We start from the raw sequence: 72,089 nt of genomic DNA, 5'->3' as shown, positions 1-72,089 counted from the left end.
ACACCCAACTAAACCGTACTATGCGTATGATAACAGGCACAATTAAGCCCACCCCTACAATGTGGCTACCTACCCTTAGTAATATAGCACCACCCAACCTACGCCGCGAACATGCATTGGTTAAAGAATATAACAAAATAATGGACAGTCGTCAGCTTCTAGTCCACAACGACATCCCCGATATTCTTGGAAACCGTCTCCGATCCAGGTTACCCCCTCTACAATCTGCTCAAGCGCTGCAGCAATCCAACTTTGACTTAAATACCCGATGGAGAGAAGATTGGGAAAGTAGGACAGATCCGCATTACCATAGTCTACCGGACATCACAGGGAAACCTGGCGAATTTGAACGTCCCCGTAAGATTTGGGCAGCCCTTAATCGAATTCGAACAAACTGTGGAAGATGCGCCGACTCCCTCCACAGATGGGGTAAACTCCCCTCGCCTTCTTGTGACTGCGGCGCTGCAAGACAGACGATCAGTCACATTGTTCAGGACTGCCCACGCAGAGCATACACAGGCGACCCTATAGACTTTGTAATGGCAACCGAAGGGTCAATCGAATATATAAAAAAATTGGACATCTGTTTGTGATGCATTGTATAATGCATAAATCTAACTATATTCTGTGATATACTTAAGCCATACGCTAAAAAAAAAAAAAAAAAAAAAAAAAAAAAGCAGAGGGAATTTTTGATCATAAGGAACATCCGAAAGGAGAAGACGACCACCTACTCATATCATTTGAGAGGAATCTAGAAAGGGATTCAATTTACGAATGGACTTATCATTAATCAGACGATTATCCATTAAGAGTTGGATTTCCAAACTGAAGAAATGAGACTGGGTCAATTTGATAATCATTAACTCAGAACTAGAGAGTTCATTTAGAGTAAGCGGACCGATACGTCTATGAGACTTAGCTTTTACATTGTGAATAAAACGAAGGCAATATCCAAACATTCTCTGAAGTCGAGTGAAGCACAAGAATTTGCAGAGAGTATCATACATTTGCGAATCTGGTTTTCTGATCTAGATCTGATTTAATACTCGAAGGACCATTAGATACACAAGTGTTGAAATCAACGTGTGAATCTGACAAAAATTGAGGACCATCAAACCAAAAATCACAATCAAGCAACTGCGAGGGTGCAGCACCGCGAGATAATATATCCGCAGGATTATCTTTCGATCGTACATGTCTCCATGTTGGAGGTGAGTTCTTGTATTTGAGTTACTCTATTGGCTACAAAGATGGACCAACGAGAAGGGTGTGAGTTAATCCATGCGAGAACGATTTCTGAGTCTGTCCATAAATTGACAGAATTTATTTGAGAGCGCGATGGAATCAAAACAGAGGGAATCTTCGAAACAAGATTAGAGAGTAATAATGCTCCTAGAAGTTCTAATCTAGGAAGAGTAACAACCTTTACAGGACTAACATGACACTTTAAGGAGGTTAGATGGCAAGAGATAAAGCCATTTTCGTTTGAAGTTCTCAAGTAAACGCAAGCACCGTATGCGTTAAGACTTGCATCTGAAAACCCATGTATTTGAATACTTATTACATTGCTGGAATTTAGCAGCAACCTGGGAATCTTAAGATTAGAGAGATGAGGAAGTGTTTTTAAAAATAAATTCCATTCTGAGAGTAAATTTGAACTGAGACAGTCATCCCAATTCGATTTTTCCAACCAAATCTTTCTCATAATTAACTTGGCAGTTACCACTACGGGGTTAACCAAGTCGATAGGGTCGTAAATTGAAGCGATTAAAGAGAGAACTTCTCTTTTTGTATAGGTATCCTTGACGGTAACCTTTGGCACAAGAACTGAAAAATGATCAGAGTGAGAATTCCAACATAAACCGAGAATTTTATTCGTGTGATTGTCGGGATTAATTACTTCATGAGAAAAATGAGAAATACTTGCGAGAAATTCAGGAGAGTTTGCACACAATTTATGAAGCGATAAACAAGCGAGTTTTAAACATTCGGTTAATTCCGATGTTTTTGTACACGCTTGTAAATTATATCACTTATATTAATTTTATTTATTTAGCTCAATGCGTAATCATCAAAGAAACAAATTAACATATTTATAAATGAAATTATTGTTAGCGCATGTTTATATAGTCCAGTCGCCAGTCGGGTTAGATGAATAACAGGCCTAATAGTCCAAGTAATGAAGCTTAAAATAGGACAAGACCTCGCAATTTTTACAGAATGGATCGATTTGGTTGAAAATTTGAGAATAAGTAGAGGATAGTCCAGGGATAAAAATCTATATAATGCCGAAAGGCGCTTTTACCATGGGGGTGGTTGCCACCCCATCTCGGGGTTGGCAAAAACATTCATTCTAAGCAAAAAACGTTCTATACATTTTTTTGATAAAATTAATAGTTTTCGATTTATTCGCTATCGAAAGTGTTAGTTTTATATCGAAAAAATCAATGTTTTTAATAAGTTTTCTGATAATAACTCCAAAAGTTTTCGTTTTATCAAAACAACTTTACTTAACAAAAATGTACCTTTTGAAAAAATAAACAGAACCGTTTTTTAAATTTTTTTAAGGCCAATGCTAATCGAGCTATATTTTATTATATTTTAGCTCTTTTTCGTCAAATGCTAAATATTGTAGTTTCAAGGTCAAAAGAAGGGAAAACTATGGAATTTTCGAGGATAACTTGTTTAAACTAATTTAAAGTATTTAAAAATATCTATCTTCAGAAATAAAAAAAAGTCACTAGCTCAAAAATTAAGTGACTTTTAATGAAAAGAATGTGAGTTCCTATTTTTTTCAGCGAAAAAACGATGAGAAGCAACCCCCTAATCATCACCCTAATTAAAATTAGTCATTGACCTTATTTGGTCTTCTTTACTTATGTATTATTAACAAGTTCTAGAAGTTTGACTGGCTTAGAATGATTAGTTTAAAAAAAATGGAGTTAAAAGCGAATAACCAATTTTTGTAGTTTGGAAAAAAAATGGCTTTTTCTTAAGAATAGAAAGATTATCATCAGAGATGCGAAAAAATGTTTATATATGAAATTGTAGCTTATTTAATTCCCAAAAACCTGGTTTGCAAACATTTTTTCTACGGCAAAAATTGAGTGAACTATTGACAATTAAAACTTGTAATAACATGCAAAAACCACCTTTACCAACCCTTTCAAAGTTCAAAGTCACGTCGTTTCGCGACTGAAGATTATAAAAAGATTAAATATTAATAGGCTTATATACCTTGTAAAAACCTTATTTTTCACCAAAATTTCTAAGATAAAAAATAAAAAAGTTACGGTTAAAAAATCAATACATTTTTTTTAAGGAGAAATCCAATTAGAAGCATAATAATGTAAGTTAGCGGTGTTTTTAGTCGTTGGCCTTATTCATTCATCTTTATTTATGTATTGTTAATATTATTCTAGAAGTTTGACTGGCTTAGAATGATTAGTTTTTAAAAAACTGGAGTTAAAAGCGAATAACGAATTTTTGTAGTTTGGTAAAAAGTGCCATTTCCTTCAGAATAGAAAAAATAGCATCACAGATACGAGAAAATGTTTAAAAATGAAATTGTAGGTTATTTAGTCCCCAAAACCTGGTTTGAAAAAAAATTTTTCTACGGCAAAAATTGAGTGAATCGTAAATGAGTATATCGAAAAACATTGATTTTTTCGATATAAAAGTAACACTTTCGATAGCGATTAAATCAAAAACTATTAATTTTATCAAAAACATGTATAGAACAATTTTTGCTTAGAATGAATGTTTTTATCAACTTTTGCGGTGAAAATATAATAAACAATTTCCACCCCCAAGATGGGGTGGCAACCACCCCCATGGTAAAAGCGCCTTTCGGCATCATATAGATTTTGATCCTTGGACTATCCACTACTTATTCTCAAATTTTCAAGCAAATCGATCCATTCTGTAAAAATTGCGAGGTTTTGTCCTATTTTAAGCTACATTACTTGGACTATTAGGCCTGTTATTCATCTAACCCGACTGGCCGACTGGACTATATAAACATGCGCTAATAATAATTTCATTTATAAATGTGTTAATTTGTTTCTTTGATGATTACGCATTGAGCTAAATAAATAAAATTAATATAAGTGATATAATTTACAAGCGTGTACAAAACCATCAACATATAAATTTAGGAAGTAATTCGAATCATTTAGGAACAATAAAATATATTAATAATTAATTGAATTGCGTAGTACGTCTAATAAAATTAATGATGAAATATAGGAGAATCTGAAAAAATTTGGTCAATATAGTATTAATTGAAAAATACTGATGGGGGAGACCGGGGCTAGTTGACACAGTTTTTGGTTCAGGCTCTGTAAATCAGATACTTTTTATTTTTTTTAACCAACCTTTCTCCACATAATTAGCTAAAATGTAGGCTACCCATCCATATTTTTCTAAAATTGTAGATACGAGTGGTTAAAATGATACGATGGTTTAACCTTCGACAGGATTTGTGTGACAACATACCCCTAGATGGGGCATGTTGTCACAGTATTACAAAAATATAGTAAATGTGAAATAAAACGTTTTTATTCAAAGAAGAACTTAAAAACTTAGAAATAAATACATATCGTCCTCTGAGCCATGTCAGGCCATGATGTTCCGGAATGTATCGGCTCCAAAATTATATGGGAGTGCATGCATTTCGTTACATCATGCTATGGTACGCTGGACAAGCCATACAGTCTGTAGTCAACACCCCGATGTATGAGCGGGAACAAAAGGTGAAAAATACTCATACTCTCACGAGTCGCATCTGGCGAGTCATGAGGGCCTTCACATTTTACGCTCTTTCAACTTGTCTTTAGTAAAATTTCTTTAATCTTTCCTATCGGCCTTACTTGACCAATTCTTACTTTTTCCGACCCCGAATGGCTATTAGGTTTCCGAGGGCAGACGGGTCACTATTTTCTACTTCTATCACTTCTTCTATCAATACTTCTCACCGAATGATTGCCGGTATAAGCAATCCCCCACTTACTGACCAACGGCTTCGGGCGGATGAATTGGTGTGTGGTAGGGCACTCTGTTGTCCTGAGACCGAGAAATCAATCTCAAAGGCAGAGGAACCAGGAAATGGTCAACGGCATCAGGATGTAGAAGGCCAGGAGAAACCACTACATTAAAGATCCTTGTGGATATCTCTAGTACAGCTTCCCATGGCAGATAAGGAAACTATACATACATTTAATGGTCATGGACTTCGGAATCCAAGATCCGGCAGGGGAGGAAGATCACAACCAGACCACGGGGCCTCTCAGGTCGTCAACACACGTAAACCCCGTGTCGTAAAATCCACAAGATAGCTACGTGGAACGTAACAACTATGTTTGAAGGTGCGAAATTACAAAATATTCAGCTAGAAATGGCCAGACTATACATTTCTATCCTAGGTATATGCGAGACGAAATGGCTAGGGTCAAACATATTTGAGAGTAATGGATACATTGTATACCACTCGGGAAAGGCAGAAGGACCCAGACGTAACGGAGTGGCAATCATTGTCAAAGAAGAAATTCGTAACTGTATCCGAAATTTCGTCCCCTTTAATGATCGTATCATGATGATTCAGCTGCAAAATAAACTACTGAATATTAATATAATACAAGTCTATGCACCAACAGCTGACAAACCAGATGAAGAAATTAGGCAATTCTACAGCCAAATTAAGCAAATTCTCCGGAGCACAAAAAAACATGAAGCTACAATTATTATGGGAGACTTCAACTCAAAAGTTGGTGCCAAAATCACACAAGATATAACCGGAAAGTATGGACTTGGAGAAAGAAACGAAAGAGGGCAAAGACTAATACAGTTCTGCCAAGAAGAGAAATGCATTATAGCAAATACTTTGTTTCAGCAATCTAAAAGACGACTATATACCTGGAAATCTCCAGCTGATCAAGAGGGAAAGATAGTCAGAAATTAAATTGACTACATTATCATTAATAGAAGGTTTAGAAACAGTATTACATCTGCAAAAACATACCCAAGTGCAGACGCAGCAACTAACCATAATCTGCTCTGTGCTGGATTCAAACTAAAACTAAAAAGAATAGAAGCCCCCACAACGCAGAAGAAACCTAATACTCGACTCCTAAGAAATTCCGTAATAGCAGATGAGTTCGGAAATAAGATAAATCATGAGATTAAAAAACGGTTAGAAAGATCTGAACAAGAAAATATCGGTCAAAATCTAGATATCATGAATTCCGCCATGGTCACCATGGCAAAGTTTTGAAACCAGAAAAAGACCCATTAAAGAAAAAGGATTGGATGACCGATAAAATACTAGACCTTATTCAACAAAGAAGAAATTGGAAAAACAAAGACGAGATTCGGTATAGAGAGATATATCGACAAATAAGATACGAGGTTAAGCGAGCAAAAGAGGACTGGATGGAACAAAGATGTCGTGAAATGGAAGAACTACAAAGAAAACATGACGAGTTTAATATACATAAAAAGCTTAAAGAAATTACCTACACTCAGAGAAAAAGAACTCCTCACTTTATGAGAAACTCCAAAGGTAAAATAATTCTCGACTTGGATGAAAAAAAGAAAGAATGGACTAACTATATAAAACAGCTCTTCCTGGATGATGTTGACGAGGTCACCACTTAACACCACAAAGTATACGAATACTGGTCCTAGTATTTTAAAAGCGGAAGTAGAGAAAGCCATCAAACAGAGCAAAAATGGGAAATCTCCAGGCCCTGACCAAATACCATCAGACTGGCTCAAACTTCTGGATGACGACAATGTCTCACAACTAACAAACATTTATAACCATATATACGAGACTGGAATGATGCCACAGATATGGTTAGAGTCCACATTTATTCCACTCCCAAAAAAACCTAATACATCTTCATGTAAAGACTTTAGATTAATTAGTCTCATGAGCCACTCGCTCAAGCTAATTCTTAAGATAATTCTTAATAGAATCAAGCAGAAATGTGAAGAGACAATGGGAAACAAACAATTCGGTTTCAGAGAAGGATTGGGAACAAGGGAAGCTTTGTTCTCAATGTTAACATTACTTCAACGGTCATGGGAAGTACAGAAACCAATTTACGTCTGCTTTATAGATTTTGAGAAGGCGTTTGGTAGAGTTCAACATGATAGGTTGTTTGAATATCTAGAAATGATTGGAATAGATGATAAAGATCTGAGACTTTTACAACATCTATATTGGAATCAAGAAGCTTCTATTCTGGTAGACGGCAAAGAAACAGACAAAATTTGCATTCAAAGAGGTGTCAGACAGGGTTGTGTGTTATTCCCAACTTTGTTTAACGTATACTCAGAAATAACTTTTAATGAAGCCTTGGAAGGACAATGTGAAGTTCGAATCGGGGGAGAAACTATTAACAACATCAGATATGCAGACGACACCGCGATCACGGCTGAAAATATCGAAGATCTTCAATTCCTTATAGATCGAGTCACTAGAGAATGCTCCAATAACGGACTTAACATAAATGCAACAAAGACAAAATTACTTATGGTTAGTAAACAAGACGTCGGCCCTATGCAACTAATTGTCAGTGATGAATCAATAACAAAAGTTAACCATTTTAAATACCTAGGATGTTGGATAAACGAGACACTAAATCCGGATGAAGAAATTAAAACTCGTATAGAAATTGCAAGAGGAGCATTTATGAAACTTAGATCTATTCTTAGCAACTCTCAGCTGAACTTACAACTAAGAATCAAGTTCCTAAAATGTTATGTGTATCCCATATTACTATATGGATGTGAAACCTGGATCATGAAGGTTAACATGATGAACAAATTAGAAGCCTTTGAGATGTGGTCGTATCGTAGAATGCTCAGAATATCTTGGGTTCAACGCATTTCAAACAGAAAAGTTTTAAACAGAGTAGGTCAAGGCGAAGGTAACTTAATTAAGATGATAAAAAAGAGAAAACTTGAATATCTGGGGCATATAATGAGAGGTAGCAGATACAGGATGCTGCCTGCAGTTAATACTCAATGGAAATATCGACGGAAAAAGAGGAATTGGCCGAAAGAAATATGCATGGCTCCGAAACCTTTGTCAATGGACTGGCTTATCAGCAGATCAATTGTTACATGCCGCACAAGATCGAGAACGATATCGGCAAATTGTTATGGAAGCTACCCATGCCTAAAAATTTGGGCACGGTACTTAAAGAAGAATAAGTCCTTTGAGTCACAATTGTGGCATACATAAAATTGATTTCCATTGGTGCAGCCTGCATGTGTCCATTGTTTGCATGCTGTACGTTGGTCCAACTTTCTATAGGAGCACAATAAAGTTCTCCGCAAACAAGCCATATACAGTCTTATTTGTTCGATGAAATATCTTCTTTTCTTTTGGCCCTACTTTTTTTGGGTAGAAGGTAGATTCATTTTAACGCTTTCCTTTTTTTTGTATATTTTTTTTGTTCTGTCTAGACTTCTCGTCCTACACAATTTCATTCTTGACTGGAGTATCTGTTAGTATTGATGATTTGCGTTTTTTTACGTTGAACGCGGTTGGTCCTCTTCGCAGCCTTTCTCTCTCTCTCTTGTCTTTTCCCCATTACTGAGGATCGTGATTTCTTCCAATATTCCTAACAATGTTTCTCCATTGGTCTCTATCTTCAGCTGCTCTAAGATCTTCGCAGAATGTGTTTCCAGCTGAATTCTTTATTTGGTCGGACCATCTAGTTGGTGATCGTCCTCTTGATCGTCTCCCCGGAAACAATTCTAGAATCTGAATTCCTGAATCTTTCCAGAAACAATTAATCTCTCCAAACTGTCGTCACCTCTGCGAACCACGTGACCAAAGAATTACAGAATTCGTTGCAGACATATTGTGGACAGCCTTTTTGTAATATTGAGTTGGTTTAGAATGGAAACGTTTGTTATATGAGCTGTCCAAGGTATGCGCAGCATTCTTCTCCAGCACCACATCTCAAAGGCATCAATTTTTTGGCGCTCGCATGCGCGAAGAGTCCAAGTCTCTGCTCCGTATAGAAATATTGAGAATACAAGGGCATTTACCAGTCTCACCTTGATATTTTGAGAGATAGATCTGTCTTTCCAAACTTTTGTTAGACGACTCATCGCATTTTTTGCCATACCAATACGTCTCCGAACTTCTGCTTCACAGTTACCATCGTTAGTTATACTAGACCCGAGATAGACAAAGGTGTTTACTATCTGGTATTCCTGTAACATGTTAGTCAGTTGAATAGTGTCGAATCTGTCGACCATTATTATTTTTGTCTTAGCTTTATTGATTTTCAGACCAACTTTATTGCTTTCGTACTCAACTCTTCGCAGCCTTTGGGAAAGGACAAACCGTTTCTACAGACGTTTCTACAGTTCAAAACAGGGAGGATATACCTACCTGTTTTAAGAAAAGGAAATTATTAGTTTAAAAGGCTCTTGAAGGATTCTTACCTGCAAGGTTTTCATTCGTATCTTAATTTTCTTGGATGTTGACAAATTGATTATTTGGTGTCTTTTGAATGTTCTCACTGCTTGTCTGTAGGTTTACTAAATTATCTAACCCACGATCTTCGTTTCCTGTACGTATTAGTTCATTTTTCCCTCCTATGGTGTCAGGTGTGCCCACTTCTGTTCCATTTGGGTTCTTTCGATCGGTAACGTAACTGGGGAGGAAGTCTTGTTCTGAGAATATATCCCTGTGAAAGGGATAAATACCAGTGATCCTAAATCCCGACATTATATTACTTGGAGTAAAGTATCATACGCTGAGATGTTGCCACAATACAGGTATATCACAGATAGTAATAGTTTTTCCAGGGGTTTGACTTCATCCATGCTATACAAGCAGAATAACAGCATTTAGGTTAGAAATTAAATTTTAATCCTGTAGATATTAAATCACTTTTTCACAACAAGTTTACGTTTGACGAATTCATAAATGATTTACCCTGTATTCTTTAGCAGTTTGATATGATTTTAATACGGTCTAAAATCATTTCAACAGTTTTAAATGCTACGGGGCAAGTTGTCACAGTGACATCTTGCCTCGTGTAATTTGTGACAACTAACCCCACATAACCTTCCGTAACTGAATGTCAAATCAAAAATATTCCAATAAATAAATATATCAAAAAATGCCTACGTATGTAATCTATAAGATTGATAAAAATATATTTTTATTACCTTGGTTTCATAAATTCACTCACAGCACGAGATGTTTGAAGATTAAAAATTTTACATGAGAAGCCTCAAAACACATTTACACAAATAATATAAGAGAAATAAATACTGGTCGATCTCTGTAATATTTTGTGTGAAATTGGTGACGAATATTACCTTTCGCATTTAGATGGTACAGCGTGTTAACTTCACAAATAAGGTAGAAATCGGCATTGTGACAACTTACCCCTGTGACAACTAGCCCCGGTCTCCCTTATGTATATGTACACTCTTATTACAAATGAATGGAAAAACAAAAGTATTTTGAATTGCGTAACAATATTTACTTCCCAGCTGAGCGTTTTCGGCTTACAAAACCATATCCAGAACTATAATCAATAACTACATTATTACAGTTGGTCAGATGTACACAGACAATTCCACACTATATGTTCAACAAGATGTGCACTATTTCAAAATATTTTATAACTTTGGAATATTTTTGGGAGTATTTCCTTATAAAGTTGAAAAACAAAGTTGGCAAAATATTTTACAACACACAGTGATTTTTTTCCTGCTCATTAGTAGCCTTTATGATATAATAGGTGTGTACGAGCTTTCCATTGGAAACCCATACATGTCAGGAAATGATATTTTCTTAGAAATGTGTTCTTCAAGCCAGTGTGTTATTTTTACTTCCGGAGTCACTTATCTTCTAACATTTAAGAGAAAGTTATGGAAGCACTTGCACAAAAATATTAGCCATCTTAGCTTAAATATAAAAAAAGAAATTTTACAAAAGAAAACACATTTTTGGTGCCTTTTTGTTGGAATTATATTGATGGTCGCTATAAAAGGCTACCAGATGATGATGGCAAGACATTTAACAATGATGATGCTTGACGTACATTTCATTATATCATCTTTCCAATTAACTGTTATTATTGCCTGCCTAGCAGAATTAACATCAATTGTTACTATAAAACAAGAGTATTTGTTTAACAGTCTACATCGTTTATGTTTAAAAAACCACCAAGATATCTTTATTGACATAAAAAAATTTAAAAATAAGTTTAAGAATATATCTCTTATAGCTTACGACATCAATGGTCTTTTTGGAATATGGTTTTTCTATGTTCCTTTTTACACGTTTTTTCGGTATATGCAGAATCTTAGCATGTTGCTGGCAATTTCAACTGATCCATTTCTTAGAAGTAACCAAAGCCAAGTTATAATCGGATTAATTATATTCGCAGTTTTTTATACAGTAAGTTCATTTTCATATTTTCATTCATTCATTCATTCATTCATTCATTCATTCATTCATTCATTCATTCATTCATTCATTCATTCATTCATTCATTCATTCATTCATTCATTCATTCATTCATTAAGCATTACAATACCTAGGGATTATAGCTAACGACATGGCGTTCAAAATCCTATTCTTGGGTCACTTGGGTGAGGTGGAGGTACTCCTCTGTCATTCATAGTCTTTGCTGCTGTCGTGGCCCTTTTCCATTTCTTCCTGTCTTTGCCCTGAACTTTCTAGTCTTTCACATTCATTGCCCTTATGTCTTCTTCTACATCATCCAGCCATTTTCTTCTAGGTCTTACACTTGGGTCATAGAGGTGTCCAGTTAGTTATTCTTCTCAAATTATCTAGTTGTGTGCGTTTCTGTATATTATGTTCTATCCATTCTAAGCGAAGAGATTTTATATATCTGACTATATTTTCTTTCCTTAATTATTCTTCAATTTCGGCATTTGTATTTATTCTTGTTTCTCCCTCTCTTGGTACATTATGGCCCAGTATTGTTCTCACTATTTTTCTTTCAAATTTCAGAAGGCTATCTTCCTCTTTCTTGTTAATCGTCGTTGTTTCCAAACCATATGTAACAACAAGTCTTTTTAAGGTCTTATATACATAGGTTCATCTTTCTTCTCTTAATTAGAATTTTTCTTCTCAGGAGATTTCTATTCATTCCATGTTTTTTGCCTTTCAGAATTCTTTCCTCTGTTCTCTCTTTTCCGGTTTTCTATGTTGTTACTCCCAAGTAGCTAAAGGTTGATACAGTTCCAAATTTATTATTCTGTGTTATTAGATATTTCTGAGTTGTGTCGTCCTTTCCTATTAGTCTAAGAGCTAGAGCCGAAAAATCATCGTCATAAGTAATATGGAGTGTGGGATGTGAAATGTGTCTATTGTATATTGATAATTATGACCCCTTTCAGGCTGCCACCTCAGTGGATACAGGAAGTAGCAATAAGGGATGAAATTGGAAAGTTAGTGTAGTCTTTAAAGGTTTTCACCTCCTATTTTGTTAAACCTCCAACGATTTGCATGAAAATTGGTGACTAGTTAGAGCATACCCCAAGAAATAAAAATGATTTTTGGTGGATACCACCCCTTCTTGGGGGTGAAAACTATTTTATTAAAAATAACCACACAAATCGATAGAGGGACAAATTATCAGTAACATTTGTTATATCATGTTATTAAAATAAATCAATACTTTTTGAGTTATTAAAGATCAAAGACTTGTCTGTTTAAGAGCACATGTGTGAAGTTACGGATGATAAAAAGAACATATTAATTAATTGTATGTTACTAAAATATTATTTTTATATTATTTCGATATAAAAAATTTAGCAAAAATGTATTCGATAATGTCAAATGTACCCATTATTGGACACCCGCAGTTTCTGGACATATTCAGTTTATGTTGATAGAAAAAATGCAATTAAATATCTAAATAATATAAAAATAATATTTTACTAACATATGTACAATTAATTAATATGTTCTTTTATCATCCGTAACTTCACGCATATTCTCTTAAATAGACAAATCCTTGATCTTTAATAACTCAAAAAGGATTGCTTTATTTTAATAACATGATATAACAAATTTTGATGGATTCGACCGTTACTTGATGGAAGTTCATTTTATCTCACAATAAAACACTGAAAACTTTTGTTTTCTATCCTTCCACAAAATTTATTATTTACAACTAGGTGACTACAGCTGTTTCGGCAGAGTGTCTTTCTCAAGTGATATAATTTACAATGTGTTTACCTTTTTTAGTCTCTAACTGATGAGGTTGAGGAGTGGGGAGCTGTTTGTCTCGAGTTGGTCATTCAGAATTATATCTGTATTTTTCAGTTTATTAATTTCCATAGATTCTAAAAAAGATAGCTTAAGGCCTTTATTTTGGATATGCAGAATTTGAAACTCTTCATTGAAAGAATGATTATGATCTAGAAGGTGAAGTGCGTATGTAGAAGTGTCTGTTTTTCTATTGTTGAAAGCCCTTTTGTGTTCTGCTACCCGTTTGTCAAAAGTTCTGCCAGTTTGACCGATGTACGTTTTCGGACAGTCACCACAAGTTAGTTTGTACACACCACTCTGTAGTTGCTTTCTCTTTCGGCTTTTATTGTTCTTAATATATTTGCTTAAGTTGTTGTTAGTTCTGAAAGCTGGTATTATTCCTTTCTTTTTTATGTATCTGGCTATTTTTGTTGTTATCTTGCCAGTATATGTGAGAGAGCAGAAGGTACTGGGTATCCACCACCACAGAAAGAACCCAGTACCTTCTGCTCTCTCACATATACTGGCAAGATAACAACAAAAATAGCCAGATACATAAAAAAGAAAGGAATAATACCAGCTTTCAGAACTAACAACAACTTAAGCAAATATATTAAGAACAATAAAAGCCGAAAGAGAAAGCAACTACAGAGTGGTGTGTACAAACTAACTTGTGGTGACTGTCCGAAAACGTACATCGGTCAAACTGGCAGAACTTTTGACAAACGGGTAGCAGAACACAAAAGGGCTTTCAACAATAGAAAAACAGACACTTCTACATACGCACTTCACCTTCTAGATCATAATCATTCCTTCAATGAAGAGTTTCAAATTCTGCATATCCAAAATAAAGGCCTTAAGCTATCTTTTTTAGAATCTATGGAAATTAATAAACTGAAAAATACAGATATAATTCTGAATGACCAACTCGAGAAAAACAGCTCCCCACTCCTCAACCTCTTCAGTTAGAGACTTAAAAAGGCAAACACATTGTAAATTATATCACTTGAGAAAGGCACTCTGCCGAAACAGCTGTAGTCACCTAGTTGTAAATAATAAATTTTGTGGAAGAATAGAAAACAAAAGTTTTCAGTGTTTTATGGTGAGATATCAAATTTTACTTAAAATTTGTCCCTCTATCGATTTGTGGGGTTATTTTTAATAAAATAGTTTTCACCCCCGAGAAGGGGTGGTATCCACCCCCAGTTGGGCAAGTTGGCACCAAATCAGTTTTATTTCTTGAGGTATGCTCTAACTAGTCACCAATTTTCATGCAAATCGATGGAAGTTTAACAAAATAGGAGGTGAAAACCTTTAATGACTGCACTAACTTTCCCCTTTCATCCCTTATTGCTACTTCCTGTATCCACTGATGTGTCAGCCTGAAAGGGGTCATAATTGTCAATCTATAATAGACATATTTCACAGGAAAAACTCCATATTACTTATGACGATGATTTTTCGGCTCTAGCTCTCCGTCTATATCGTCATGTATTTTGTTTTGTGCTGGTTCATCTGTAGCCCTATTCTCTTCGCTTCCATATCTAATTTTTTAACTGCCTTTATAAGTGCCACCTTCGTCTTCGCTTTGTTGACTAGATCATCTGTATAGTTAAAACGTTATGCATAGCATAGAAACGTTAAACGGTTGTTAAAGTGATTGAACGTATTTATATCGCTGTGTATAATTCACGTAAAAAGTGTGGTTTTTTCAGTTAAAATTATGTAATATTAAAGTGTTCAAAAGTAATAAGTGATAACAAACGCTTCTTCTTGTTGTAGTTCCTTCTCCTATCAGAGGTTGGCTATCATCACAGCTATCCGTACCTTATTGGCGGCTGCTTTGAAAAGATCTACTGGGCTGCAACTATACCACTCTGTTAAGTTTCTCAGCCAGGAAATTCTTCTTCTACCTATAGATCTTTTACCCTTTATTTTACCTTGCATTATGAGCCTTAATATCTCATATTTCGCACCTCTGGTAATGTGGCCTAAATATTCTAGCTTTCTTGTTTTGATGTTCTTTATCACCTCGCAATCCTTTCGCAGCCTTCTTAACACTTTTGCATTTGTAACTCGTTGGATCCATGGTATTTTCAAAATCATTCTATAGCACCACATCTCAAAGGCTTCCAACTTCTTTATATCTTCTACTTTTAGTGTCCAGCTTTCCGCTCCATACAACAAAGTCGAGAATACGTAGCATCTTAAGGCTCTTATCCTCAGCTCCAGAGGAAGGTCTCGATTAACAAACATCTTTTTCAATTTTATAAATGCTTTTCTTGCAATTTCAATGCGTGTCCTGATTTCTCTACCCTGGTCATTGTTTTAATTTACCCAGGTTCCCAGATATTTGTAGTTATTCACTCTTTCTACTTGTTTTCCCTCGATATCCAACCTTCCTACTGTATGTTGCTTAGAAATAATCATGAACTTGGTTTTCTTAACGTTCATTTGTAGTCCATAGTCCACACTGACTTGATGTAATCTATTTACTAATAGTTGCAGTGCATCTAGACTACCTGCAAAAATAGCGGTGTCGTCTGCGAATCTTATGTTGTTCAAGATTTTTCCGTTTATTGATATACCTTGTTCTTCCTCTGATATTGCTTCCTTAAAAATAGCTTCGCTGTACAGATTGAATAACAATGGAGACAACACGCAACACTGTCTAACACCTCTCTTGATTTTTATGGCCTCTGTTTCGACATTTTCGATTTTAACCGTTGCTTTTTGATTCCAGTAGATACAGATTGACCATAACCCGTATATCTCGAGTGTCCACATTCTTCTCTTTTAAAAGTTTTATAAGTTTCTGATGCAGGGCCCCCGCAAGGCTGATTGGCGCCTGCGGCCTGCGTGCGGGACATATTTAAGCGCCCTTTAAATATACTATACATGGTGAGTGGGGAGGATCGCATCAACCTTTAAAACTGTATAATATACGTAAAAATAATCAAAAATAACTCATAATATGTTGTTATTCGATTTTCATTTGTTTCCGAGATACGGGGTGTTAAAATTTTTCTTACAAACTGACGATTTATTTATTGCTCTAAAACCGGTTAAGGTGTGCAAATGAAATTTGGTGGTTTTTAAGACATAGTTGGTGCACATGTTTTGACACACAATTAAGAATTTTATATTCACCATTGGCACGCGTACGGGCAATAGTCTAAAATTATTGAAACAAAAAAAATAGTACGCCACTGAGATATTTCAAATTAAAAATTATTTTTTAATTCCCTGTTTAATTTCTGACAATTAATCTATCTTCATGTTTGTTCATACCACGCTTCGCTTTCATGCAAAAAAATTAGTAAAGTTAAGATGTTTTATTTTTTGCATGGAAACGAAGCGTCGCATGAAAAAAAGGGAAAATAGATTTTTTTATCACAAATTGAACGAGGAATTCAAGAAAGATTTTTAATTTGAAATATTTTATTTTCATCTTTAAAAAATTTCAGACTATTACCGGTACGCACGCCAATGGTGAATATAAAATTCTTAATTTTATGTCAAAACATGCACAATAATTATGTCTTAAAACCCACCAAATTTCATTTGCACACCTCAACCGGTTTTAGAGCAATAAATAAATCGTCAGTTTGTAAGAAAAAATTTAACACCCAGTATCTCGGAAACAAATGAAAATCGAATAACAACATATGAGTTATTTTTGATTATTTTTTTACGTATATTATACAGTCTTAAAGTTTGGTGCGTTCCTCCCCACTCACCCTGTACAAAACTAATAAATATTTTTGAAAAATTTAAACCCAGAATGAAAGATTACATTATTCTGAGGCCGAAAGTCCGTGAATGTTTATTTTAATAAGTTACAGGGGTGAAAATAAAAAAGAAAATTTATTGTGATTTTTAATAATTGCAAATATTTAATTCAAAAGAAACTTTTTATTTATTTTAAGGGACTGTCGGCCCTCGGCAATAACGTTATCTTTCATTCTGCGTTTAAATTTTTAAAAAAATACTTATTAGTTTTCTCAGTATTCGAAAAATATGAATACATTTAAAACACATTTGAACATTTTGACAGGCGACATTTTGCGCCTTTCCCCTTAAATTTTTTGCAACATTAATGAATCACCCTGCATATTAAATTAAAAATATACATTTAGGTAAATAAACAATAATATTTTGTCATTTCGTATTTTGGAGCAAAACTGCTAAGTTGTTTTTATGGGTGTTAATTTATGTTTCTACTCGTCAAGAAGTGTGATTTGATGTTTATTTGACTATTTTGACTATTTTGAGTGTCGCTTTAGTTTACAACATAAAATCGATTGGATGGTATGCGAAGCGTAATTCAATCTACTTCAAAGAAAAAATTAGGAAGGAACAACAAAATGTAATATATTTTTGACGGAGTAAGTTCAACATTTCAGGACGGGAATAATTATTTTTTCAGTAATAACACAATATCTGATTTTTGAGATTTCTCTAGCTGTTCATGAAATAATTAAAATTGTATATAAAAAATAATTATTTCATTTAAAATAAATATCCCCTTTGGGGTTACGCCCGCGTGCACCGCACGCGTTGCACGCCCGGTTACGGGGGCCCTGTTCTGATGTCGTACTCTATATATACTCTATTATTATAACAAACGCATATTACAGTAAAAGGGTGAGTTCATCCCAAGTATATTTATTGTGGTTTCTTCAATTATTTACGACTGTACATAATATAAGTATCAAGTGATATTTTTATAAAAACAATAATTGTCTGCTATAGTCGTACTTGTACCTGTAGCTTATGGAACCGGCTTATAGTATTATGGGCATACCGCATTACCTTCTGCTTTCTCTTGTCTGTATAACGTGCCACCAATTTGTTGAAATTCTGTGGGTAATTATCCATGTTTTGAGGGTTCTTGCTTCTCAAACGGTTGACAGACTCGCGAGTAAGTACGCGAACTTATGGCTCGACGACCTTTTTCGCACGTGTGTAACCGTAAGTACGCATACTTTAAGTTTGCCGAGTAAGTTCGTCGTCTATCCAACCGGTTGGAAATCTTACTCGTAGCTCATACGTGTATCACTGCTTCGAGATTCGAGCTTCGAGCCGCGAGCCGTCATTCCGTTGCGTTCAGCTACGCCTATATTTTTACTAATGACGCAAATTGCCTATAAATAATTGAATCGTTTATTGTTGAAAGGAGACAAGTTATATTTTATAATAGTCGGAGAGATAGAAGCGGATTTTGTGCGTGATAAGTAATATGGAAAAACTATACGGGAATATGTTGAATTAGTTGTGTACATGACTTTCATCAACGGCCGGAAACCAGAGTGGGGACCGAGGCTAGTTATAAGAGGTCAAAGTCGCGGTTTTTATTATTTTTTTTTGTGACGCTCATGATCGAGATAGTGCACCAAAATTTGGGAATAAGTAGGTCATGACGTACCTAAGCAAAATCTCTAGGGGCGCAACGCTGCATGGCCGACAAAGCGGTGGGGGTAGGGGTGAATAAACAAAATATAAAGGGTTTTTTGCGACGTTCGTGATTGAGATAGTGGACCAAAATTTGGGAATAAGTAGATCATGATATTACTAAGTAAAATCTTCAGAGCCGGAAACCAGAGTGGGGGACGAGGGTAGTTATAAGAGTCAAAGTCGCGGTTTTTATTATTTTTTTTGTGACGCTCATGATCGAGATAGTGCACCAAAATTTGGGAATAAGTAGGTCATGACGTAACTAAGTAAAATCTCCAGGGGTGACACGCTGCGTGGCCGACAAAGGGGTGGGCAGGGGCGAATACAAAAAATATAAGGGGTTTTTCGCGACGTTCGTGATTGAGAGAGTGCACCAAAATTTGGAAATAAGTAGACCATAACATAACTAAGTACATCCTCAGAGCCGGAAACCCGAGGTGGGGGACGAGGGTAGTTATAGGGGGTCAAAATACCCGTTTTTATTATTTTGTTTGTGACGCTCATGATCGAGATAGTGCACCAAAATTTGGGAAAGGTCATGAGGTAACTAAGTACAATCTCCAGGGGTGGAACGCTGCGTGGCCGATAAAGGAGGGGGGTAGGTGTGAATATAAAAAATATAAGGGGTTTTTGCGACGTGCTAGATTGAGATAGTACACTAAAATTTGGGAATAAGTAGACCATGACTTAGCTAAGTAAAATCCCCAGAGCCGGAAACCAGAGTTGGGGTGAGGGTAATTTTAAGGAGTCAAAGTCGCAGTATTATTTTTTTTGTGACCCGGCACAACATTTGTCCCCCACGCAGCTTTCCGCCCCTGGAGATTTTACTTAGTAATGTCATGATCTACTTATTTCCAAATTTTGGTGCACTATCTCAATCACGAACGTCGCAAAAAACCCCTTACATTTTTTTATATTCGCCCTCGTCCCACTCCTTTGTCGGCCACGCAGCGTTTCACTCCTGGAGATTTTGCTTAGTTACGTCATGACCTACTTATCCCCAAATTTTGGTGCACTATCTCGATCATGAGCGTCACAAAAAAAAAATAATAAAAACAGGACTTTGACCCCTTATAACTACCTTCCTCCCCCACTCTGGTTTCCGGCTCTGGGGATTTTACTTATTTATATCATGATCTACTTATACCCAAATTTTGGTGCACGATCTCGATCACGAACGTCGCAAAAAACCCATTATATTTTGTTTATTCACCCCTACCTCCACCCCTTTGTCGGCCACGCAGCATTGTGCCCCTAGAGATTTTGCTTAGGTACGTCATGACCTACTTATTCCCAAATTTTGGTGCACTATCCCGATCATGAGCGTCATAAAAAAAAATAATAAAAACCGCGACTTTGACCCCTTATAACTACCCTCGGCCCCACTCTGGTTTCCGGCCGTTGGTGAAAGTCATGTACACAACTAATTCAACATATCCACGTATAGTTTTTCCATAATACTTATCACACACAAAGTCCGCTCCCAGCTCTTAGACTATAAGTTTTGAGAAAAACGTAAAAAACTATTCTAACCTGTACTAAATTATTTTTGATTATTTATTTTTAAGTAAACCTAATTAAATTTTGATAAGTAGTTACAGTAGAATAAAACAAAGTAATTTTTTCTTTTTGTTTTTGAATAATTGTTATTTTTGTGCGTGTCTTCTCTCGACGACATAGCAATGCAGTATGAGTATGCTTGCCGTGTGCCACCGACGTCAAGCCGAGTAAGTCCACAATCTTTAAACTCTGTACTTAAAGTTTGTGTTTCTGTTACCCACTTTATGTTTTATTTGAGACGGCATAAGATAACCTATCTTTTTTTTGGGAGGTGGGAATCTTCGCAAGACCGTCTGGTAATGTGTCCCAGGTGTGTCGGCTTCAGTCCGTCCTACTTCATCTTGACGGGGCCGCCTACCGACTAAACCCACCCCCTCTTTCTCCAGCCGACGAGTCTGGAACCGCTCTTAGCGAGCATGTCTGACCCGTCGACCTTACTCCTAACTCCCCTCTGGCACTCTTCGCATGCATTCCATGGATTGGATGGCCTCCCGCTCCCCCCTTTCGCACAAGCCTTGCGTCAGACCGGCCGGTGAAGCGACCGTCCACGCGCAACCCATGTGCGGGCTGTGCGACCAGTGGGCCCCCATCTACGATGGAACTAGCAAAACAGAACCAGTTGGCAATTACGAGTAACACCAATCATTCATACATTCATCAATTCACACTCGCGCTCATACCCATTTACTCCAGGTTAAAAAAAGGGAGGCAGTCAGCGAGGTGGGATGTAAAATGTCCTCCCCCACTAGCTGCCCCAGGACAGAAGAAACAAAAAAAAATAACAAAGAAACAGAATAGACAGAACGAAAACAATACCCAAGACAGTCGGCATGGACCAGATGTAGAGAGTCTTCCCCATACTGGCTATCTGTTACGACGTGCACCAAATAAATAAATAAATAAATAAATGAATAAAATTTGTTAAAAAAAGAAAATTGTAGAAATAATGTTGATTTCATTAATAAATAAATAAAATAAATAAATAAAGCACAATAAAATATTAAATAAATAAGTAAAACCAGATAAAAAATATATATGTATATAGGCAGACAGCGAAGTTTGGATGTAAAGTGTCCTCCCTCCGCTGGCTGCCTTCTACGACACAAGACACCGTTATAAAATAAATAAACGCTCATCCCGCCTGCAGTCGCCTCTCTTTTTCTTCTTTATGCTTTAACCTATCGGGGAACATCCATTCGTCGATCGAAATTTATACTGTTTATTATGAATTGATATTTCTTCTCTGGTTTCTTTCATTACATCATCATCTTGTACAATATTGAACAGGATGGGGCCTAGAACACCTTCTTGTCGTAAGCCATCATTGTCTATAAACTCGTCGGATTCCATATTATCTGTTCTTGCTCTGTTTCTTGTGTTTTTGTATAAGCTCATTATAGATTTTATGAGTTTATTGTCCACTTCTCTGTTCGTTGAAGTTTAAATATAAATAAAAAAAGAATTTTTACAAACAAAAACATAGTTTATATTTGTTTATGATTATAATTTATAACTTTGGACTATCCTTCTCTTAGTAGTCATTTCATTTATAAATGTGATTTAAACGCATTGGACCAAATAAGTAAATAAAATATAAAAAGTGGAGAGAATTTTTAAGCGTGTACCAAAACGTCAGCCAATAAATTTAAGTAATTCTAATCAATTTAGGAACAATAAAAGTGGTGAATACTATCTAAAACTAAGTTGCGTGTATCTATTACAATTAATGACCCAATATACGAAAACACAAAAAAGTGGTCAATATATTACTATACTTGGTATTATGATGTATACAGACAATTCGAAAACATATTATTATGTTCAACAAGATGTGCGCTATCTCAAAATATTTTATAACGTTGGAACATTTTTGGGAGTGTTTTCCTATAACGTTAAAAAGCAAACTTGGCAAAATATTTTACAACAAATAGTCGTACTTTTCCTGTTCATTAGTGAACTTTATGATATAATATCTGTGTACAAGCTTTTCAGTGGAATCCCATATATGACAGTATATGATGTTATCTTAGACCTATGTTCTTCAAGCCAGCGTGTTATTTTTACTTTTGGGATCATTTATCATCTGACATTCAAGAGAAAGTTATGGAAGCACTTGTTCAAAAATATTAGCCATCTTAGCTTAACCCTTAACTACAGACATCCGGTATTTTTTACCGGCGGGCATTTCCAAAATGTGGATTTCGTGGTAACCTCACAATTACAAGTTCATGTGTCTCTGTACCTCTCGGGCAGTTTGTATAACAATGCTAGTCAAAGCGTGTATTGTGTATTGTCAATATTTTCTTTTCTGGTACACATCAAAAATCTTAACCGGTAAAAATTACCGGATGTCTGTGTTAAGGGAGTGTTTTTATATGAGTACTATATTTGTAAATCTGAAATGTTTACATTATTTTTTTGTGTTTTTGGGGAAAAAGTAAAGAAATGGACTGTGGAAGACATCCTGGACCTTCAATGAAGGTTAAATTTGAACATAAAAATTTTGAGGCCACTTTGCAAAAATGGAATTGCCATTTAATTTTATTACAACTTTACCCCTTGCAGATTTTTTTTCATGGATGTAAAAATTTTCGTGGATGCTATTTTATATTTCCTTTGTGATTCTATGTTACGTTTATTTGTTAAAAAAAAGTTTAAATTTTTGTCCATAGCATTTATGGTCGTTTGTTTCAATAGACCAAAAATGTTACCAAAATTCTGGTTTAATAGATTATTTTTCAAAAATCTTGTATTATATTATTAAAATCACTCATTTTACCATTTTTCTCATATCTAGAGACTCCATAAAAACACATAATGCAAAACGTTTTTGTTTTTTATTATTAACTTTACATTTTGACTCTATTTTATAATGACCGGTAAAAAATACCGGGAGTCTGTAGTTACGTGATAATATTGGGATGTCTGTAGTTAAGGGTTAAATATAAAAAATAATTTTATAAACAAAAACATATTTTGGTGCCTTTCTTTTGGAATTACAATGATGGTCGCTATAAAGCTCTATAAGATAATGACGTCAAGGCAGTTAAGAATGATATTGCATAAACTACAGCTCATATTACTATCTTTACAGTTAACTACTATTATTGCTTGCCTAGCAGAATTAACATCCATTATCACCATTAGACAAGAGTGTTTGTCTAGTAATCTAAACCCTCTGTGTTTAACAAAACATCAAAATTTATTTATTGACATGAAACAATTTAAAATTAGGTTTAAAAATATATCCCTCATCGCTTACGACATCAATGGTCTTTTTGGAATATGGTTTTTTCATTTTCCGTTTCACACGTTCTTTCGGTATATGCAGAATCTTAATATGTTCCTGTCAATTTCAACTGATCCATTTTTTAAAAGTAACCAACGCCAAGTTAAAGCGAAATTAATAACATACGCAGTTTTTTATACAGTAAGTTCATTTTTATTAGTTTCCAAATAAACCAATTTTTAAATTTGATTGTAGTTACATATAAAAAAACTTTCGAGTTCTCGAAGCTAAAAAGCTCTTAAGAAATTCCTCTGTTAAAACCTTGAACCATATCGCCATAATATATAACTTGAATTTTTATTTATGGTCATTCTAGCGTTTCTATGCATTTTTTGTTTATATGTATAATTCTACTCAAAGGTTTTCATATTCGACTACAAAAACACTTTATTTGCTTCAAACTTCCAAACCACAAATCTATAAAAATATGTAGGAATGTCCCCGCTATCTTGAATTGATTTCCACTTTAACATGCTTATCCTTGCTATGTGAAGGCTTCAGGACTCTATTATTACACCTAGTTCACTAATCGCTTCTAAGCATTCGGGGAGACTGTCATGTAAATACGTATTTTTAGTATCTTTGCTGATCTCTGCAGCGTGAGGTATCTACAATACTTTATCAGCATTAATTTGTCCATTAATATAAAAATAAATTTTTCCTGGGGTTATTGTACCTATCTTTTCCAGGCAGCACTCTAGTTTGGTTTCTTGGTGTTTAAAGGTTGTATTATTCTGCTTGATTCTCTTTGGGTGCTTGTCTTTAGACACTGCATTTTTTCCACATTTGATAGTTGGTTGTTCGCATCTATCAAATGTTTAAAACTATCATGGAACGTTACCTATTATCCATATTTACCCTCAAATGTGAGTTTTTTTACTTGAGGCAACACTATTTTTTTTTCTTGCATCCTTTCGCCTCTAATCCCTTTTCTCTTATGATCGTCAGGAGCCTTCTGATTTTATAAAATCATTCCATTTCACCTTCTGCCAGTTCTAGAGCATTATGTTTATTCTCTATGGTAAATTCCATTATTAAAGTGTCTATTTTCTGTACCTCTGCTTTTAAATCTTCTTGTATTCTTCATCACTTTTGTCCTCTTTCAATAACTGATGAAGTTTTCCCATCCTATTGGATTTCTGTAATTATTATTTTGTAATCACCCTTTGTTACTAACTAGGAACATATTAATTTAAGATAGTATTATTGACCTTGATTTTTTGCATTAAAAACCCATTTTATTAAATATGTTTTATTGATTTTATTTTATAGATTTCAATATTCCTGCATACACTTAGTGTTCATAAACATGCCGTTACAGACAAGACTTGTTCCGTTAACTTTAGAAGTTGTATACAGAATTGGTCAATATATGGGAATGATTCCATGGAATTTAGAACACACAACGAAAGGCAATATTTTACAAATTATATTTGCTTCCATGTGGTGTTTATTTTCTACTGCAATTAATTTCTATTTTTGTGAGAGTAGGGCAAGTTCTGATATCTCAAGTGATTTGTGTCTGTATATGTTTTGTATACAGTCTGAGGTCGCAGCTTTATCAATATTTCCTTCTTTATTTATAAACGTCGTCGTTGGAAAGCCCTTATGAATCATATTTATTGGGACCCATTGCAACAAAACCAGCAGTTAAGTTTAAAATTCTCGAAATACGTCTTCATATTCACGTTTGGTATAATAGCGCTTATAAAACCTATGAATATAAATTATTTGGAAAGTTGCATATACTCAGGCTTGCAAATATTTATATTTATCGAATTAATTATTTATACTGTATGTTTTCTAGAAGTAGTCGATATAATTAATCATAACCAACACTATTTATTTAATGAATTTAATAACCACCTTAGTTTTCATCGTTACGATTTATGTGCCATGATAAAACAAACCAAAGGTATTTATTGCGATATATACTTTGTTGCTCTAAGTTTAAACAGTATATTTGGAATATTGCTATGGAATATCTTAGCTTTAACTTTTCTTGATTGTATGGGTAATGTAAATATGGTTTTGAATTGTTGGCGTCACAAATGTAACATAGTTGTTGGAGATTTTTGGAATCAAGTTGTAGCTGCTAGTTTATTCGTGATGCTTAATTCTGTAAGTATTTAATTTTTATTATTTCCAAATGATATTTGTAGCTATACTAAAAGAGCAACTCTTTCCTATGGCGCTGCAGTCCAAGTCGGGTACTGGCCTTCCCCAGCATCCGCCTCCAAGTATCTCTTTCCTTGTCTACTCTCCTCCAGTTATCCACCCCCAATATCTGTTTAGTATAGGTACTCACTTCGTGTATCCACTTCTTCCCTGGTCTTTCTATTGGTCGACGTTCCACCATAGTTCCACTTATCGTTCTACTAGGTGTTCCGTTATTATCCATTCAGAATGTGCGTAGTGACTTATTTTTCTCCGAACGAACGAGATTTACTCCTGAATCTATTTATCAATGGTGTAAAGTAAAAGTAGATGGATTATTTGCCTAAACCAGCGTTTCCCAACCGGTGGGTCGCGACCCATTAGTGGGTCGCGGACAGATTTCAGGTGGGTCGCGGTGTGGCTCTTACAGTAGGTGAGTGGCATACAGAGTACAGAATAGCGTATCATCATGGGTGAGGGATGGGTCGCGAATATGAAAAAATATCAGAAGGTGGGTCGCCAGACAAAAAAGGTTGGGAACCACTGGCCTAAACAAACCAAATATTTGAGTTTCAAGGATGTTACTTTCACGGATGAGCATCATGCTAAATGTATTCTAGAAATAAATTACTTCTCGATTCCTTTCCGACTCGATGCATATATTTATAGGTCTGGATCCTACGCCTACGTATGAAAAAAAAGTTGATTAATAGCAAGCTGAAAATTTGCTAATAGCTTAAGGGTGTCTAGTCGGACAAACTTTGATATATGGGAACACTGGAACAGGGAAGTTTTAATTGTGGAACAGGTTAAAAATTTGGGACGGTCAGACCACGAAAACGGCACATGTATTTTGTCCGACAGAACAGACTTAAACTCTCCGAACAGAGATTAAACTCTCATGTAAAAATCAGACTGCTATTTATCACCAAATGGGCGTTTTAATGAGTGGAACATGTAGAATATGTCAAATGACAGGAATTATGACAGGTGATAAATAGCAGTCTGATTTTTGCATAAGAGTTTAATCTCTGTTCGGAGAGCTTAAGTCTATTCTGTCGGACAAAATAAAGGTGCCGTTTTCGTGGTTTGACCGTTCCAAATTTTTAACCTGTTCCACAATTAAAACTGCTCCTGTTCCAGTGTTCCCATATATCAAAGTTTATCCGACTAGACACTCTTAAGCTATTAACAAATTTTCAGCTTGCTATTAATCAACTTTTTTTTATACGCTGGATCCAGACCTAATAATATTAGGTATGATTATTTCATTCATAGCAGATTCTGACCAATAGAATAAATCTAAATTAAATTGATAATTTTTGATAATTTCCCGTCGTCAAGTATATTACGTCAGATGCCCTTCGTTGCTATGAAAAAATACATTCAGTGACATTAATGACAATTAATGTTTTAAAAATTATAAAAGTGATGACTTTCAACCGTAAAATATTTATAACAACTGTGTGTTTAATTGTACTAATTATTTGTACTTACATAAATAAATTACAATAAAATTTTGGTTTTTAACAGTTTTATTCATGAAATAATCGCAACAAATTGCACTCGATCTCTAAAATTAATATAGAATTTTTGCCCTCGTGACACTTTGACATAATTTCACTCGCCTTCGGCTCGTGAAAACTGTCAAAGTGTCACTCGGGAAAAATTCAATAATTTTAGAGCTCTTGTGCAATTACTACTGAAAATACTTTAGCGAAAATTTAGCATCTCCAAAATAAAGGATTTGAGGTAATTCAGATGGAGAATGTGAATTTCGTAATCAACTTGCAGAAAATTAACAAGTACAGATATATACGGAGACTCGTCTTCTTTTACAATCTAATCAGTACGTGTTCGCGAGCAAAATTCTGCAGAACCGAACGAGCTGATCATTTTTGAAGGAGTGTAGGTAACCGCTTATAGATCAAAAGCGAGCATTTGCTCGTGGATGCTTAATGCGTACGGGCGTTCAACGTATTAGTAGAGATCCGAATATAGGTCGATCTGTACCCATCTGCTTGCCGGATGAAACATTTTTTTATGAAATTTCATACATAGACAAATATTTCTAGCAAATATTCATAGCTATCCTTAAGGGGCGCCGTAGGGATTGAAATCAATATTTAAATCACATTTTTTTTAAAGTATGCTAGCAATATTTTATTTTTAAATTAAATAGGCATATTCAGTATAATTCATAGATTATTCAAGAAAAAATTCAAGGAAAAATATTGAAAAGTAAGCCAACGGTGGAAAATTTTTAAAGACACTTCATCTGATCATTGGACAATGGTAAACAAAAAATTCAAAAAGATTTATTTAGCTCATGAGTTTCTCTAGCCAACGCTGTCGAGTTTGTTTAGTTTTATCGAATTTTGGCTTTTTGACATCACTCAGAAATCAAAACAGCGAATTTTGTTTTGCAAAAAAGGGTGAAAATCAACCTATTTATTAATGTTAAATAAAAAATAAGCATAAAACAAAAACATCTCGAGAGTGCTACCTCAAGGAACGTCTAAAGGAAATATATTCAAAATTTCAGGTGGGTTGGTCAAGTAGTTTTTGAGTTACCGTGTCTACAGCCTTTGAAAAAGCAGTGTCGAGAAAAACGCGTTGAAAGTTTTATCAATTTTTATTTTCAATTTCTTTTTTGTCTGTTAAATCGTTAAGTGATGCACATCGGAATATGTTCTTGAATCAAGGAGTAATTTACAAAAGAAAATTAGAACAGCTGTTGACCGTTTCTCACTACCCTCAAGCGCGCTGGCGCGAACTTGTTGCAAAGCGAGTAGAACGTAGGGAGGTAGGGAGATAGTGTTTAATATCCCTACTTTCTAATCGCTTTGCAGCAGGTTCGCGCCAGCACGCTTGAACGTAGTGAACAACGGTCAACAGCTGTTCTTATTTTCTTTTGTAAATTACTCCGCGATTCAAAAAGATATTCCGGTGTGCATCATTTTACGACTTGACAGACAAGAAAGAAATTGAAAATAAAAGTTGACAATACTTCAAACGCTTTTTTCTCAAAACTGCCTTTTTCAAAGTCCGTAGATATTGTAATTCAAAAACTACTTGACCGACCCACCAGGAATTTTGTATATATTTTCTTTAGACATTCCTTGAGGTAACGCTGTCGAGATATTTTTGTTTTATGCTTATTTTTGTTTAACAATAATAAATAGGGTGATTTTCACCCTTTTTTGCAAAAAAATTCGTTGTTTTGATTTCTGAGCTATATAAAAAAGTCAAAATTCGATAAAACTAAAAAACTCTAGCTAATAAAATAAAGCTAATAAAATATTTTTGAATTTTTTACCATGATCAAATGATGAGTTCTGATGAGTCCACCCAAAATCCATTGTTTTTGAGGTGTCTTTAAAAAATTGCCACCGTTGGCTTATTTTTCAATATTTTTCCTTGAATTTTTTCTAGAATAATCTATGACTTGTACTGAATATGCTTAGTTAATTTACAAATAAAATATTGCTACCATACTTTCAAGAAAAATGTGGTTTAAATATTTATTTCAACCCCTACGGCTCCCCCTTAAGGATAGATGACTAATGACACGATTTTGATAGGCAACCCATGCTAAAAATATTTCTTTGTGTATGAAATTTCTTAAAAACGTTTCATTTGGCAAGCAGATTGGTACAGATCGACCTATATTCGGATTTTAGACTATATCTGTTTGTTAGCAGCAAATATTTAATTAAAAAGGCACTTTGATTAGTTCTCCACTTAAACAAATGGAATGGAGAAGAGAAACGTTTAGATCTAATTGACTTATATTTATACATACAGAATAGCATTCAAAACAATGTATTGAATTCCTGTCATTAATATTTTTAATTGATCAGTCTTTCATCTCTCTTTGTTACTGGCTAGGCGCATGTTAATTTAAATACTATTATTGATCTTTGCATTTGTTGCACAAAAAATCTATTGTGTATAAAAAAAACTTTAGTAAATATGTTTTACTAATTTTATTCTCTACATTTTAATGTTACTGTATGAATTTAGTGCCCATAAACATGTAGTTACAAACAACAAGAATTATTCCGTTAACTTTAAAAGTTGTATACAGATTTGGTCAATATATAGGAATGTTTCCATGGAATTTAGAACAAACAACGAAAGGAAATATTTTGCAAATCATATTTGCTTCAATGTGGTGTTTATTTTCAACTGCAATTCATTTTCATGTTTGTTATCGTCTGGGGAATTCCAATTTTGCGAACGATTTCTTTCTGTATCTGTTTTGCATACAATCTGAGGTTGCAGCTTTATCAATTTTACCTTCTTTATTTAAACGTGGTAGTTGGAAAGAACTTCTGAATCATATTTATTGGGATCCATTGCAACAAAACCCGCAGTTGGGTTCGAAATTATCGAAATACTTGTTCATATTCACGCTTGGTATAATAGCGATTATAAAACCTATGAATATAAACTATTTATTTAGTTGGATATGCTCAGGCCTGCAAATATTTATATTTATGGAATTAATTATTCATACTGTATGTTTTCTAGAAGTAGTCGACGTCATTGATATTAATCAAAACTATTTAATTAATGAATTTAATAACAACCTTAGTTTTCATCGTTACGATTTATATGCCATGATAAAACAAACCAAAATAATTTATTGCGATATATACTTTGTTGCTAAAAGTTTAAACAGTATATTCGGGTTATTGCTATGGAATATCTTAGCTTTAACTTTCATCGATTGTATGGCCAATGTCAACATGTCTTTAACTTGTTGGCTTCAAAAATGTAACATAGTTGCTGGGGATTTTTGGAATCAATTTGTAGCTGGTAGTTTATTGTTGATGGTTAATTCTGTAAGTATTTATTTTTGTTAATTCCAGACGATATTTGTAGCTATACTAAGAGTATCTCTTTCCTACGGAGCTACAGTCCAAGTCGGGTACTGGCCTCTTCAAGCATCCGCCTCCAATTATTTCTTTCTTTGGCTACTCTCCTCCAGTTTTCCATGTTCAATATCCCTTAGTATCGGCTCTCACTTCATTTTTCCACTTCTTCCTTGGTCTTTCTACTGGCTAACGTCCCACCACAGTTCCACTACACGTTCTACTAGGTGTTCCGTTATTATCTAATCCGTTATTATAGGATGACCTGCTCAGCGCAATCTTTGTATTTTTGCTTAATTGAAATATTAATACATTGTCGCAGATGTGTCCCAATATCCTTCTCGATATCTTTCTTTCGGAAGTAGGTATTAATAAAGTTTATTGTGTCTGAGATGTTTTAAGATATAAGCTTCTTTATGAGTCTAATCCAAAACAAGAGTCGAGGATATCACAACAAAATTGCCAAACTCAAATGGAGCTTTGCCGACCACAAAAAGACCAAAGTTGGAACGAGTGCTATACATCGCGTAAGTTCGCAAAAAGTACTTCACGCACAGTTTCATACAATATTTTATCTACGATAAACAAATAAAAAAACTGTAACTCTTAGTCACTGGAATTCATTTATATTCTACAATTTTTAGAATTTTGACATTTAAAAATTCTAACAAACCACAAAACTGTCAAAACTTTTGTTGTAATTTATTGCTCACATGTTATCACCATGACAACGAGAAAGTTAAGGATATTTGATTATATGAAAGTGTGCCAAAAGTCACTGCGAAAAAGTAAATCCCCATTTAAAATACATACATTGTTACTTCACGCACACTTTAAATCCTTCACGCACTGCTATCTATAATGACAGTTTTCACAAACTAAAAACTTATACATAATATGAGATAGAGTAGATAAATTATATTATTATTTACATTTCTTTTTATTTATAATATATTAGTAATATATTATGTAATTTATAATGTTACAAACGACAAAAATTGTGTCAATCTCTTATTCAGCATTTAATTAAGATATTATTATCGACTATTCTAAGGGACAGTTTTAAACATCCATTCAATCATAATAAACGTAATAAAAATACAAGTCTCCATCATAATATTAACATGTTGCTGCAAACAACAAGGACAGCTCCGTTATCTTTTAAAGTTGTATTTAGATTGGGCCAATGTACAGGAATAATTCCATGGAGTTTGAAAAAAACAAAAATGAGCAACATTTTACAAATCATATTTGCTTTAATATTATGTTTACTTTCTTCTAAAATATATCACATCGACACCCCCATCGAACAAGGTTGTAACTCATTTTTAGCGATTTTACAGGAGAGGCAAAAAACGAAAACATGAATTTTTAAAATTTGTAGCGAAATGATTAGACTCTTTTACACTAATAGCCATGGAGGTAGTATCAAATTTGACCGGAGCATTTTAGCATGCATTTTTTGGAAGCGAAGGCAGAAATGATAGAGGCAAACAACTGTTAACTTTTCTTTTGGAAAACAATCTCTATCAAATGAACAGCTTCTTTAAAAAGAAAAAACACAGAAGATGGACCTGGGAAAGTCCAGATGGAAAAACAAGGAACGAAATCGACTATTTCTTAACAAATAAAAAAGAATTATTTAAAGACGTAAATGTGTTAAACCAGTTCAGCACAAGCAGTGATCACAGGTTAGTAAGAGCTAAAATAACGATATCGATCGAAAAGGAAAGACTCAAAATGATAAATAAGAAACACCCAAAGAAATGGGTAAAACCAACTAATATTCAGGAGTTCGAAAAATATATTAATGATACATTGAAAGATACAACAACAACAGACATTAATATACTGAACAAGCAAATAATCACCACAATACAACAGGCTCAAACTAAATACTGTCCAACAAACCAAAAAGATGAAAAACTAAGTCAACCTACTAAAACCCTTATAGAACTAAGACGACAGATGAAAGGAGATACAAGTTCCAGCAAAGAAGCGCTAAATTAAATAAATAAGACTATCACAAAGTCAATAAGAAAAGACATAAGAAACTACAATGTAGAAAAAACAAAACAAGCAATAGAGCAAAATAAGAACATGAAAGTTTTGAAGAACGTAAGCGTACAAAAAGGAAAAATAGAAATCAACAAACTAAGAAACAGAACTGGAAAAGAAACTACAAACAGAGATGAAATATTAACAATAGTCGAAGAGTTCTACACAGAGTTATACAAATCAAGAAAAAAAGATGACAATGCGCAACCTCCAATTACAGTAAAAACTGGGGTATTAAATCAAGGATCGGATTTAATGCCCGATATAACAAAATCAGAAATCAAAGAGGCTCTGAAGAAAATGAAAAATAATCGAACCCCAGGTGAAGATGGAATAGTATCAGAAGCACTAAAAATTGGAGGAAATATACTACTTGAAAAAATTAGACAACTTTTCAATATCTGCCTTCACAACGCCAATATTCCAACAGACTGGAACAACGCTACTATGATTCTATTACACAAAGCAGGAGACAAAGCCAATTTAGAGAATTACAGACCGATTAGCCTCCTCAGCCATTTATATAAGTTATTTACGCGAATAATAGTTAAGAGAATGGAAAGAAAGTTAGAGACTTATCAACCAAGAGAACAGTCAGGATTCCGAAAAAATTACGGAACAAATGACCATCTACAAAGTATAAAAATCCTGATAGAGAAAGTAGTGGAATACAATAAACCCCTAGTTGAACTTAGCAAAATATTACAGGCGCTTAAAGAATGCAGGCTAGATTATAGGTATACAAAATTATTACACAAAATATACTTACAGGCAACAACCACTGTCAAATTACATACTAAGAGTAATCGCATAAAAATAGAACGGGGGGTTAGACAAGGAGAGCCAATGTCACCTAAACTTTTTAATACGGTCTTAGAACATGCTTTCAAGAGTTTGGATTGGATGACAAAGGGAATAAAAATAGATGGAGAATACCTAAACAACTTACGTTTCGCCGATGATATAGTCATAGTAGCTGAGGATCTAAGTATGGCAAGAGAGATGGTACAAGAACTCGTTGTAGCTACAGAAAATGTAGGTTTAAATATAAACATCTCAAAAACAAAAATAATGACAAATTTGGTACCCAACCAGAACATCAGTATTGGTGGGAAGGAAATAGAACTCGTAGATAGATATAAATACCTGGGACATGAAATTACGATTGGCAGGGATAACCAGACTCATGAGCTGAAGAGAAGAATCGGTCTTGGGTGGGCAGCATTTGGAAAACTGAGAGAAACTTTTAAAAGTGAGTTACCCACATGTCTAAAGAGAAAGGTATTCGATCAGTGCGTCCTCCCAGCCTTGACGTACGGATCAGAAACACTTACCTTAACTAAAGCCTCGGCTACCAAACTAAGAGTCACGCAGAGAAGAATGGAGCGGTCAATGTTAGGAATAACTCTGCGAGACAAAATCAGAAACGAAGAAATCAGGAGAAGAACAAAGGTGACTGACGTCATCGAGAGGATAGCCAGGTTGAAGTGGAGATGGGCAGGACACGTAGCCAGAATGACAGATGGGCGATGGACGAAGAGGTTATTGGAATGGAGGCCAAGAGAAGACAAGAGAAGCGTCGGTCGACCGCCTACAAGATGGACTGACGACTTAAGAAAGGTAAATAAAAACTGGATGAGGGCGGCGCAGGATAGATGGGATTTGAAACGAGGGGAGGAGGCCTATGTTCAGCAGTGGACTTTTGAGGCTGGATGATGATTTTAGCATGGCTGATTTCTTTTTATTTAGGTAGGTGTTCCAAAGCTTATTAACAAATGATGTGTCAGCTGGCCCAAAACCGGGGAATTTAGACAAGAAAAGGTAAAACATAAAAGTTGATGGACAAACGCTACAACTTAAATGTCAAATATTTATATACTTTACTCAGAACAGCTAATAGCCTTGCTTACTTCGCACCTACCTTTCACTCAGGAGATCGGGGTTCAAATCCTGGCGCGGAAAATTCTTTTTGTTTTTTAAATTGACATTTTATTTTAAAAAATAATTATTTTTATTATACCACGTTTTTTTATTTATACGAGACAATATAAAAAAATCTGTATGTCTTTTATAGAATCGCAAACTATGCATTTTTGGTCATAATATTATGATTGACCTTAATAAGCAAATTTGTTGTACATGAACCCCTGAAGGTTCCTGAGTTGGTAAGACCAACAATCTAAGTGAAAAGGGAGATATTTTACGATTCTATAAGGGACATACAGACAAAAATTCATTTTTATATATTATAGAGAACATGGAAATAATTAGATTGCTATTAAAAAATGGGGGTTGGTGATAGAAAAGTGAAAAATTAGGGTTGTATGTATCTTTTGGTTTTACATCACAAAAAATTATGCAAAAACAGTTTGTCTAAAAAGATAAAAAATGTCGGGAGCGGGGTGGGGAGGCCAACCCCCTTTTTCACTTAGATTGGTCGTACTAACTCAGGAAGCTTCAGGGGTTCATGTTTCATGTACAACAATTTTGCTTATTAAGGTCAATCATAATATTTATGATCAAATGTACACAGGGTGAAGGAGATAAGTCCTATTAGAAATATCTCGAGAACTAAGGGGAACAGAAACATGAAAATTGGAATGAAGGGGTTTTAAAGAGTGATCTCTTTAATGAAAATATTTTCATCGATTTGCTACTTTCGGTTATACCGGAAGTGGCTTATAACTTCGTTTTTTTAAAATGGAATATCCTGTATATTTTTACATTTTTGGATTCTCCTGGATGTCTGCTTTCTTAAAATATGAGGTTTTGTAATGTTCTACAGGGTAGTTTAAAGGATAATTACGTTTTTTTTCTTAATTTCCTAGCAATATTCACACCCTATAGAATTGTAGTAGTTTGACATCAAAAACTCTATTTATGTTCAAATGATTTTTAATATAGTCTACTATTGTTAAAAATTGTTAGTGTAGCTAAATGTTGAATTGTACTATACAGGGTTGGTCGAAACTCGGAAAGAGTATTTTCTGAGTTTTCTTAAATGGAACACCCTATATTTTATTATTGTAATGAAATGATATTTTATGCTACTTTTTTATTTCTTAAGCATTCCCTATACCTAACTGCTTTAATGTGTGAGTTATTGGTGATTCAAGCCAAACATTAATTTCAACAAAAAATACGTGAAATTTTATTAGGTTGGCCGTGAAAATATTCAATCACAAATAATTTTTCGGAAATAAATACATATTGATCTAGACTGATCTTTAAAATTGCCAATAATGGTTGAGCTATCAAAATACCTACTTAGGTATAGGGAATGCTTAAGAAATAAAAAAGTACCATAAAATGGATTTTCATTGCAATACTAAAATACAGGGTGTTCCATTTAAGAAAATTCAGAAAATCCTCATTTCGAGTTTCAACCAACCCTGTATACTAAAATTGAACACTTAGCGCTATACTAATAATTTTTAATAATAGTAGACTATATTAAAAATTATTTTAACATAGAGTTTTTGATATCCAACTACTACAATTCTACAGGGTGTAAAAGTTCCTACGAAAATAATAAAAAAACGTAATTAGCTTTTAAACTACCCTGTATACCATTACAAAACCAAATATTTTAAGAAAGAAGACATCGAGTAGAATCTAAAAATGTAAAAATATACAGGGTGTCCCATTTAAAAAAACGAAGTTTTAAGCAACTTCCGGTATAACCGGAAGTGGCAAATTGATGAAAATATTTTCATTAAATAAATCACCCTTCAAAACCCCTTCATTCCAATTTTCATGATTCTGTTGCCTTTAGTTCTCTAAATATTTCTAACGGGCCAGTTATCTGCCTCATCCTATAATATGCTGTTTCATAAGTTCTATGCATAATTCTATAAAAGACATACAGATTTTTTTATATTGTCTCGTATAAATAATAAAAACGTTGTATTATAAAAATAAATATTTTTCAAAATAAAATGTCAATTTAAAAAACAAAAAGAATTTTCCGCGCCAGGATTTGAACCCCGATCTCCTTAGTGAAACGTAGGAGCCAAGTAAGCAAGGCTATTAAATGTTCTGAGTAACGTATATAAATATTTGACATTTAAGCTGTAGCGTTTGTCCATCAACTTTCATGTTTTACCTTTTCTTGTCTAAAATCCCCGGTTTTGGGCCAGCTGACACATCATTTGTTAATAAGCTTTGGAACACCTACCTAAATAAAAAGAAACCAGCCATGCTAAAATGCTCCGGTCAAATTTGACACTACCTCCCTGGCTATAATGTGATATGATATTTATAACATAATAAGGGATTACTGTGAGATGTATGTTTTGTAATTTTATTAACTATTGAAAATCTTGAGTTTCAGTGAGATACAACCTTGAGATTAAACATGAGTATTCGTAGAAAAAGGTTGTAACTCGCCTAACAACCATTTTACACTCTCCGTGTTAATTATTTTTCCCGTTTAACTATTAAAACGTTGTATGTTTTGAGTTATTTGCAATATAGCTAGAAGAAAATTAGTTTTTATCGTATATTTAAACAAAATATCAACTCACAATTTACACAATTTTAGTTACAAATTATAAATTTTACAATAACCATAATATTCTATCACTATTAAAAAAAACATGATATAAAATATCTCAAATTTTTCGCATTTTTGTTGCGTATCTGTAAATATTCAATTTTAAACCATTTTACTTTATTACTTCACACTTTTACTATTAATATTTACTTCAAAATTAACATGTGTGTCCTTAAATAGCTTAAAATTTAGAATTTGCTTCTGATTTAAATCAGTTACGGATTTAGGCTTGTCTGAGACTTTGGCATATCCTATCAGGTACACGACAATTAGACCGAACTCATTAGACCGAAAACCACTTTAGCAAAACCTCACTAGACCGAACAGCATTAGAGCGAAATAACATTAAAACAGATTGCAGTAAATTATGCTAATATTTTGTATATCTGTCTTTTTGTTTTTGTCTTTTTTGAATTATTTTATAAATAGACTGTGTAAATTGTTACTTTGTACAGTGTGATATGAAATAATTTTCATCCAAACAAATTAGTGAAGGTAAAAATAAATTAAGGGTAGAGTAACGTTAACACCATTTTAACTGTTTCTAATAACCATCCAAATAACATTTAAGTAGTTGTAATTACATTTAATTACATTGATTTTTAGTATTATACGTAATAAATAAAAAATAAACCAAAAACAAATAAAAACAAAAAATAAACAAAAAACAAAGCAAAAAACAACCTCTAAACTCGCCAGTACTTTGTGCTGTCAGTCCTATGCCTGGATAAAGGGTTAAGGGAGGTTGATGTTACCCTTGGCCAGATTACAATTTTGTTTGAGCACCCTGTATTATATACCTAATACTTTTCGGTATCCTACTGTTCGGTCTAGTGAGGTTTCGGTAAAGTGCTTTTCGGTCTAATGAGTTCGGTCTACTGCTTTCGGTCTAAACATTTCGGTCTCCTTACAGTAAACCATCCTATCATGGTTATCCATTGGTGTGGAGCATATAGGACTTCATGTTTTTCCGTTTTTCTAAAAGGGCATGCATTGAATCACCCCCGTTTTGTGAATGTGCTATTTCAAAAAAGTACACGTGTAATGTTAATATTAAACTTTTTCGCTACATAGAAGTACGTAGCAAAAACTACTCTATATTTATTTTGTCCACCGCAACTATAAAAAAGTCCGTAAATCCTTTTTTAATTTTATTTCGATAAATTTACTTATGAGATGCACCATATGTTTGAAAACTTTATAAATTAAACATACGTGCAACAAAGTTGTAACTCATTTAAAATCCTTGTTAATCGTCAAGTATAAAGAAAGTAAATATTTAACATAGGGAGTATCTAATGTTGCTGCCTTTTTCACGCTAAAATGGCACACGTAAGTTAAAATACAACTTTTTTCAATGGAGTATTAGTATTAGCCAAAGTATTGAGATTTAAACTATGTCGTTTATATTGGCGTGTGCGCAATTTTTTGCTGAATTCGCCTGTGTTGAAATCTGAAAAAAGGTCTAACTTGAGTTACAACCTTGTTCGATGGGGGTGTCGACATATTCCATAAAAATACTAGAATTTTTAACACAGCAGATAATTTATTTTTGTACCTATTTTCTCTTAAAATTGAACTACTCTCCATCTCAGTTATGTATTCTTTATTTAAACGAGAATACTGGAAAGAATTATTGGCTCCAATTCACTGGGAGCTAACGAAACAAAAGCAGAAGTATGTTTGGAAATTCTTGGTCTTGGTCTTGCACCAGTACACCTGGTCTTGGTCTTGGTCTTGGTATTGCACTCCCAGTCTTGGTCTTGGTCTTGGTCTTGCAGCAAGAGTCTTGCAAGTCTCGCAGTTACCCACTAGCATATTGCTATTTATTAATAAACAACTCACATTAGGTGGGTTTGAACCCACGATCTAAACTATCCCTGCCTATACTCTAACTAACTGGGCTATCTACCATGTCCCACGGGAGTCAGTCTGTTTCTTAATAAACGTTTGCATTTAATAACCTGACATGTGCTAAAACATGGTGAAAACACAAAAAATCAAACAAATGACATAAACTTATCTAGACTGTATTTTAAAGAACATTATCTGTCTAGAAAGGGATTGATGGACTCTCACATTAGGTATATGAAATGAAATGGAATAAAAGAGTTCTACAATTTGCCATTTATTCAAATAAAAAATAAAAAAAAAATACAAATTAAATTACAGCACAGTACGCAATAGCTTTGACACTATTATTAGTTGAAAATTTTTGTTTGCTATTAGTTGAAAATTTTAAGATTGACTTTTTTTTAACAAGAATTAATACAAAGTAATACACGCAGTTTAATTATATAACATTTATACAGAGTGAGTTTTATGTATGGAACGCCTCAAATATCTCGGAAACGACTTGAACGATTTTTATAGAATTTGGTGAGTAAAGGTCTTCTAATGCGGCCAATATTATAGTGGTAATTAGAGATTGTTACCAGATCTTGCGTTTTTTGAAAATATAATGAACTTTAGTGTTTCGAATAGAACACCCAGTATATTTTTGCATTTTGAACCATAATAACTACTAATTAATTTTCATGTAATATTTCCTATACCGAAATGCCGTAATTTCTGAGTTATTTCTATATTTATTAAAAAAAATTAAACAAATTATAAAAATCAATTGTTTCAGCCCTGGCAGACTTATTTTAGGTTCTTTGAATCATATGGAACAAAAAAGGTCTTTTGTAGTTTTTGTCTAAAGTTATTCGTTTCCGAGTTATAAACAATTTAAAACTGAAAAAAATCGAAAAATGACGACGTTCAAGGCTCAAAAACACAAGTAATAGCTATTTGTATAACAAGGGAGGAAAGTGCTACTTATCCTCCCGAGAATGAAGTTTACTGCCCGACGCGTAGCGGAGGGCAGTAATCATCCAAGGGAGGAAAAGGCACTTTACTCCCATGTTATACATATGGTTTTTCCACCTTCCTCAAATAACAAGTCATTTTTTCATTTTTACTTAATTTATTTTATGTAACTAACCAACAAAATTTATTAGAACTAAATCGAACAAGTAGGTACAATATAACTGTCAACTGTCAAATATAAGTCAAATTATTAATGTAAACATTGTTAAATCAAAATAAAAATTTACTGTTTTTTACCATTCTGCAAAATACAGAGTGTTTTATAAATAAATGTTAAAATGTATAGATACTTACGTAATAGAAAATAGATATTATACAGGGCGTCAATAAGTTATATTTCATGAATGACATATGACGTTACTTTTACTTTTCCTCCCTAGGGAGGAAAAGTACAACTTTGCTCCCTACAATCAGGTCCGGAAAAGTATACTTTCGGTAGAGGTAGGTGGAAAAAAATATTATTTTCGAAATCTCGAAGTGCCTAAAATGAAGTTTAAACTTTATTTATCAGTTGTCGATAAGTAATTTGTTTATTTCATTTTAAAAAACATTGTTTTTTAGTTTTTAATGCAGCCCGATCACCCATCCTCTCATAAGTTCTTCATTAACAATAAAAAAACAATGGCCAAATCACACATCGGCCAATATCTCTTTTTATAATAAAAATCTCTTTTTTTGAAATTTGAAGGTTTTTTAACATTTTACCGTGCGCGAATGGGCTATACATGGTAGCCAGGCATTATCTTATCTAGTGCTTTTTCAGCAAAAAATTTTGTTTGGCCGATTGATTTAATATCTAATTGCACACCCTGCAAAAAGTAGGACGTTTAGTCTTTACGATATGGATAAGGAAAAACAATTGAGTGGTTGTCCGTAACAGTGAATATGGTATTCGTATTATATTTTTATCACCTTATAGGCGACATACTTCTTTAAAAGTTTCAATGCGATATTGTTATACACATAACACAAGAAGATTATTTTATGAAAGGTTGCTATTCTCAAAATCTAGACAATTGCTCAATTGTAATTAATTTCGGAGCGAAGGCATCGTCTGATATTAGGAAAGAATGAAATATTTTATTTTTACATTGTATAATAATTTATTATGACCTCTGAGTACGTATCCAATAAATAAGTGTTCATATTTTTAATTCGGTATGTATGTTCATCGTATTGTTCATAATGCGGATAAATCCATTTTTCCAAATTTTTGTTACATATTTTTTTGTATCTCATAGTCTCTAAGCATATACCCGAACTAATATACAGGGTGTAACAAAAATACAGGTCATAAATTAAATCACCTATTTTAGGACCAAAAATAGTTCTAATGAACCTAACTTACCTTAGTACAAATATGCATATAAAAAAGTTACAGCCCTTTGAAGTTACAAAATGAAAATCGATTTTTTCCAATATATCGAAAACTATTAGAGATTTTTTATTGAAAATGGACATGTGGAATTTTTATGGCAGGAATATCTTAAAGAAATATTATAGTGAAATTTGTGCACCCCATAAAAATGTTATGGGGGTTTTATTCCCTTAAACCCACCCAAACTTTTGTGTACGTTCCAATTAAATTATTATTGTGATACTATTAGTTAAATTCAATATTTTTAAAACTTTTTTGGTTCTTAGTATTTTTTCGACAAGGCAGTTTTTATCGAGTTACGGCTTCTTTTGTAATATGTTAACGTAGAGATTTTATGGGGGTTTTGTTCCTTTAAACCTCCCAAATGGTTGTGTACGTTCCAATTAAACTATTACTGCGATACCATTAGTTAAACACAGTGTTTTTAAAACATTTTTGCTTCTGTGTATTTTTTCGATAAGGCACATTTTATCGAGATATGACTTCTTTTTTAATATGGTTTAAAATATACCTAAATATGTAAATCATAAATAAATTTTCCTACTATTATCAAGTCTCCATAATCGTACTTATATTAGCCATATCACAGATGAACATAACATATATGTGGCCATATACAAATGTGTGGTGGATTTGACAAATAATATGCAAAATATTTCGACAAATACTGACTTTTCGAAAAAGTACCAAGAGGCAAAGAAGTTTTTAAAGCATTGTGTTTAACTAATGGTACTACAATTATAATCAAATTGAAACGTACGCAAAAGTTTGGGGGGGGGGGGAGTTTAAAGTAACCAAACCCCCATAAAATTTTTATCGGGTGTCTAAATTTCACTATAATTTTTTCTTAAGATACTACTGCCTTAAGAATGCCACATGTTCATTTTCAATAAAAAATCTCCAATAGTTTTCGATATATTGGAAAAAATCGATTTTCATTTTGTAACTTCAAAGGGCTGTAACTTTTTTTATGTGCACATTTGTACTAAGGTAAGTTAGGTTCAATCGAACTATTTTTGATCCCAAAATATGTGATTAAATTTATGACCTGTATTTTTGTTACACCCTGTATTATTCCATAAAACGACACTCAAGCTGCAAGACGCAAGAGTCTCGCAGGCTTGGTCTTGTTCTTGCTCAAGTCTTGCACGGTCAGTCTTGGTCTTGGTCTTGCTAAAATAAGGCGGTCTCGGTCTTGGTCTTGGTCTTGCTAAAACGCAAGAACAAGACCAAGACTGCAAGACCAAGACCGATTTTGGGCAACACTATCTCTGTTCCACCATAAAACGAACCAAAATTATTTATTGCAATCTATTTTGTGTGACTAAGAAATTAAACGGAATATTCGGGATATATGTCTTAAATAATTATTTTGGAACTTTCTTTGATTGTATCGGAGACGCTAATTTTGCTTTGAATCGTATACAGGGTGTTTCATACAGTACTTTGACTGGGCTTTGACCCACATATTTTTGTATAATACTATCTTGGTGGTTAGCATGTACATTGCACGTAAGCACTGATGATGACTGGTAAACCAGTCGAAAACTAGTTATGTGAATTTGATGTGGCCCTTTTGAGGGTTTTTAAATATACCTTTTATACAGGATTTTACTGTTTTTTGTATTACATGGTATACAGCCAACTACAGGAAAACTTTTTCCTTGTGGATTTTTTATCCAAATAAAAATTCACCGTAATTAAATTCTGCATAGACACGTGTTTTTCCCGATTTACTTCGACGAAAATGTTCCGCAGAAAATCTTTAGTTTTCAACTAAAATTTTAGATAAGTAATCATATTATCGATAATTAAATAACTTGGTAAAATAAAAGCTTCCTTCGTACAGATAGGAAATTGAAGACACAGTTTAGCAACAATTGAATTGTTAATTAAAAATTTATGGTCGCTATAATAACCACAATAGTTATAATACATAAGAATAACTATGATTTTTGTATAAAAAGACAATTTACCTATCTAATGTACTTTAAAGAATTGAAATTAGACTATTTAAGCGGCCTCAGGAATATTTTAAAATTATAAACAATTTTTTGGCTTATAAACAAATAGAATATCTCTGGAAATATAATTAAATTAAATCATGAAAACGGCATTGGAAAAAAAACGGCAGGACGCTTCTTTTAAAAGCAAAAACGTTTAATTGTGATGAGTGGTTCCTGAGATACAACCGGTCAAAGTTGACCGGCATTTACGGCAAAGATACAATAGGATCATAATTTTCTAAACATCACCTTTTTATTTTTATCTTCTTTCTCCACACCAATTTTCGTATCTTTAAAATACTCATAACATATATTATTCAAATAAAAACTATCGATATTACCAGTGAAAATTGCCAAAAATAGCAAAATTCCAATCAAAAATTAGGTTGGAAAAAATGTAATCTCAAAGTTTAAAATCGGTATACGTTAAAAATCGTTTTAAAAAAATGCATTTTCTCGGCTTCCCATGGAGCAGTTTTCTTCATTCTTTTTTTGTTTCCAAGTAACTCGAGTAGAGCCATCTAGGGGTCTCCAACTTCTTGAAAATTTCAAGATCTTGTCTTGATCTTGTCTTGATTTCAAGACAAGAAATAATTTTAGATTTCAAGACAAGACAAGAAATTATATATCAATAGCAAGATTTCTTGTCAAGAAAACAAGAAATCTTGAAATATCTTGACTAATAATGAAAACTCTAAAACGTATTCATTTGTGAAAAAGATAAAATTATTTTATAATAACATATTTTATATATAACATACTTTAAATGTAATAACATATTTTAATTTATTGAACACATTTTTTGCTAAAACGATTTACAAAAATGTAAATTAAAAATAATAAATAATGATACATACCTAATACTGTTAAAAATAAAATTGCAAACTAGATTTTATTTTAAATAACAAATTGAGCACATTTTTAAATCGGAATTGATAAGCCATGAATTAAGGCAAATAACACTTCTCATGGAGTCAACGCCTAGTAGATTTCTTGGCTTTGTTATTGTTAACCCTTAACTGGTCCGGTACTGTAGCAGTAGCGTAGCTGGTCCGGCGTCGTCTGCGAAACTACTGTTTTTAAGAAAGCCAAACAACACTCAAAAATATTTTTTTTTATATAAATAAATGTTACAAACATACCTTGATATGTTTATATAAAAGTGAACGTATTAGATTTGGGCGTTATTTGGGTTAAGGAAAAAATATTAAAATAAAACTGAAATCCGCACAAATATTTGTGAAAAAGTACATAGTTTTGTAAAGTAAATAAAAAAATATAAAAAACAACATGAAAAACAAAATGTATTGCTGGGATAAATGTTCAAACTGCACACTAAACAAAAAACTAGGTAAAATAAAAATCGATCAAAAATGTTTGTTTCCAGCATCAGTCAAACTTTACCTATTTTATATGCAATTTTTACATAGGTAGTGGTTTTGTACATCCCAAACAAACAGGTTTTTTGCAACGCAAGCAGAGGTATTTTGTCATCCTGCGCTTTCTACAAGGACATAAACTGCAAATCGTGCGTTTTTCTAAAATAAGAACATCCTCTTGTTCTTCTTGAACTCTAAGTATGAACACAGAAAAGTGACATGAACGGTCCAGCGTCGTCTGAGAAACTACTCTCAACCTAACTGTTGTGATAACTTTTTAGGAACTGAGAGAAACTTATCTCAAATACACCCACTTGTCAAGCTCCAATAGTTTAAGGATTAGATAGAACGACTTGCCTGTGGGCGGTGCCAATTTCCAATAGAAAATAATCAAAATTATTGAATCGTCTGTCAAACGACGCCGGACAGCTACTCTTGAAAATAGCATTTCCGCAGGTACAGATGTTGCTGGCGTTCCGAGAAAATCCTTGGCCATTTTCGATAATGACGGGTAGATATTTTCGTGTCTTCTCCACCAATCAAGTATATTTTCAGACCAGTACATATATTCTGACCTAGGCTCATTTATGTATTTTTAAATTTCATACTTACAAGATTGTAAGTTATTATTGTCAGCGTTCTTAAGAAATAGGTAAGTAATATCTAAATTAAATTCGTTATCTTCTTTTTTCAGACTAAGTGTTGGCTCTGGTATTGGATTCTGTAGATCATTCTGGGATTTATTGAAATAGTAAGCTTTAAATAATTCTTCAAATTATCGTACTGCCTCTGATTGTAGAAGCTTTCTCCAAGATGAAGAGGAAAATATCTCTACTTTATGCCGGAGATCCAAAATAAGAACTATATAGTATATCCAATTAGTTTTGTTATAGTTTTTCAGTATTTTATTTCTCGCAGCTTGAATGAAGTAATTTAATTACTCGTCAGTAGTTTCTCTATCAATTTAATTATCAAGTTAATGAGACCAATATTCCCAGTTTGTCTAAGAGTAAGTTTACTCCTTCTTCTTCTTTAAGTACCGTGCCCAAATTTTTAGGCGTAGGTAGCTTCCATAACCATTTGCCGATATCGTTCTCGATCTTGTGCGGCATGTAACAATTGATCTGCTGATAAGCCAGTCCATTGACGAAGGTTTCGGAGCCATGAATATTTCTTTCGACCAATTCCTCTTTTTCCGTCGATCTTTCCATTGAGTATTAACTGCAGCATCCTGTATCTGCTACCTCTCATTATATGCCCCAGATATTCAAGTTTTCTCTTTTTTATCATCTTCATTAAGTCACCTTCGCCTTGACCTACTCTGTTTAAGACTTCTCTGTTTGAAATGCGTTGAACCCAAGATATTCTGAGAATTCTACGATACGGCCACATCTCAAAGGCTTCTAATTTGTTCATCATGTTAACCTTCATGATCCAGGTTTCACATCCATATAGTTTACTCCAATTACCACCAATGGGATTGTGCAATATTTTTCCCCTTCGAGCCTTCGAGTATTGAAGACAGTGTTTTAAAGCTTCTCAGATACTGACAAAATTTACTGATCAGAACCCATTCTTTAGCACGTGTTAGCCGTGTTAGCATGCAACGCAATAAAAAGGTCGGGGAATCACCGGACCAAGTAATCAAAAAATTTCAAGATCTTGAAATTTCTTGAGTCAAGACAAGATATAAAATGTCAAGAAAACGTCAAGACAAGATTTTTTTAAATTTCTTGATTTTTTCTCAAGACAAGACAAGAAGTTGTTGTCAAGACAAGAATTCTTGCCTTGTCGACCCCTAGAGCCATCTAACTAACGCATTATTCAATGTCAAACTTGCCTTTGTTGTGTTATAATAGATTAATTTATTTATAAGAAAAGAAAACTACATCTTTTTTCCAGTTGTAGACTTTTTTTAGATAAACTTACTACAAGTGTACCTTTTAATGTTAAAAACACAAATATTCTCATTTGAAAGCTGTATAATTATTTAAACAATCTTTATTTAAACAAATTAAAAATGGTGTTATAATAAATAAATTAATTTATTTTAACAAAAAAGAGCCACTTCGACATTTAATAATGCGTTAGTTAGATGGATCTACTCGAGGTACTTGGGAACAAAAAAAGAATTAAGGAAATTGCTCCATTAGTCCTGTCGCCAGTGGGGGTACAACGGCCTCCTTAATTCAGATGGACTTACCCAAGTTTTTTTTATGTATTTTGACCCGTAGAACACGAATTTTTTGGGTAACAGTCGATCCGGATGTCGATAAGATTGTTATAAACAAAGAACTTGAGGAATCACATAACAGCGATTTTTGCAAAACAAAACAATTTTTTGTATTTTTTGGGTCATTCTAAGCAAAAAATGTTTTTACAAGTTTTTTCGTAGGATGCATAGTTTTCGACATAAACGCGGTTGAACTTTCAAAAAATCGAAAAATTGCAATTTTTGAACCCGAATAACTTTTGATTGAAAAATAAAAAAGCAATTCTGCTTACCGCATTTGAATGTTCAAGTCAAATTCTATCGGTTTTGATTATTTTCATTGCTAAAAATTAATTTTTTTATTGTTAAATAAAGCTATAAACACATAGTGATTGAATGATGTTTTCAATGCATTTCTCATTTGAAATCGAACGAGTAGGCGCGCATACATAATTTCTACGTAGATTACGTACATTAAACGCATTGGGCACGGGAAACACTATGTGTTTATGGCTTTGTTTAACAAATAAAAACTTAACTTTTAGTTATGCAAATAATCAAAACCGATAGAATTTGACTTGAACTTTCAAACGCAGTAAGCAGAATTGTTATTTTATTTTTTAATCAAAAGTTATTTTGTTCAAAAAGTGCAATTTTTCGATTTTTTGAAAGTTCTACCTCGTTTATCTCGAAAACTATGCATGCTACGAAAATACTTGTAAGACCATTTTTTGCTGAGAATCGCCCAAAAAATCCAAAAAGGTTTTGTTTTGCGAAAATTCGCTGTTATAAAATTCCTCAAGTTCTTTGATTATAACAATCTTATCGACATCCGGATCAACTGTTACCCAAAAAATTCGTGTTCTACGGGTCAAAATACATAAAAAAACTTGGGTAAGTCCATCTGAATTAAGGAGGCCGTTGTACTCCCCTGGCGACAGGACTACATGGGAAGCCGAGAAAATGCATTTTTTTAACGTATACCGATTTTGAACTTTTAGATTACATTTTCTCCAACCAAATTTTTTATTGGAATTTTGCTATTTTTTGGCCATTTTCATTCGTAATATCGATAGTTTTTATTATAATAATATATGTTATGAGCATTTTTTTAAAGACATGAAAATTGGTGTGGAAAAAGAGGACAAAAATGAAAAGGTGATGGTTCAAAAATTATGATGCTATTGTTTATACCTTTGCCGTAAATGCCGGTCAACTTTGACCGGTTATATCTCAGGAACCACTCATCAAAATTAAACGTTTTTTCTTTTAAAAGAAGCGTCCTGCCGTTTTTTTTCCAATACCGTTTTCATGATTTAATTTAATTTAATATTTCCCGAGATATTCTATTTGTTTATAAGCCAAAAAATTGTTTAAAATTTTAAAATATTCCTGAGGTCGCTTAAATAATCTAATTTCAATTCTGTAAAGTACATTAGATAGGTACAGTGTGTTTTTATACAAAAATCATAGCTATTTTTATGTATCGTAATTATTCTGGTTATTATAGCGACCGTAAATTTTTAATTAACAATTCAATTGTTGCTAACCTGTTTATTTAATTTCTATAGGCTTCTGGAATTATAATCTGTAAGATGAGTGCTTTTATTTTACCAAGTTATTTAATTATCGATAAACAATTACTTATCTAAAATTTTAGTTGAAATTAAAGATGTTGGAAAAACCCGCATTTTCCGGGGAAAATTTTCGTCGAAGTAAATCGAGAACAACACGTCTCTATGCAGAATTTAATTATGGTGACTTTTTATTCGAGTGTTTTGGTGTAAATTTAAAATCTTTGAAGTTATAGAGCAAAAATTGAAAAAAAAACACGATTTTAGGGCGCCATTTTGTTTATAAAAAAAGTAGCGCACTATATGCGGACTTTGCATACCTAAATTATTAATATGTATATACAACCATATGATTCGATTCCAGCAATAAAATTGCTGGTAAATAACTTTTCCCAAAACTGCTTATTCTCCGATAGTCTGCCCAGACTATTAATCAAGATATTATTATCGACTATTTATTCTAATTGACAGTTTTAAAGAACTCTTCAAGCATAATAACAATAATATAAATACAAGTCTTCATCGTATTGCATCTAATGAGAAAAAGTATTAAAATGATAATACCAATAACCAGAAATATTGCTCCGTTATATTTTAAAGTTGTATTTAGATTGGGCCAATGTATAGGAACATTTCCATGGAGTTTGGAAAAAACGAAAATAGGCAACATTTTACAAATTTTATTTGCTTTAATAATGTGTTCATTTTTTGCTTCAATACACTACCAATTGCATAAGAGTATTAGAATTTTTAACACAGCAGATGATTTCTTTTTGTTTTATTTATATTTTGTGTCCAATTTGACTTACTATCTCTCTCAATTCTGTATTCCTTATTTAAACGAGGTGACTGGAAAAAACTATTATCTCAAATTCATTGGGATCTAATGCAACAAAAGCAGAAGTTTGTTTGGAAATTTTACAGTACTTCTTGCTAGTCATCATTCTTGTAATAATACTTGGAAAGTTACATTTGGAGAATTGGATTGGAGTACTTGTATATACACGAGTGCCCACATTTTTGTATATTTCGAAGGGATTATTCAAATTATTGCTTTTTGGAGATGGTCGATATTATTAATCTAAATCAGAAATATTTGTTTAGTGAACTTATAAACCAAGTTAAAAATCAGCTTCGTTTTAGGCGTTGGGATCTATATGCCACCATAAAACGGACCAAAATTATTTACTGCGATATATAGGGTGAGGCAGATAACTGGCCTATTAGAAATATTTAGAGAACTAAAGGCAACAGAATCATGAAAATTGGAATGAAAGGGTTTTGAAGGGTGATCTATTTAATGAAAATATTTTCATCAATTTGCCACTTCCGGTTATACCGGAAGTTGCTTAAAACTTTGTTTTTTTAAATGGGACACCCTCTATATTTTTACATTTTTAGATTCTACTCGATGTCTTCTTTCTTAAAATATGCGGTTTTGTAATGTTATACGGGGTAGTTAAAAAGCTAATTACGGTTTTTTATTAATTTCGTAGCAACTTTCACACTCTGTAGAATTGTAGAAGTTGGATATCAAAAACTCTATTTATGTTAAAATGATTTTAAATATAGTCAACTATTATTAAAAATTATTGGTATAGCTAAATGTTAAATTTTAGCATACAGGGTTGGTCTAAACTCGGAATGAGAATTTTCTGAATTTTCTTAAATGGAACACCCTATATTTTAGTATTGCAATGAAAAGACATTTTATGGTACTTTTTTATTTCTTAAGCATTCCCTATACCTAAATGCTTTAATTTGTGCTTAATTGTTAATCGCGCCAAGAATGTTAACTACATAGGTATTTTGATAGCTCAACCATTATTTGCAATTTTAAAGATCAGTCAAGATTAATATGTATTTATTTCCGAAAAATTATTTGTGATTGAATATTTTCACGGCCAATCTAATAGAATTTCACGTATTTTTTGTTGAAATTGATGTTTGGCTTGAATCACCAATAACTCACAAATTAAAGCAGTTAGGTATATTAAATGCTTAAGAAATAAAAAAGTAGCATAAAATATCACTTAATTACGATAATAAAATATAGGGTGTTCCATTTAAGAAAACTCAGAAAATACTGTTTCCTAGTTTCGACCAACCCTGTATAGTACAATTCAACATTTCGCTATACTAACAATTTTTAACAATAGTAGACTGTATTAAAAATCATTTGTACATAAATAGAGTTTTTGATGTCAAACTACTACAATTCTACAGGGTGTGAATGTTACTAGGAAATTAAGAAAAAAAACGTTATTATCTTTTAAACTACCTTGTATAACATTACAAAACCTCATCTTTTAAGAAAGAAGACATCCAGGAGAATCCAAAAATGTAAAAATATACAGGATGTTCCATTTAAAAAAACGAAGTTATAAACCACTTCCGGTATAACCGGAAGTAGCAAATCGATGAAAATATTTTTATTAAAGAGATCACTCTTCAAAACTCCGTCATTCCAATTTTCATGATTCTGGTTCCTTTAGTTCTCGAGATATTTCTAATAGGACTTTTATCTGCCTCACCATGTATACTTTGTGACTAAGAAATTAAACAGAATATTCGGGATATCCGTCTTGAATAATTATTCTGCAACTTTCTTCGATTGTATAGGAGATGCTAATTTTGCTTTAAATTGTTTATATCAGAAAAATGACAAAAAAATTTCAAGATCAATAACGCAAGAATTTCGAAATCAAGTCGAAACTGTTGCTTTATTTATGATGGTTAATTCTGATAAGTAATTCTCAGTTTTTCGACAAACGTGTTTAATACATTACCGCTCAGAGATATATTAATAGATAAATCATCATCATCAACCCGTACGCGCCCACTGCTGGACATAGGTGTCCCTCAGCTCTTTCCATCTGTGTCTGACCACATTTTGTGATGACCCAATATATTTTTAAAAACTAGTTCTCGATATTTTTGACATTTCTGAAAGGTATTCTCGCTATTTTTGACATTTCAAAAATTTTGTTGTATATTCTTCATCTTCTTTTAGTGCCTATTCGTTTCGAATATTGGCGATCATTCTGGCTGTAACTATTTTATTAACTGATGCTTTAAATAGACTAGTTGTTGTTGTGGAGAACCATTTAGTCAGATTCTTTAACCATGATAATATTTTTTACCCAGTTCCTTGCTTTCCGAATACTTTGCCTTGAAGGATTACCTTCAGTAACCTTTGCCAGATTTTGTTTGTATTTCTATAAGATACAATGTTTGATATTTACACTTTTTTGATTAAATGCATATTTTTCGAGTTCTTCGTCAAAAACCTTCTAAAAAAGTCGATTTTTTCGTCTAATCATTGTCACGTTCAACTTCGAATACCTCGAAATATTAGTTTTACGAAGAAAACGTAAAGAACATTTGTTTCTTAGAATTACTTTTACATCTATTTCTATGGTTAAAATGTAATGAAAAATTCCCACCCCCGAGATGGGGTGGCAACCACCCCAAGGTTTTAGCATACAGCAGCATGATATAGAAAATAATCCTTGGGCTATTCCCACCTTCTGTGAAAATTTCAACTAAATCCATGCTGGACGAAAAAATTGCGAGCCAAAATGCTTCATTTCCTGGCCTATCAGTAATTAGTAAAACTAATAACTTTTAGATAACATAAATAGATAAACTTTAGATAACATAAATAGATAACTTTTAGATAACATAAATAGATAAAACTTTTAGATAACATAAATATTTAACTACCGAATAGTCCAGACTGTATCGTCATCCCCGTTAGGTAAATTATTCCGATTCGATTTTTTTGCACAAACTTATTCAGAAAGATGTCCTTATAACTAATATACAGGGTGCCAGGCGGTATAGTGGTCGAAAAGTTGTTTAAACAATTTTTTTTTAAACAAATTCACCAAAATAATTTATTCACTTCAAACATTTCTTTTTCGATTATTTGGGCCATTCTGAACAAATCATTTGATCCATGCGTTATTCCGATATTAACATATGTGGCACAAACATGGACAATCACAAAAAAGAATATGAACATACTCAGAGTCACTCAACACGCAATGGAAAGAGCAATGCTTGGCATATCACTTAAGGACAGGAAAACAAACACATGGATAAGACAGAAAACCAAAGTCACCGATGTGGTACAAAAATCATTAAAATTGAAATGGGAATACGCTGGACATGTAGCTAGGAGCGATCTAAACAGATGGCACAGAACAATTCTAATCTGGAGACCATACCAACACAAAAGACTCAGAGGCAGACCTCCTATGAGATGGACAGATGATCTGAAACTGACTGCGGGGAAGAAATTGGCTACAAGTAGCGTACAACAAAAAACAATGGAAAGGAACACTTGAAGAGGCTTATGTTCAGATGTGGACGTAAATGGCTAGACCATTGACATATAACAGGACGACATATAACATCCTCTTATATGTCATTGGGCTAGACGAAGAAGAAGAGCAAAAGAGGTCTCTTGTGATTTTTCTCCAAAATTGATTTATACAGGGTGTTTCATTAATAATTGTCCATATAGTAACCGGAGACACCTTAGCACAAAATACGAAGATTTAACCCAAAACATTTAAATAAAATGTGGTCCCTTACTGAGTTACAGGGTGTTTTATCTAAAAATTTAAAAAACTATTTTTGCTCCGCATTTTAAAATTATTCGACGTATCCTTTTCATACTTGGCAGAAAGTGCGACTACTATACACCCTACTAAATTATGATAAACAAACGTTTCTAGCTGCTACCAGAGGCGTACGACAAGGGATAGTGAATGGTTGACCCTTCTCAAATTCTACGCCACTGATGGAATTACTATTTTAGTGCCATTTTTAAATTCTCCAATACTTTCTACGTAAATAATATACTCCTCATTGGTAACGTTAAAGTCATTAGTTTTCGAGATATTTGACGTTAAATATGAAACGGCACAGTTATTTTGATTAATTTATGATATGATTCATATGATTAACATTTAAAAAGTATTTGTACCCAGTACTTTAAAACTATTTAGAGTACCCTTATCATACTTGGCAGAAAGTGTAGGTACTGAACACCCTACTAAATTAAGATAAATAAACGTTTCTAGCTACTACCAGAGGCGTACGACAGGGGATAGTGGCTGGTTGACCCTTCCCAAATTCTACGTCACTGACGAAATTGCTATTTTAGTGTAATTTTTTGATTTTTCAATACTTTTTATGTAAATAATATACTCTTCATTCGTAACGATAAAATTATTAGTTTTCGAGATATTTGAAACTAAAAATGAAGCGACACAATACATTAATCAAAATAACCGTGTCGTTTCATTTTTAACTTCAAATATCTCGAAAACTAATAACTTTATCGTTACGAATGAAGAGAATATTATTTTCATAGAAAGTATTGGAGAATACAAAAATTGAACTAAAATAGCAATTCCGCCAGTGGCGTAGAATTTGGAAAGGGTCAACCATTCACTTTCCCCCGTCGTACGCCTCTCGTCATAGATGGAAACGTTTGTTTAACATAATTTAGTAGTTTGTACAGTACCTATACTTCCTGCCAAATATGAAAAGGATAGGTCGAATAGTTTTAAAATGCTGAGCAAAAATAGTTTTTAAATTTTTAGATAAAACACCCTGTAACTCAGTAAGGAACCACATTTTATTTAAGTGTTTTAGGGTAAATCTTCGTATTTTGTGCCAAGGTTTCTCCAGTTACTATATGGACAATTATTAATGAAACACCCTGTATACGCGATTTGAAATTTGAAAAGCGCGAAAATAGCCATTTTCAAGGCTTAATAACTCGGTTAAAAATTATTATTATGAAAGTCAGAAAGTGATCAAATCCAAGTTTAAAGCTCCCCTTACAAGATTTTAAAGAAATTTGTGTCATAATTGTATTACTAAGCGGGTATTTTACTTTATCGTACTATATACGTAGTATAGTATAATATTACTTTATCGTACTATATACGTAGTATAGTATAATAGATAAAGTTATAGGATCGTGCAAAAAAATTTTTTTCAGATTTCACTTTTTTCCGACGTTTTGAGTCCCCCTGAGTCTAAAAAGCAAATAAAAAAAACATGTCGGAAGTATGTACGTACGTACGTACGTACGTATGTACGTACGTATGTCGCCCCGCCCAGCAAAAACTACTGGACCGATTTTGATAAAATTCGGTATGAGTAAGTTTAAGAGAATTTTGTCGAGAAACTAAGCTTTTAAAAAAAATCTCTCAAAGGGGGGCCGAAATAGGGGGGTTATTTAGGGCCCATTTTTGCAAATTTTGACAGAAATAAATGAAATTCAACTCAAAGTAAGCTCATCGATAGGTAAATAAAAGTACGGAATTTGACATTTCCAAATTCAAAATGGCGGCCAACATGGCCGACCGCCCCCCCGACACATTTCCCTATCTATCTAAAAAGTTTTTGAAGATAAGTTTAATTTGAAAAAGTCGTTATATAGCCTAAAGATGGGGCTATAAGAAAGATGTTATCGTTTTTCAGAAAAAGTTACGGGTTGCCTATATTTAAGGGGTCAAATTTTGACATAAATTTGAACTAGATTTTCTCAAAAATGGCTCCAAGGAATTTTTTTATTTTTTGATATATTTTTGATATCCTATCAGTAAATTGAATGACATTAGTCATATATCTTAACTCCCCATAGGAGGGGAGTTATGAATTTTTTATAAAAAAATATTCGAGTTCCCGTAACTTCCTTCTTAATAGAAACTAAAATTTGAAATTTTGCAGACATATATGGTATTTTATTATCTATTATCACAATAAATTTTACCAAAAACATGGCTTCCGGTTGAACCGGAAATGAATAAAAAATCTTAATTTTTTTGATACGCCCTGTATATTTTAACATATTTTGAAAGAATGCAAAATTACCTTTCCAATGACATCAAATTTATTGCTGTAGCTCAAAAACTCGAAAAGTTACGGTAAATAGAAATTTTGCTATAATCTTATGTGTGTCCTCTCTCACGCGTTCATAGCAGAGCATTATTGTAGAGCAGTCAATGAGGGTATTTGGCTCCGAATTCCATCCTACTACATTGATGTACTTGATATTTTCACAGTAAGTAGGGAATAGCTCAAGAAACAAAATCTACCCTATATACTATGGCGCTTTTATCTTGGGGCGGTTCCTACTTCTTCAAGGGGGTGGAAAATTTGTTGGTCAAAATAAGCACGGAAGTGGCTGAAGAACCTATTTCTAAGCAAAAACTGGTCTATACTTTTTTTTGAGAACTCAATACTTTTTGAGTTATGCGTAGTTGAAAATTGGCCATTTTCATTGAAAAATGACACCTTTTCGGACGGATTTTTTGTGAATACCTTAAAAACTATGCATCGAACTAAAAACTCTATATAAAACATTTTTTAGATTATAAATAATAAAGAGATTCGTTCCTTCGTAAATGTTCTATTTATAATACAAAAAGAGATATGGTAGGTGAAAATAGTTTGTTTTTTGGTGCATGCTCAAATTGGTGTATTCAACTTGAAATAACAGAGGAACGGTAGGTTTTAGGTGTATAATGCTACCAACACCTTTTGTAGTGTTTGAAAAGGCCTTTAAAACGAGCACCGTTAAATGTCGGTTACTTACAGACTAAGCGAGATATGGTGCAAAAAATATAATGACTAATGTACTTTAAGGAAAAATGAAAAGTATATACATTTAACTCCCCATCCACCATAATTTAAATGCATTGTTTTTCTTCTCAATACCTTTTAATATAGTGTTATTTCTACTTTCAAAAAGTTAAACGGGTTTAAAATGAATGGTTTTTTTAAAAAATGTGATCAAATTATAGAATGAATTTTTAAATTTTCTTAAAAATCTTCCTTTTTCTCCATGTAATTCGAAAATAAAAATATTTCACCCCTGAGAAGTGGTGGGAACTTCCCCCATGATAAAAGCGCCATAGTATATAGGATAGACTTTGAATTAGGAGATTGGGCTACTCCCAAAATTTCATTAAAATCCATGCAGTAGGATAGAATTTGGAGATAATATCTTGTTCTTAATCTCGCGCATTGACTGGCGTAATCGAAATAGAATGAAATGCAAATATTGTAAACTATTAATTCTTCAGAAAAATGAACTAATTTGAAATGAAAGTATGACTATAATATTCTATTGATTTATGCAATAATCTACACATCTATAGTGTGTCCCCGAAATATGGCATCGAACATTTTCTCAAATGCAGGAATTAATGATGCGTAGAACCATAAAATACTTTTAAGTACAGTAGGTGTTTCTAAAATATCAAAATAACGAGTAACTTTGTTATTTTTATAGAATGCCAATATCTAGTACCATAACGATAATAGATCGGCACGATAAAGTTCTCGGGCGGCCCTTCCGTCCAGCGTTTTTTAATTATTAGCTAAGCGCATATTAGGCGGCCGTCAATGGTGAGTGCGAAAGAGATGCACCATTCCGGCCGTCCAATGCCCGAATCCTAAAAAAAATCGAAAGATCGAAAAATCTAAAAAAAGTTGTTCGAAGTGAAAAAATTGTTTGTGTGAATTTGTTTAAAAAAATTGTTTAAACAATTTTTCGATCTCGGTACCGCCTGGCACCCTGTGGATTTGTCATAAGGACCTCTTTTTGAGTAAGTTTGTGCAAAAAAATCGAATCGGAATAATTTATCTAACGGGGGCGACGATACAGCCTGGACTACTATCTAAACAAATGATAAAGCGATGATCACTTGTTCGCGGTCTAATTAGGCATGATGACAATGTCTCATAATTAATTCAACATTAGGATATTATTATCGACTGTTTTAACTGACAGTTTTAGACAGCCATTCAGTTATAATAAATAATAAAATAAAAATATAAGTCTCCGTCATATTATTTAGAGTTAAAGAGAAAAATATTAAAATGTTTTTACAAACAACGGGAACTGCTCCGTTAAATTTTAAAGTTGTATTTAGATTGGGCCAATGTACAGGAATATTTCCATGGAATTTGGAGAAAAGAAAAATGGGCAACATTTTACAAATTATATTTGCTTTAATAGTGTGTTTATTTTCTATTACACTATATTACTTATTCCATAAAAATACTGGTGGGTATCACATGGCAGATATTTTCTTTTTCTGCGCATTCTGTGTTCAAATTGAGTTAATACCTCTTTCAATTCTGTATTCCTTAAGTAAACGAGGAGACTGGAAAGAATTATTAGCTCGAATTCATTGGGGTCTAATACAACAAGAGCAGAGGTTGGTTTGGAAGTTCCTAAAGTACTTCTTCCCTATCATCATTCTTTTAATAATAGTGGGTGCGTTACATTTGGAGAAAGAGGATTGGAGTACTTGTATATATGTTAGTGTCCTAATTTTTGTATATTGGGAAGGGTTTATTCAAATTGTAGCTTTTTGGGAGATGGTCGATATTATTAATCTAAATCAGGAATATTTGTTTAGTGAACTTACAAACCATCTTAAAAATCAGCTTCGTTTTAGTCGTTACCATCTATACGCCACCATGAAACAAACCAAAATTATTTACTGTGATATATATTTTGTGACTAAAAAACTAAACGAAATATTCGGGATATCGATCTGGAATAATATTTTTGGAACTTTTTTTGATTTTATCGGAGACGCTAATTTTGCTTTGAACTTTTTATATCAGAAAAATGACACAAGGTCAAAAGATTTTCGAAGTCAAGTGGAAATTACTCTTTTATTATTGATGCTCAATTCTGTAAGTAATTCTAACCTTTTCTACAAACGTATTTAACCAATGAACTGTCAATACGGATGGAATGGCCCTGTCCCATTCAAATAGTGAAGCGAGATTGTCACCAACATACAAGAGAGAGGTCCTAGAGAGAGACAGAGAATCTACTGGAAAATTTGACAGGACGTGTAATATATCAACTTAAATCGGGGAAATGGACCTCATATTGTTTTAACTTGGTAGCAGGGCTTATAGGCAATATTTAAAAATTAAGTTAAGTTAATAACATTAAAAAATATGAGGTCTATTTCCCCGATTTAAGTCGATATAGGCAACTGAAATTACACGGCCTGTCAAATTTTCCAGTCCATTCTCTGTCTCTCTCTAGGACCTCTCTCTTGTATCGTGGCCGCATTAATTTTCTTCGTGCGTATTCCATCCGTATGTATGTATTTAACACATTAATGCCCAGTATTATAAAACATTTAACTTACCAAGTAAAATTTAGTTTCAAAATAATAGTTATTTATGTACCAAGTAAGTAAAGAGTTTTTACTGACGTGGTGTATACAAAATTTTATCGCCAACATAATTTGATATTGGTTTTAACACTTACTTGAAATTTACAATTTAAGAACTTTTTAAATTTTAGACGTCAAAATAATTTCATGACAGTAATGACAGATAACTTTTGCAAGATGGCCGGCTTCGATTTTTAATCGATAGTTATCAATACTGAATAATTACTAAATCGGTAAAGTTTTAATTTATTTTATATGAATATAATTACAAAATACTACAGAATTTCGCTTTTTAACATAAATTTAATTGATAATATCGCAAACTTTGTACAATATTTTTAATAAATAAAGTAAATAAATTTTAAGTTTACTCAAATACTCGCCATTCCATTACTGTCATCGACCACTTATATGCAATCTCGGTTAAATCGATTAATCGCGACAGGTAAAGTAAAATTCTTCTGTCATTACAATAAAGTGTTAATTTACTGCCGCAAATGAGGGCAAATGAGTAAAATAATGAATGAATTTAGTGACGGTTTTCGATAAAATAATTTATTCTACAGATTTGCGTATTATAAACGCAAAGTAAATTAAATCTGGTAGTAAATCTGCGAAATAAACTATTCTTTAGTTTTCTACCAAGTAAATTTTATAACAAGTAAATATGACACTAATTACAGTTTCAATGTGTTTTCGGCTGCTGTGAAAATATAAGTAATACCTAAGGTTAAGTTTTAGATTATAACCATATTCTTTTTGCAACTACGTAGTTGAATATTTAGAAATGCACTTCTTCAGTAATAAACTAAAAACTATAATTTTTTTTTAATAACTAATTTACAATAAATTTTTAAATTCTCATCCCCAAAAACTCATCCCCATATTGATGTTTTAGTTGTAGAATCTTTTCTTTAAATGCCAACTCTAGTTTCTGTTTTTCTAATTTTAAAATGTCTCTACTTAACTTTTCCTTTTCTTTTCGAATTTTAAGAATTTTTAAAATCTTCTTTCTTCTTCACACTTATTTTTTTTTGTGATGTGGGACTCTTGATACATAATTAGATTTTTTACACTTTTCCGGTAGTTTAACATTTTCATTTCCAGTGCATTGTTCAAGATAACCGTTGATCCTGTACTTCTTCAGCAACTTGTGCAACCCCACCTTCAATATGAAGAAGTTCATCAAATGGAGCAGTGCTATCATAAATATTTACTATTGGCTGCGTTCCACGAGTATTCGCCATAGATAAATATGTCTCCCCAATGGAATCTGTCTCTTGAAATTTATTTGAATCACAACCGGTTTTGTAAATTTCCATTTTTTGATTGGCCTTATCTTTTTTGGCTTTTTTAATGCTATCATAAAAAAAGTCTCAACTGGCCTGCATTTCTTATTCCATTTTGTGCTGTTGCATTAAACTCCTCGGTGATAACCTCCCATACTTCGTTCTTCAATTTTACAGTTGTGCCATCCGTTTGTTTATTGTAAATCAGGGCCACTTTATCCATTAGGCAATGTAGGCAGTTGCCTAGGGCGGCACATTATGAGAGGGCGGCAAAAATACTGTACAAAAATATTTGTATATAAAAATTATGGATCTGGCTTCTGTCATTAAAGAGTATGAATGTAAGCTCTTTAAAATTACTTCACCACAAGGAAAAAATTTGCCAAATACTTGTGCCCAAGTAAAACATAAAGGAATAAGAAAGAGAAAAAGAAAAATTCAATTTGACGAGGGGGCCGATGATGAACTAAACTTTTCAGCTAGTGATGAGATGAAAATCCATACATTCTATATTATAATCGACACTCTGATAAGAGACCTGAATAAACGTCTGGAATCTTATCGACTTATTTATCAACGTTTTCGTGTTATTAACAGATTTGCCAAAATTAAGCAATGAAGAAATTATTAAAGAAGCTGAAAATCTGAAACAAAATAAAGACGACCAAGATACATCATTCATACACGAATGCATTCACGTAAAGGGTCATTTGGATACCACAATAAAATCACCAATTGACATATCTTAATATTTAAAGATGAGTTAGTGCTGTCACTGAAAGTGGATATGAGCTATTACCTCCGATTTCGTTGAACCTCCATCGATGTTCATGAAAATTGGTGAGTGGTTAGAGGATATCTCAAGGAACAAAGGTGTGACATGGTGTCAACTTGCGCTTTTACCCTGGGGGTGGATGCTACCCCTTCTCATGGGTGAAAATTATTTTATTAAAAATATCCCCAGAATTCGATAGAGGGACAAATTCTAAGTAAAATTTGTTTCATAAAGTTATGAAAATAAATCAAAACTTTTTGAGCTATTAAAGATCAAAGATTTTAATTTTTCGTGAGAAAAATGCATTTTTTTAACCGCTTATTCATAAATAACTCAAAAACTCTAAGATTTTACAAAAAAGTTATTACTACCAAAATCAAATCTAATAAAAAATGAGGCAAACTTCTTGCTGGAATAACCTTTTAATGTTAACTAAAAGTGAATTATACGTAATTGAATATATATTTTTTTCGGCGAGCACCCAAATCTAAGTTTTCAAGCTTAAATAACCGGAAAATGATGCATTCTATAACATAACCTTATTAAACATTTGTCAAAGTGCTTAGAAATATCTATCAAAGGAGCCCCCGAACAAGTTGATAGCATTAAAATTTATGCACCAAATATTTTTCAAAATTTATTTTTTAAACATTTTTCCAAAAAAGTTATTGTTTTTTTAAATAACTCCGGTAATTTTTATGATATCAGGTTTATCTAAAAACCATTTGAAAGTTAATTTTAATGGCTATTAAACTACGGTAAACTTAATCTTTTAAACGCCTTACTTTTTTTTTTAAATAAAAGGTTAAATGGCTCCGGTTACATGGTTCTCGCAGCAAAATTTAAGCTTTAAACGTTTCTATCTCAGTTATTTTTTACCCTACAAAAATTAATAGTAATAAGGTAAAGTATTTAATACAGAAAAAACTAAAATTTGGTTATACATATATCACTTTTTACATATATTGAGTATTTTTGGAGTTATTATCAAAAGAAAATGAAAATTACGATAATTTTAAAAATTCTGATTCTTTTAAATTATATCTTTTTGTAAAAATATGCATTCTAAACCTGTGAAAATTGCTTAAATCATTATTTATGCTAATATAAAGAAATTCTTCTAAAGATTACTATAAATTTTAATTTTTGTGGAAATGGCGTGCGTTTTATTTTTCACTTTTTCCTAAAAAGTTCTAAAGGGTTCTCTTATTTTCATCATAACTTGCTTAATTGTGATGCTATTAACTTCTACTGGAACTCATTTGATATGTACTTCGACGTACTTTGACAAGTGCTTAACAGGTATATTTTATAAAATGCATCGTTTTCCTGTTATTTAAGCTTGAATACTTAGATTTGATTGAGTACTCGTTGAAAAAAATATACATTCAATTACCCATTACTCACTTTGAATTAACATCAGTATAGTTCTTTAAGTGAGGAGTGTATTTAGCTTTTTATTACATTCAATTTTGGAAATAATAACTTTTTTGTAAAAGCATATAGTTTTTGAGTTATACGTGGAAAAGAGCTTTAAAACATGCATTTTTACGAAAAAATAAAATCTTTGATCTTTAATAACTCAAAAAGTATTGATTTATAATAATAACTTTATACATATTATAACAAATTTTGCTTAGAATTTGTTTCTCTATCGATTTATGGTATTATTTAAAAAATAATAATTTTCACCCTCGAGAAGGGGTGGCATCCACCACCACGGTAAAAGCGCAAGTTGGCATCATGTCACCTTTGTTCCTTTAGGTATCCTCTAACCACTCACCAATTTTCATGAAAATCGATGGAGGTTCAACGAAATCGGAGGTGAAAACCTTCAGTGACTGCACTAAGTGGATTGAAAAATATTTTCCCTAATTTTGAGATTGCTTTGCACATTTATTTGTGCACCCCAGTTGCCAATGTGTCTGGTGAAAGGTCATTTTCGAATGAAGAAAATTGAAGAAAAATCTGTGCGTAAAAGGTATATATTTTTTTATAAATATACCTTTTACGCAGAAGATTTTTCTTCAATTTTTGTAATTAAAAATAATTTCCCATCAAGTATGACGTATGACGCAAGAACGTGTTAACAATTTGTCAATTTTGTCAAGAAAAAAATTTTTTTTGAAAAGAAGTCTCTGATGTAATCGAACTGGAATGACAATTTTTTCTGTTATAGATATATAAACATCGTAGTTTAAATCCATTTTTAATGTATTCTTATTTAAATAAAAATTTCTGCAATTTTTTTTTCGCAAAAATGGTACATGTTTGCAGGGCGGCTACTAGAGAATTGCCTAGGGCGTCAATTGACCTAAACGCGGCCCTGTTGTCAATTACATTAAAGTATTGTTTTACGATTTCTAAAGAGTTTTCTTTCTCCTGCTCTGTGTACTTTTTTCCTCTCTCTCGTTTCCTTTCAGCCTTATCCATTTTTTGATAATAATTTATATATTTCTAATTTAAAAAACATATGTTGGCACTCCAGAAAGGCACAAAAATAAAATTAACATCAGTTAGTTATTTACTTGGTAGTTTTGCTTTATAATACAGAATTTAATTAACTTGTCGATTTAGTAGCAAAGTAAATTTAACTTAACGATACTTATTTGATGATTTATTTGTTGTTTATAATACCAGCCATTACACTTACTAATTTATTAGGAGATCAATCCTTTTTCTTCCCATTCTTTGATCACTTGTCAGGGCGGGTGCCAGTGCCAGGTGAACGACTGCATGCAGGGATTTTCCCACCACAGCCTTCACTTGGTTTGCCCACCCTGTTGTAGATCTTCCTATTTGGTCTTCGATTTTCCACCTTTCCGTATACTAATAACAGTTCCATAGTCTCCGTTCTTCTGGCTATGTGGCCAAAATAATTTGGATATGTTCAGTTTACTTTATTTAATAGCCCGTCGTTTATATGAACCGAGATTTGTTTGTTCTTCTACAAATCCACATTTCGAATGGTTCGATCTTACTTACTTACTTCTATCGATTTTTTTGAGAACCCATGTTTCAGCTACGTGTGTAGCAATGAAAAAAAAAGGAATTGAACAAAATGAGCTTGGTATTCCTTATTATTGTTAGGTCTGTTCATATTTTAGTTAATTTAGCTGTTATGTTCCGTTTGTGTGTTGACGGAATCAATTAACAAATTAAAATAGGTGTAAAAACAACGAACATTAATATATTTATTTATTTTGGGTAAAAAAGCGTGCTTCGTTTATATCTCGTAAGGGTTTGTTATTTTTGCGAGGGTGTGAATGAACTGTCCCGGATGCCCACTGTGACTATACTGATCGAGACCACAAAACTATTAGGTCATCATGTATGCGGTTCTGCAATATGGCTAGAAAAGGCGATAAATTACTAAATCCGGCGTTTTAAAAGCTCCTTTCAAGTTGACATAAAGAGCGTGGCCAATCTTGCGATTTGTGTTTCCCTGAAAAAGACATTACTTTTATACAATCTGGTTTTGTATTTTAGGAACGAAACACATGTGAATTTTAAATGACCCATATTATTTTCGTTTAGAAAAGAAAGTTAATATTTAAAATTAGCAATTAAAAAAATAATAAATGCAGCGTATCGCTATAGTTGCATTCCGAATCATTAGTAGTCTACGCTTGATTTCTGAGGAAATTGATGGAATGGAAAAATGAGCCATTGTTTTTGAATGTTGATCTGAATCTGATCATAGAGGTAGGAAGGAGTGACAACCTTTCATAAACATAAAGGTATCTAGATAAAGGCATTATTTTTATTTTCAATTCAGAGATCATTACCCTCTTTCTATGGTCATTTCGAACCCCTTAGTTCTCATCAGGAAAGCTACCGTAATGATGCTCTGAAAAGAAAATAAAAATCTTTGCCATTTCTGTCAATTATAAAATATAATTAACATTCAGACGCTATAGCGACATCTATTAACAACTTGTCGAAACCAAAAGACTCCATTTTCAAACAAATAAATGTTTAAAAATAATAAAATCTTTGGATTTCTTAGTTCGGAAACAGATTCTCTCTTATACCTATTCCCCATCCTTCTAAAATTTGCAAGGAATAAAGGGTGATGAATGCAGAGACGTGGGGGTCTATATAGTTGCACTCCACAACACATCTTTTCATCGAGGCAAAAATCAACGAAACTGTCTCCTTGTACTCAATACGTGAGTAAGAACGTAGGTAGATAAAGGCATTATTTTTATTTTCAATTCAGGAAAAAAAAATAGCCATAAAAATGGCCATAGAAAGAGGGTAATGATCTCTGAATTGAAAATAAAAATAATGCCTTTATCTACCTACGTTCTTACTCACGTATTGAGTACAAGGAGACAGTTTCGTTGATCTTTGCCTCGATGAAAAGATGTGTTGTGGAGTGCTACTATATAGACCCTCACGTCTCTGCATTCATCACCCTTTATTCCTTGCAAATTTTAGAAGGATGCGGAATAGGTATAAGAGAGAATCTGTTTCCGAACTAAGAAATCCAAAGATTTTATTATTTTTAAATATTTATTTGTTTGAAAATGGAGTCTTTTGGTTTCGACAAGTTGTTAATAGATGTCGCTATAGCGTCTGAATGTTAATTATATTTTATAATTGACAGAAATGGCAAAGATTTTTATTTTCTTTTCAGAGCATCATTACGGTAGCTTTCCTGATGAGAACTAAGGGGTTCGAAATGGTCATAGAAAGAGGGTAATGATCTCTGAATTGAAAATAAAAATAATGCCTTTATCTACCTACGTTCTTACTCACGTATTGAGTACAAGGAGACAGTTTCGTTGATTTTTGCCTCGATGAAAAGATGTGTTGTGGAGTGCAACTATATAGACCCCCACGTCTCTGCATTCATCACCCTTTATTCCTTGCAAATTTTAGAAGGATGGGGAATAGGTATAAGAGAGAATCTGTTTCCGAACTACGAAATCCAAAGATTTTATTATTTTTAAACATTTATTTGTTTGAAAATGGAGTCTTTTGGTTTCGACAAGTTATAAAGGTATCTATCTACCAACGAACAAGCAGACTTGCTTAAAAAGACGAAGACGAAGAAGAAGAAGAATAATTGTAGAATGAAATGATCATATATTATAACATAATCAGCGGATTATGCCACTAAACGGTGCCCGAATTATAGAAACTGTTGCATCTATTAAGCTTAACACAAAATGCTGGGTGTATAATTATCTGATGATCTGCTACCTGGTACGAGTTGCAATTTGCAAGACACCATATAGACCAGGAAGGATCTGTTTTTAGGTGGATGTGAGAGGTGGTATTCGGATTTTTGCGGATAAAGTTAGGTGATCACTTCGTTAATAATAATTGACTTATGCTCCTTCTCAAATATGCCCGGAAGATTAATAAAAAAAAATAAAATATTTAAAAATTTCAAAAAATTTCGTTTTTTTTTTCTACCTACTTTGCTTATAACTTTAAAACGATTCATTTTGGAACAAATTCGTATAGGAACATAACAAAGATAATTAAATTTTCTTTTAGATACGATTGGTTAAAAATGTCTTAATTTAACACGCCTACTGCAAAATAGCAATAAATATAAAATAAGGGGGCAAAACAAGCCTGTCCGTATTCAATGTTTTTCCATCACTTAGGTTACACTTCGAACCTTCCTAATTCGCTTAGAAAATTTTTTTAATGTGCTAAAACCGTCCACCAAATTTCATTAAAATTGACATACTAGATTTTGCATAATAATTTTGCAATCTAAACTTTTTTTAAAAAATTAAAAAATTTTTAAATCTTGCCCAACAAAAACTAGATCATACAAAGATTTGTCAATTTTTGTCGCATATATAGAAGCACTCCATCTATCTAACGCACTTTACAGAATTGAAATCGGATTATTTAAGCAGCCTCGGCAATGTTTTAAAGTTATAAACAATTTTTTGGCTTATAAACAAATTAGTGCTGTGTCCAGGAGAGGGTGCTACTGGCTCCTTTATTTAGATGGACTTACCAAAGTTTTTTTATGTATTTTGACCCGTAGAACACGAATTTTTTGGGTAACCGTTGATCCGGATGTCGATAAGATTGTTATAAACAAAGAACTTGAGGAATTAAATAACATCGATTTTTTGCAGAATAAAATATTTTTTTTATTTCTTGGGTAATTCTAAGCAAAAAATGTTCCTACAAGTTTTTTCGTAGAATGCATAGTTTTCGAGATAAACGCGGTGGAACATTAAAAAAATCGAAAAATTTCAATATTTGAACGAGAATTAGTCCATTCATTAACGGTAAAATATTGCAAGACCTTTAAATTTTAAAGAACCGCTTGGATTGACATGAAATTTGGCATACACACAACTAACAAGTCAAAGAAAAAAAGTGATATTGTGCCGATATGTGCTTTTGCCCTGGGGGTGGTTTTCACCCCCTCTTGGGGGTTAAAAAATATTCGTCCAAACAAAGTCAGGAAATGGGTAAACTGGCTAATTTAAAGTAACTTTTGTTCTATAGAGTTTTTTCACTAAGTCAATACTTTTCGAGTTATTTGGCAGTGAATATGTTAATTTTTTCAACAAAATAACCACGATTTTAGACGGTTTTTCGCAAATAACTCAAATTGTAAGTATTTTGTCGAAAAAGCATTCTTAGCAAAAATATAGCCTATAAAAAATTTAAAAAAATAGTGAATATATCACGTTTTTTTATTTAGTAGAAGCAGAGTTATAGCTAATGAAATATAGGTTCATATTCGTCAAATTCCAAGTGGAATACTTTAACGTGAAATAACCAAAAATGAAGCACATTTCGGGGAAAATTCATTTAAACTTATTTAAAGTGTTTAAAAAAAAGCTCCATTTTTGTTTTATAAAAAAAAATTCTAGCATCAAAATTAAACAAGTTACGCTCAAAATAAAGTTAGTCCCTTTTGGTTTTGGTAAAAAAATCGAGAAAATCACCCCCTAATTAGTATCTTAAATGAACTTAATCGTAACGACTTCACAAGTTTCTTGACTCGTGTATATATTGTTTATATGATCTGTAAGTTTCATCGGTTCAAAGTCCTTATTATTGAAACGGCTGTAGTTAAAAGGGGTTGAACGAGTCACTGATTACGAATGTATGCAAATTTAGAAACACCAAATCTTGATCAATTTTTGTCTAACAGAAAAACAAAAAAATACATGATATTCAAAAAAACAAATCTGACTTTTTTGTATTTCGAGACTTTTGGTATCTCTAACAATTTTTAAGTTATTTTGAAAAAAAGCATATTTTTCAAAATTTAAATTTTTAAAAATTTTAATTTGAAACCAAATTTTTTCAAAAATAAACACTTTGAATCGATGAAACTTACAGATCATATAAACACAATATAAGTAAAATAATTTATGGAGCGGCAACGATTAATTTCATTTAAGTTGCTAATTAGGGGGTGGTCTTCCCGATTTTTTTTTGCAAAAACAAAAGGGACCAACTTTATTTTGAGCGTAACTTGCTTAAATTTAAAGATAGAAACTTTTCTTAAAAACAGAAATAAAGCTTTTTTTAAACACTTTAAAAAAGTTAAAATGGGTTTTCTCCAAAAAGTGCTTAATTTTTTGGATATTTCACATCGAAATATTCTATTTGAAATTTGGTGAATATGAATCTATATTTCATTGGCTATAACTCTGGTTCTACGAGATCCAGAGACCTAACGCGTACACCATTTTTTTTTTACTTTTTTATAGGCTATATTTTTGCTAAGAACGCTTTTTTTGACAAAATACTTACTTTTTGAGTTATTTGCGAAAAACCGTCTAAAAATGTGGTTATTTTGTTGAAAAATGAACATATTCACTCGCAAATAACTCGAAAAGTGTTGACTTGGCGAAAAAGCTCTATAGAACAAAAGTTACTTAAAATTAGTCAGTTTACCCATTTCCGGAGTTGTTTTGGACATATATTTTTTCACCCCCAAGAGGGGGTGAAAGTCACCCCCAGGGCAAAAGCACACGTCGGCACGATATCACTTTTTTTCTTTGACATGTAAGCTATGCGTATGCCAAATTTCATGTCAGTCCAAGCGGTTCTTTAAAATTTAGAGCAAAAACCGTGAAAGAATGGACTAAATAACTTTTGATTAAAAAATATAATAGCAATTCTGCTGACAGCATTTGAAAGTTTAAGTCAAATTATACCGGTTTTAATTATTTGCATTGCTAAAAATTAATTTTTTATTATTAAAAAAATCGTTTATAATTTTAAAACATTGCTGAGGCCCCTTAAATAATCCGATTTTAATTCTGTAAAGTGTATTAGATAGGTAGAGCACCTCTTTATATGTAAAAAAATTAGCCAACTTCTAAATGGTCTACTTTTTGTTCAAAAAGATTTTAAAAAATTTGAACTTTTTTAAAAACATTTATATTGCAAATTTATGATGCAAAATCTATTAGGTCGATTTTAATGAAATTTGGTAGACCATTTAAGTAAGTTATAAGAACTAAAAAGGGGTAGTTCCCTGGGTTGGCTGTATACCTTATAGTTAAACAAACTGGAACATGAAGTAAAAACCACTTCTATGTAAAAGGTATATTTACTAAAAATTTTTAGAATCCCAATGGATTCAATAAAATGAGTTCATCAGAACGTTTTCAAACCTATCGGTCCATCATCAGTGAATTTGAATACTTGCAAAATAGCCCCAGAACCAATCAATGGTTGTGATTATAAATAAATCTACATTATGTTAAAATAAATTTAAAATGGCTAAACGCCGATGTTCAGGGATTAAACCTCTGGGAACATGGTGAAACTCTACCATGTTCCCAGAGGTTTAATCCCTGAACATCGGCGTTTAGCCATTTTAAATTTATTTTAACATAATGTAGATTTATTTATAATCACAACCATTGTTTGGTTCTGGGGCTATTTTGCAAGTATTCAAATTCACTGATGATGGACCGATAGGTTTGAAAACGTTCTGATGAACTCATTTTATTGAATCCATTGGGATTCTAAAAATTTTTAGTAAATATACCTTTTACATAGAAGTGGTTTTTACTTCATGTTCCAGTTTATTTAAGTTATAAGAATTTTCTAAGCGAATTACTAAGGTTCTAAGTGCCACCAAAGTGGTTAAGAAACATTGAATAACAACAGGCGTATTTTTCCCCCTTATTTTGTATTTATTGCTATATTGCAGAATAGGTAATACCTTAAAAGACATTTTTGAACAATCGTATATCATACAAAATTCAATTATCTTTATTTTATTTCTGTACGACTTTGTTCCAAAACGAACCGTTTTAAAGTTATAAGCAAAGAAAGCAGAAAAAAATCGATGTTTTTCGAAATTTTTAAATATTTTAATTTTTTTATTAATGTTCCGGTCATATTTGAGAAGGAGCATAAGTCAATTATTATTGTTGAAGTTGTCAACTAACCTTATCTGCAAAAATCCAAATGTTACCTCTCACATCCAAAAATACACGTTTTTTTACAGATTAGTTCTGGTTTACATACTCCATTGAACTTTGCACAAGTGAGTCAATCAAACGGCGAAATCGAAAGCAGCTTAAACATCATTTTTAGGGTAAAGGTATCTGCATCATCTTTGGGTAGAGGTTCTACATTTTTATAAGGTCAATGCTAACAAAGGCTGCGGCTAGTCAATCCGGGACTGAAAGGACATTCAACCAAACAGTGAAATTGGTAGGGGCTAGCCATGCAAAATATGTGGTACATGATTGCTTATTGAGAGAAGAAGAAAAATCGTACGTTCCTTATTGATTATGATATAAAATATAAATAGTTATGCATGTAATAAATTATTATTTGATTGCTTTTATTTGATAATATAATAGTAATGTTAAAACGACAAAAACTCTCTTATACTTAATTTCATATATATTTTACGATAAGATTATCGACTATTTTAACTGACAGTTTTATAAAACCATTCAATCATAATAAACGTAATAAAAATACAAGTCTCCATCATATTATAAAAGAGAAAAATATTAAAATGTTACAAACAACGAGAGGTGCTCCGGTATCTTTTAAAGTTGTATTTAGGTTGGGACAATGTACAGGAATATTTCCATGGAGTTTGGAAGAAACAAATATGAGCAACATTTTACAAATTATATTTGCTTTAATATTGTGTTTATTTTCTGCTGCAATATACTACCTCTTCCACAAGAATACTAGAATTTATAGTATAGCAGATAATTTATTTTTGTATGTATTTTGTGTTCAAGTTGAGTTAATATCTCTATCAATTATGTATTCCTTGCTTAAACGAGAAGACTGGAAAAAATTATTAGCTCGACTTCATTGGGACCTAATGAAACAAAAGCAGAAGTTTGTTTCGAAATTCTTAAGGTACTTCTTGCTTCTCATCATTATTATAATGGTAGTTGGAAAGTTATATTTGGAGAAACAGAATTGGAGTATGCGTAGAATAAGTAACAGCGTCCAAATGGTTCTATATTTGGAAGGATTTATTCAAATTATTACTTTTTTGGATATGGTCGATATTATTAATCAAAGTCAGGAATGTTTGTTTAGTGAACTTAAAGACCAACTTAAAAATCAGCTTCGTTTTAGTCGTTACGATCTATATGCTACCATAAAACGAATCAAAATTATTTATTGCAATATATATTTTGTAACTAAAAAACTAAACATAATATTCGGGATATCGGTCTGGAATAATTGTTTTGGAACTTTCTTTGAATGTATCGGAGTAGCTAACTTTGCTTTGAATGGTTTATATCAGAAAAATGACACAAGAGCAAAAGATTTTCGATATAAAGTTGAAATTGCTATTTTATTCATGATGGTTAATTCTGTAAGTAATTCTCATCTTTTCTACAAAGATATATAACACATTAACGTTCAGTGATCTATTAATAGATCAATCCTCTCAATCCCCGAGCCTTTGTCAGGGCAGGTGCGAGATTAACGGTTTTGCTGTGCGACAGTGGCGTACTGAGAGATCAGCGGGCCCTGGTTCCAGTTGGGATGCGGGCCCGCCTGCCCAATAAAACCACACATTGTATATCAAAAGTTTTTAATAAACATTGAATATACATAAATCATCATATAGCATAAAATGTATCATACATTTTTTATAAAAACTCAAGCTAATTTATAGTTCATTTTACTCACGG

This window comes from Diabrotica virgifera, chromosome 4 (assembly GCF_917563875.1).
Source record: "Diabrotica virgifera virgifera chromosome 4, PGI_DIABVI_V3a".
Taxonomy (NCBI): Eukaryota; Metazoa; Arthropoda; class Insecta; order Coleoptera; family Chrysomelidae; genus Diabrotica; species Diabrotica virgifera.
The sequence above is the reverse complement of the archived record's forward strand: the minus strand, read 5'-3'. Positions refer to the sequence as shown.